Genomic DNA, 72,089 nt, shown 5'->3' with positions numbered 1-72,089 from the left:
CCTTGGGAAGCTGAGTAACACTACGTTACTCCATAGATTGCATCAAGAAGTCCTGTGTGTGTGTGGACTAGTATTAGTAATATTTTCACATATTGAATTCTATCAGGCCACTTTTCTCGCATATAGTAAGTACAAACTTTTGGGAACTGTACTTTAATGGTTCTTATACCCAATATGGATTAGGTGCAGGAATATTTATCATCACATCTCAAGGACACACAATTCCGAAATCATATAGACTATGATTTCCATGCACTAATAATACTACAGAGTATGAAGCATTAGCTATAGGGCTTAAAATGGCTATGAGTGGAACGTCAAAGAACTCCATGTCTATGGTGATTCACAACTTGTCATTAATCAAGTAAATGATGAATATCAAAAAAATGATGATAAGCTTATGCCATACAAATAGTTGGTGGAGGAATTTAAAGAACACTTTAAAGAAATTACATTCACCCAGATTCCCAGAAATGAGAATAAAGAAGCAGATGCAATGGCTACAATAGCATCTCTATTGCAAAATAAAGAGAATCAACAGTGTTACCAATTTATCATGGAACATATCTTAACCCCTACCATCCAATCCCAGCATACCTATCAAATTTTTCATATATCAAGAACCAGTCAATCCTTATATGGTCAAACCTACCAATATTTGAAAGATCATATCCTTCCTCTTGAATTATCTCGTAATCAATGAAGAAACTTTATCCGATAGCCCTCTTGCCATACTATTATTGCTAATATCCTATATAGGCATGGTCTAGATGGTACTTTGTTGAGATGTCTTGAAAAGGACGAATCTGAGAGAGTTCTTAATGAAATTCATGTGGGTATTTGTGGTACACACTCAAGTGGTTTAACATTGGCTAAGAAACTTATTCGTATGGGTTACTTTTGGCTTACTATGGAAAGAGATTCATTCACCTATGCTAAAAAATGTAAATAATGTCAGATCCATGGAAATCTCATTCATGTGCCAGCATAAGAGTTAAATCCTATGACAGGATCATGGCCATTTTCACAATGGGGCCTTGATTTGGTAGGAAAGATCAATCCTTCATCTTCTAATGGACATAAGTTCATTCTGATTGCTACTAAATATTTTACTAAGTGGATTGAAGTAGTGACAGGAAAACAAATATCATCATTCATTTTGAATTACATAATCTATCGTTGTGGAGTTCCTATGACCATTATCACTGATAATGGGAGACCATTCAAAAATCAAGATGTGAAAGAGCTATGTCAACAATTTCATATCCAACATAGGTTCTCTATTCCATATTATCCACAAGGTAATGGTCAAGCTAAAGCATCAAATAAAACTATCTTGATAATCTTGAAGAAAACAATCAATGAAGGTGGAAAAGACTGGCACATTCAGCTAAATCCTACTCTTTGGGCATACCAAACTAGTGTTTGCACTCCAACAAGGGCAACTCCATATTGTTTGGTCTATGGATTAGAAGCTATAATACCTATAGAAGTAGAGATACCATCTCTATGAGTATCCTTGCACAGTCTTATACCAGAAGAACAACAATGAGTCTCTCGACTCCAGGACCAGAACTGATTCAGGAATGTTGCCAAAATGCAATAGAACATTTGAAAGTATACCAACAAATATGGAAAGAAGCTATAACCATAGAGTCAAGCCACATATTTTCCAAATTGGAGATATAGTTCTAAGGGAGAATCCAAGAAATCAGCAAGATCGAGAAAAGAAGGGAAAATTTGAACCAAATTGGTTAGGACCTTTTGTCATAGTAGCAACATATGGATTAGGAGCATACAAGTTATTTACCCCTAAAGGTGATTGGTTTGATAAACCTATCAGTTCTATCCATCTCAAGAAATTTAATGCTTGAGATATACAGTCCTGAAAAAATCAATAAAAAGCATATACAATCCTGAAAAAATCAATAAAAAGCATATAAAATCCAAAAAAATGCAATAAATTTAGATGGTGAAAACCTGGTAAATAGGTGCTATCTAGGAAGTAGGTTCCTCCATCTATGAGATCACTTTGTGCACCTATCCACTCCATCCTATTGCAACTATCACTTCCATATATCTTAGCTTATCCATTCCATCTTTCGCATCCATTGCTCTGAACCATTAGCAAGAAATATGCAGCTTACCAACATTTATCAATCTTTGATATATTTGTCGTAGTCACTATCTTGGACCTTATCAGAATCAACCAATCTACATTTGTATTCCTGCATGGTTTGGATCTTGATCAATTCATACATCCATAATAAATTTTTGTTTCCGTTGGGGGCAGAATCCAAATTCCTTTTGCTAAGGTGATCTTTTGAACCTTTGAAAATCCAAAACATGCGAAAAACTTAAAAAACCAAAAACACCTAGGATTTTGAAATAGATAACGAGCAAACAAAGCAACAAAAATCAAGGCATTTCATCAACAACTGAATCATGCAAATCAAAAACTGAAGAATCAACTAACAAGTAACAAAGGATTATCAAAGATCATTCATCAAGATGATTATATCAGTTAATGACCATAAGAATATATGAATGACATACAAGATTTAGTGTTTATATCTTAATTTTATTGCTAACCATGTACTTTGTGGAAGTCAAGGATGTCCATGACTAGAGAAGATATGATGAGACATGATTATTTTATTTGATTGTTGTTTGTGGTTTATCTCTTACTATGGTATGAACTTGTTTCAGGATATGATCGGCAAAAGATCAAGGAGGATGTTCCAAGTCATGCATGAAAGGAGATACTCCTTGTCTATTATGCAAGAAATACCCAGGTCAACTTGATCCATTATATCAAGTTGCTTGTATTAACTTGCTATATCAAAATCCATGTAAGGAATACTCAGGTCATCTTGAATTATTATGTCAAGTTGCTTGTATTTTCTTACAACATTTAAAGCTCAATGATGAAATCAAGCACTATTACAAGATCACATATGAAGAATGGTAGTGCAATTTTTAGTTAGCTCATTATTCAGTTGCAAATGCATTCATTTGTCAGTTGCGTTATAAGCATATCATTTCATTAACAGATCAACGATCATAAATAAAGATTGAGTATACTTGGACAAACAAAAACAATTTGCATTTAATCATTATAGGTGCATTCATTTCTTAGAATCATTTTAATCATCATTCATTTCATTTTGTTGCATTTTATCATTGCATTAATTTGCATTCAATTAAGTGCATTTCATTCATCATGTAGTGTATCATCATTATTATTTGCATTATCATTCCATTAACGATCATTTAGTTGCATCTTTACACTTAGATTCATAAACATTACATATAAAATATAAAAACATTTCATTTAGAGCATTTTCATCATCATAAGCATTAAAGAAATCATTCATTTGCATTTCCATATAGATCATTACATTTCTCTCATTTACATATCATTTAAGTTAGTAATCATTTTCATTTTGCATCCAAGATCATCAAAATAAAAATCAAACAAAAGCATTTATCATGGCATCATCATATAAAGCATCATCATCAAATAAAGTAACATGCATAATGATCATCATCATCATATAATCATAATCATAATCATCATCAAATAGAGTAACATGCAAATAAATCATCATCATCATATAGAGTCCATGTCTACATATAGATCATCATAAAACAATAAAAGTCCAAGTATATAATGATATCAGATAAACCATACAAATGGCTCATCAAATACAAATCAAGTCACGATTGTCCTGTACCACTACCACCTGACTATGTCCATCTCTGTGGCCATGGGTGAGAAGATCCTCTAGATACCTATCTCCCATGCTCACCACTCCTCTGAGGAGGTCCCATGACCCCACCACTGCTATTATCCATCAACACGGTGGTATGATAACTACCTTCTCTCTGGCTCTCTGCAACTATCTCCTCATATCATTGTCACCAGGGGGAAGTCTCCTTCCCAAACCGAAATAATTCTCTAATAGTGTCAGTCGAGAGAGTACCTGATCCAACCTATTGAATATGATCAAGAAGGCCCTGAGTATCCTCCTGTCTCCCAACAGCTCTATCCCGCTCAGTCATAAGAGTCTACAACTATTCTCAAAGCTGGTCAATCTGTGCTCTTAGACTGTCTATGGTATCTTGCCCTGGCACATCATGCTCTAGTGCATCCTGCTCTGGCATATCATGTACTAGTGCATCCTGCTCTAGTAAATCTGGCTGAGGTGCATGAACCCCAATCCCCTCACCACCAACCTATCCAACTACTAGAATCTTGATCCGAGTAACTCTCCATACCCATCGTCTAATCAGGGGAATATGATCCTTAGGATCCTCATCATCTCCACCATGTGCTGCAATAACCCTAGGGTCTGGCTAAATCTATCCAAAATCAATGCCTCTCCTGCAACCCCCATCCAGTCCAGTCACCCTGCCTCCTGTCAATGGAAACCCTCTCAGTGATCTCATACCTACCCTACCATGCTCCCTCCCACCCATAGGACATGCTCTCTCAATCCTTCTAGCTGGTCCAAATGGTCCTCCATGGACTCAATCGACCTCCCCTCCATCCAGGTCTCCTCCCACCACCACCTCCATCCCCATCCTCATCTCCACCTCCCCCAACCTCATGAGCAGCTCTAAGCTCTCATCTCCATCTGCGTCTCCTAGAAACTGGATCATCTGAGTCATCATCATCATCTCCTGAGCTAGGAGGAGGATCTACTGGATTAGTAATATGAGGAAATGGATGAGCTAATATGTACTGAGCATAATCTACAGTAACCCTAGGAACAAGAATGTGTAATCTCATATCATAAGCCACTCTCAGAGTAGAAACAAGCTCTGCATGAGCAATCTCAAATGACAAAGAAGGTCCCCAAGCTCGCCTATCTCTATACCGCCGAGCAAATATTGTCACACCAGTAGGCATAGGCTAGATTATACCAAACTATCTCAAAATGTGACCAATCAACTATATCTCAATAATATAATGAGTCAGACCAGTGAGATATCTACTCTGCATAATAAATGGTAATGTATGTGCATCATCCATCCCTGGCTCACAATCAAGATATGGTCTCCAAGTAATGCTATCCAATGAATCAAGCACCCAATGCCAATACTCCATCTTACCCAACTTATTCTGAGTAAGGATACCTGCATAAAAATACACATATGGCTGCCTCTCTCCATGAACTTTATGATGGATAGGTCGTGTAATAGCAATGTGCTCCCAACACCAAATCTGCAATAAAGTGCATCTTGTAAACAAACTCTCACTCTCATCATACACTACCAGGTGAAGATCATGATATAAATGTGTCAGCATGCAAACACCCCAAGCATATCAAGTATGATGTTGCATCATACTCAGGAGAATCTCACCCCAACCAACTGAAAAACCTTGTGATCTCCTATCAAGACATATAAATCCTCCAATCAGACCAGCAATAATAATAGGAAGAGCCTCATAATATATCACCATATCTACACATCGGATCTCTCCTCTACCAATGCTATCATTAGCAAACACGACTCTGCAAGCCTCTGTCCCAACCCGATCCTGAAAATCATACTGCACTAGCTTGCCAGTCACTGGGATGTGCAGAATCCTATAGACATCCTCAAGAGTCACACTAATCTCACCCATAGGCAAGTGGAAAGTGTTATGCTCGCTGTGCCATCTCTCGGCTAATGTCGTCAACAATCCTCTATTATGCGTAATCTAAGGCATATACAAAAGATGGTGTAAACCACAGGCATCTATATGTCTAATCTCAGCCCATGTCAACTCTGGAACTAAATGGCGCACTACCGATAATTTCTCCCAACACTGGAGAACATCAAGTTTCTCCTATTTTTAAAGAGAAATCAAGCAATCATTATCTATCTATCTATCAAATCAAATAGAAGCAATCATCATCTATCTATCTATTAAATCAAACTAAAGCAATCATCATCTATCTATCTATCAAATCAAATGGAATCAAATCGCTGTCTATCTATCAAATCAAATTGAAGCAACTTATGCTATCAAATCATTTTAAAATCTAGCAATCATGGTTTTCTATCAATCACTTAGTTCACTCAAAACTCTGCTAAGCTCTTACATCAGAAACTAAATTGGTTTCTTAAAGCTACTCTATCAATCAAGCTAATCAAAGCAATTCTATCAATCAATCCAACAATCAAAACTATCAATCAATATATCAAGCACACATCTCTCAATCAAGTCACTATTTCATCATCAATGCGTATTAAACACATTAAATCTAATCATCAAAGTGATTTTTAAACTTTTGCACTTATCAAAAACATCAAATTTGAGCAAAAGCCATATCCTATTGAGCATTTGTGCTAAAGTACAACAAATGCACTAAATCTAAAAGAATTTGTGCTAAACTTGAGCATATGCACTATTCTTTTGAACAAATGCACTAAAACTAAAGACATACACGCTAATTCATGCAAAAGTGCTACCTTTTTTAGCAAAAGTACTAACAAATGATGCATTTGCCCTATCCTATGCATAAGCACTAACAAAACAGACATTTGCACTAAAACATGCATTTGTGCTAAACCTAATTGCATTTGTGCTAAAACAAATTGCAAAAGCGCTAACCTAACGTCGAAAAAATTCAAAAACGCGTGAAAACAAAAAAAATTTGCACAAAAAATTGAAAACAAAGCTTAGGATAAGATACCTACCGGATATCCATGCTCGACAGGTTGTTGATAACATCGAACATGCTCAAATTGATGATTCTCCACGAGAATCACCATTTCGCCACTTCAGCAAGAATATTTTCTCCACAAGCTGACAAGGATAACAATGAAAGTAAAATTAGCCTTGGTTAATTTTATATTTACTATTTGAAGAGTAATTAATGCTACTCAATGGGGCAATTTAATTTATTTTTTCCAAATGAATTTAATTGACTTAATTTTTATCAATTATCATGAGATCAATCGTTCAAACAAGAATTTTTGACAATTTCACGATCAATCTCCTAAGGGGGCACACAATCAGGATTTTTTTATCTTCGCTAGGCGCATTATCGAGACTTGATTTAATCTTTGAAACAATGTTGTCTTGATATTATTTCAAAGAGGGGCAAAATGTAGACACATAAAAATTGGCTATGAGCAATTAAATAAATATTTTATATTTATTTAATAATTATTCTTCTATTAAATAGTTAATTTGAAAAGATTAATTTATTTAATTCATTTTCATGTCTTTCTATTAATTAATATTTTATTAATTAATTCATTTATCATATTCTTCTAATTAATTAAATATCTAATATTTAGTTATTCTTTTAACCAAGTTAATTAAATATCTAATATTTAATTATCTCCTCCAAACAATTAAATAACTAATATTTAATGGTTATTCTCCTATCCTATAGTCTCAAATATTAAATAATTCTCAAAATTATTTAATCCCTTTTCCAACTCACCCTCCATCTCCACTTCATCTTCCCTTTTCCAACTCATCCAACATATGGCTAAGGAAATTAATATTTCTTAAATATTAATTTATCATTTATCTTCAACCACCAAATTTAATGAATATTGTGTACGTACACATATTTCATAACCATTTCCTATTTTCTCTCCAACACCCTCTACATCTTAGGAAGGACTTGAGTCCACTTGTCCTCTCATGCCTAAATCTTCTCCAACCATCCCTAGATTCCCTTAGTCAGCAACCTAGCCAAGGTGAGATGAGTGACACTTGTCTTCTCCTTCCCCCTTTCTCTCAACCTTCACCTTTTCTCATAGTGATCCAAATCTGTAGATCTAATCATGACCATTGGTCTAAGCCACATCATCACATACTCTAGAAGTATATAAAATCAAGAGCTTCATTTGAGAGAGAGTTAGACTTCAAGAGACTTCAAGTGCATTTTGCAAGCTAATCATATGCATCCATGAGTTTTAGTTTTGAAGCAAATAGCAAATAGCATAATCATTTTAGCATAATCATGTAGTATTGCATATCATAGTATCAGTTAACTACAAGTTATCAGTCCATTCTTCATATGCCATCTTGGAAGCCATCAGTGCATTGTCTAAGAGCACACCATTTTGCAACCAAGAACAGTGGAGTTAGGACACAATGAGACATAAGCCATGAAGGTAATATTAATATTTTATTTCATATGTATTTCATGCAGTTTCATTGGTTGAGTTTGGATTTCCTATATGCATTTCCATTTGTATTTTTGTGAAACTAACTTATTACAGGTAAGATTCTGAGGATGAAATTCAAGTCGACACACTTTCCATTCACTCTATCTCTTCTGATCTTAATCCTAAGAACATGTTTTACTACACCAAGATCTTTCATTTTAAATTTACCAGTGAGTTGATACTTTACTTCCTAAATAATGTATTTCCCTATACCAATGAATAACATATCATCAACATATAATGCAATGTGTAGGAAATGGTCACCATTAGATTTATAATATACATCGTGATCTAATTTAGAATGCTCAAATCCCAAAATCAACACATATGTATCAATTTTTTGGTATCACATCTTAGGACTTTGTTTGAGGCCATAAAAATATTTCTTCAATTTACAGACCAAATTAATTTTACCTTTTACAACATAGTGCTCTAGTTGTGTCATATAAATATCCTCATCCAAATCACCATGAAGGAAAATAATTTTCACAACCATTTGCTAAAATTATAAAACATAAGCAGCAACAATAGAAAGAAAAAATCTAATGGATGTCATTTTTGCAATAGGAGAAAATATTGTTAGGATTCCCAAAGATATTGAGAGAAGGGGGTGAATCAGTATCTTGCCGGTTAATGGATTTTCTTAATTTATTAAATGAAAAACATTCCAAAACTTTGTATCAGTAAACCAAAATTAATTTAGTAAATAAGAACAATAAGCACAACATGAAAAGCACACCATAACACAATATTTTTAACGAGGAAACCCGGTGTGGGAAAAACCTTGGTGGGATTTGTGACCCACAATATTTACTTACTGGCGAATAAGAGAATATTACTATTACAATAGGGGCCTACACATGCAAGAAGGCCATCTACCTAAAAATCACTACTTACATACAAAAAGGAGAAGTCTCACTGACTTACAAAAGTGGATTATGCAAATCCAATGTCATGTACTACTACAAAAGGGCATCTGCTATGCTAGATCCAGTACAAGTTTAAGCTCTGCAACTTCCAAAACCTTATACCAAACTCTACCTTAGTATTTGCACATAATATCCATCATATATCCTACATACAAATGTTCTCTAAGATCTCATACTTATATATGAGACTTATTACAATATGCCATGTTGACTTTTGAAAAGATATTACAATTAATTACATTTTTGCAATAGGAAAATCTTGTCGGCCAGGGTGCTGATAATCAATCTTTTTGGTGTCAGTGAACGTATGCCGGTGTAGAATCTGTCGATGTCGGTTCCTGTCAGTATCATATGATTGTAAGGTTTCCATCAATGACAATACCTTCAATCACCTACAATTTCTCATTGGAGTTTTCATTTGCCAATAATCTCCCCCTTTGGCATTGATGGCAACACTCATGAGAAAAATCCAAAAAGTATCAAAAAATGTTGTTCAAAAGAATTTGCCAAAACTATGTTACCAAAATGTGTGATCCCCGTGAGCTAATGATGTCTTTTGTTGATCATTTTTCTCATATCCACTACTCCCCCTTTGGCATCAATGACAAAGGTTGTCATTCAATGTCAATGGAGTGTGATTCCTACCTAGATCCTTGTAATCGGTGGGTTACAATCTGATAGATGTCTGCCAATGCAAAATTTTGATTGTCGTTGAACCTTTCGCTATGCTTTATTGTTTCTTCTTTTCTTTGAATTATACCGGTGAGTATGTGCATTTTCTCTTCTGGTGTCTTAAGTCCTAGAATGAGAGCCTCAAAAATCTCTTTTCTTAAAGAAATGAGGTTATCCAGTTTAGGGCCTAGTTTGCACTTTAAATCCTTTGCCTTAGATTTTATTCTTTCTTTATCTTTTTCTTATTTTTCAATTTTCTCCTCAAGAACTACAATTTCCTTTTCAACTACCAAAAATGAATCTGATGTTCCTATTAAGTTGTCAACAATATTGTTGATTTCTTTTTGTGCTTTGTTGATCCTTGAATCTATGTCCTCTGTCAAAATGTCAGTTTTGTAGGTATCTTTGTACAGTTTCTTGAAATCCAAAATTATCTCACCTAATGCCGGTAATATGGTTTCCATTTGTTCCTTATTCTTCTTAACTATTTCCTCAAAGAATTTTTTAGTTTCCTTATTCATTTTCACTTTGAAGGTGTCTTCATTTATTTGATCTAGTGTTATTAGGTTGCCGGTTATATACTTAGACAATGTGTCTAATTGGCTGAAGGAATCTTTATTTTCTATGTTACACTTTGGAGCTATCATCTTCAAAATTGGTAAAATATCATCTATAGCCTTATACGCCTGTACATTACACTCTGTTATTTTCTTTATTGAATCTAATAGTACCTCTATTACATTGGTTGGCTTGAATTCAGTAATAGATGTACTAGATGACTGTCCAACTGTTTTCACAATTTTTAAACCACCGATGGTTGTGATAGCTTTGCTTTCCTCTTTCTCTAGAGGATCAGTTTGATTTTCCATTTCTACTACCAGAGGTTTGGGCTTGTCAGATGTAGCCGGTGGTACCATTTAAGTATGTATCTGTGAATCCTATTGCTCTACCTATTTTTCAATGTTTTCCTTAGCAAGAGCTTGTTGCTCTGATGGTTTCTCTTTGTTCTCTCCTGATGGTGTCTCTGTTTGTGCTTCAGATGATTTCATTGTGTCATCCACTACCATTTTTGTGACTCTAGCTTTGATGTATCTATCAGTTTCTCTTGGTTACCTCTATACTATCTACTACCAGTGATTCAGTAGATACATTAATGTGTGTACCTGTGGTATCTGCCTTTCTTGTATCTAGGGGATCATTTGGTGCTTCAGTTTGTTGTTCTGCCCCAATTCCAATGTTTTCAACTGCAATAATTTTTGTCAGTGGCTCTATTGCCACATCCCTCTTGTCAGTTGTTTCTTTATCTACCACAATATTGAATTCCTATGTGTCAATGTTCATTGTGTACAACACCTCAGAGACAGGATTTGTATCCTCATGTGGTGTATCCATACTCTTTGTTGCCGGTTGTGTTTCAACAATTTGTACTAATGGAGTATCAAAGGTTGGTGGGGGTAAATTATCTATTATCTTTAGGCTTGGAGGTCCACCTACCTTACCTTTCCCCATATCCTTTTGGTAGATTTTGATAGTCTTTGGTCTCTTAAGTTATTCTTGTTTTTCCTTCTCAACAAAAAATATGTCTCACTTATCTGTAGTCTCTTCTGATATTTCATTTACTCTTCCTGCCATTGATGCTACATGCTGGTGTCTAGTTGAGAATACTGTCTGGTTAGCTTCACTGATCAGCTCATCAATCTCTTGAGTGGAGTTCATTGGGTGAATTGCAAGTAGTTTTTCTCTTTTGATTTTCTTATCTAATTCAACAATAGCTACCCTTCTAGCTTCTAATCTTCTATACAAGTCATTTGGTATGTCATCTACAATCTCCATTAAAAATTTCTTATAAATGTCTAAGTGTAAGATTACACTATTTTCTAGACTCTCTTTTCCATCATTGGATAGTGTATTATCCAATTTGTTGATATTTGTCAGTTTTCCATCTTCAGTGATCTCTTCCAAAAGTTTGTCAAAAGGAGGAATAACCTGTTTTTGATTCCTCTTCTTTGGTGTCAATTTCTTAGCCAAAGGCCTAGCTACCTATTGTTTTTATCTTGTCTTTCTGGGTGTGGGTGAGAGTGCCAGTGAGGGTTTTCTCTTTCTTTCTACCCTTTTGAATTCAGTCGGTATCTCATTGTCAAAAGAAGTTACAACCGGTGAAAGATGTGCTTCTGCTTGAATTCCTTCTAGCTCACTCTCCTTAATACTGGTTTTCTTTAATACATCTTCTTTTATTGCTTTAGCCTATCTTGTTCCCTTCCTCACTATCTGTTTAGTTTTCTTAATGCTTTTGTCAGATTGGATTTGGCTTTCTATGGTATTTGCATTGCCAAAAAATTTCTTAGTTGGCTCCTTAGGTGCTTCTAAGAGGGCTTTTTCATAGGTTTCAACTATGTTGTCATCTACCTCATATCCCATCTCTATAACCCAAACAGTCCTAGGGACAACTACCTCCATCAAAATTTCATCTTTCTTGATCACAAAGCATATCTCTTTTTGATACTTATCAACAATTACTTGAGATAGCCTTATTCTTGTCTTCATTCTTGCTTTCCAAGTTTGAATATATTCATTTATGTTTTTCTCCCTGTCATCTCCCATATTGTTCAGTATGTCTAACAGTTGTTTTCCTACCAATATATCAAAACCAAAGTTTATCCTACCAATACTGGGTACTTCCTTAGTAATGTACATCATTAAGCACACAAGTAGGTTGCCAAATCTAAAAGTTTCTTTCTTATCACCTTTTATTTTCTTCAAGTTGTCTATCAGTTCATCTTTAAGCCACTCACATACATCAATTCTTGCATTGTCATTCACCACATCATATGCACTTTTAATACATAAGCTGGAAACTAAGTTTAGTTTGTTTGCATGTGTAGCCTTATAACCAAAAATCATGTTAACAAATCTAACATTTATATCTTTCACATCGTTTACTCTTAGGCATCTTTTATCAAAAGTTGCACTAGTTAGGGTCATCACAGTGTCATTTGAAACCTTCTTAGTTCTGTCAGGCCTACTACCAGTGGAAGGTAAGCCTGTCATTGCCCTAACTACCTCTTCAGTAATCTTATGGATGGAATCCAACCAAAATAACTCGCCATTTACTCTACTCAAGACTATCCTTATCACATCCTTAGGAAAATCAAGGATACTAAGAATGTCCACAAAACCTAGGGTTTCCACAATCTTGTGTTCCGGTTTAACATTTCCATGTTCATCACAAATTACAGTCCTATACATGTTCATTATTTCTTTAGCTCCTAGTTCCTCAAAATGACAATGTATATACATTCTAGGATCCTTAGCATAAACTACTCCCTTAGGTATTTTCGAGAATGCTCCTAGGGTATCATCTTTCTTTGCAATTTTGGGAATAAGTTTGAACATGGGTATAGGGCACTTGATAACTTCAATCACAGTAGGGTTTGTAATAAATTCAAGTGCAAAGGAAGAATCCATTGTTATAAATACCTTAAATTGCCTTTAGGACAATTTTCTTCACTTTACGCTATGGACATCTTCGCTAATGATTTTCGCTCTCTCTAGAGATTTGAATGCTTGGTGAATGAAAAAAGAACCAAAACAATTGCTTTATAGTGTTATTGCCTTCAACTACCATATTTAATGCCTACCAGTTAAGTCAAAACTTAACTCATCTACTGGCAAAGAAGTAATCTAACTTCTCATCATCAATCAATGGTTAATTAGCATGTTTTCAATTAGTTGCCATACCCCCAAAGGATTTTCCTTTAGTTAGATGAAGAATCTCCTATCGGTGGAGTGATACTCTATTCTACCGGTGAAGGAGTAGCTTCACTAACATTCATGTTAGACTTTCTAATCCATTGTTTTGAAAATTATTGCTTTGCCTCTTCAACCTTTTGTTTACCTTTCAAGCTGGGTCCTTTGTTATTTGTCAGTGATGTCGTACTTCTACAAAATTTTGCAATATGTCCAACCTTGTTACAAGCATAATGAGTCACTTTTTTTTTCTGAATAGATTTTCCATATCCTATGCTGATATGTGTTCTTCATTGATTAGATAAGTGTCCAAATCTTCCACAAATATAACATCTTACATTCATTCTGCAAGTTTCTAAATTATGACCAACTTTGTTGCATTTTGAACATTGACTGTTGGGTGTATTAGTGTTATGATAATTTCTAGATCTACACTGATTTTCTCTATGGCCATACTTTTAATAGTTAAAGCATTTCCCATTAAATTTGTAAGCATTAGATTGTCTTACCAGTTTGTTGTGATCATGATTGTTTGCAGTACTGGAGCTTTCACCAACTTCAAAGCCAAGGCCATTTGTATCTCCATTAGGTTTATGATTCTTCAGCATGTAATCAAGTTCCTCTGAAATTGTCTTGAATTTCTCCTTGTGTTGATTTGCAGTAGCCAACTCATTTTCCAAGAAATCTTTCCGTCTCATGAGTTCAGTTTTATCATGTTCTAAGTAAATTAGATTTTTCTTTAGCATATCATTCTCATGACTAAGACTTATATTTTCATTTGCAACATCATTGATTCTTCTAGCCAAATCATCTTCATTCTTCTTTCTATCTTCAATGTCTTTACAAAATCTCATAGTCATATCTTGCATCTCATTCTTGATTGTACTATTTTCTTGTCTCAGTTTGTTCACCTGATCATTAAGATTTTCTTTCTCATCATCATCACTTTGCATCTTCTCAGAAAGTTCTCTTCTTTTATTCCTAGCAATAGTGAGATTTTTTTAAAGTCCTTGAATGATTTCATGTGCAGCCTTCAGATCATCTTCAAGTTTGATATTCTTCACTTTTTCTGCATCATAATCTGCATGAGATGTTTGTAGTTGCTTCCTCAAGTTTTCCATCTCTACCGGTGTTAGAATCTTTCTCAAGCTATTAAGCTTTTTAAAATAAAGGACCGGGCTTTGATACCAATTGTTAGGATTCCCAAAGATACTGAGAAGGGGAGGTGAATCAGTATCATGTCGGTTAATGGATTTTCTTAATTTATTAAATGAAAAGCATTCCAAAACTATGTACCGGTAAACCAAAATTAATTTAGTAAATAAGAACAATAAGACCAACATGAAAAGAACACCATAACACAATATTTTTAATGAGGAAACCCGATGCAGTAAAAACCTCGGTGGGATTTGTGACCCACAATATTCGCTTATTGGCCAATAAGAGAATATTACTGTTACAATAGGGGCCTGCACATGCAGGAAGGCCAATTTCCTAAAGCTCACTACTTACATACAAAAAGGAGAAGTCTCATTGACTTACAAAAGTGGATTATGAAAATCTAATGTCATGTACTGCTACAAAAGGGCATCTACTATGCAAGATCCAATACCAGTTTAAGCTCTGCAACTTCCAAAACCTTATACCAGACTCTGCCTTAGTATTGACACATAATATCCATCATATATCCTACATACAAATGTGCTCTAAGATCTCATACTTATATATGAGCCTTATTAAAATATTCCTTGTCGGCTTTCAAAAACATATTACAATTAATTACAATTTTGCAATAGTAAAATCCTATCGGCCAGGGTGCCGGTAATCAATCTTTTTGGTGTTGGTAAACATATGCCAGTGTAGAGTCTACTGGTGCCAGTGCCTGTCGGTATCATATGATTGTAAGGTTTCCATCAATGAAAATACCTTCAATCACTTATAATTTCTTATTGGAGTGTGCATTTCCCAATAAATATCTCACCATAATAAACACCCTCAACTTGAGAGTAGCCTTTTGTAGTTCTAGCCTTTCTTTATACTTCTTAATACCTCCATCTGAACTAATATTTTTCTTGAACACCCATTTACAACCAATAGGTTTTCATCCTTTGGGAAATGGTACAAGTGTTAGGTCCCAGAGACAACTGAGAGGAGGGGTGAATCAGTTGTCCAATAAATTCAACCAAAATTAGCTTAACCAAAACTTAATGCTTAATACCGGTAAACCAAACTTTATTGCCGATAGACAGTTATATCAGTTAATTGCAGTACCGGTAAAGATTAATGCATGAAATAGAAAGACAACAACATCCACAATTCATAACACAAATATTTGTATGTGGAAACCCTATAAGGGGGAAAACCACAGTGAGAAGCCTTGCCCACAATCAAATGATACTACTGCAGATAGTATGTGTGTACAATATGGATTCTGCACATGCAGAAAGGCCAACTACCTAGAGCTCACTGCTCAATCACAAAATGAGAGTCACGTTGACTACAATTGGATGGTTAAATCCAATGATAATGTACTGCATAAATTAGCATCTTCATATGTTGGATTCAGTACTGTTTTAGTTCTGATTGCCTTCACAAAAACCTTCCTTTAACCTTCAAATGATATCTGCGTGTATAGCTTTTCTTATTTTCACATATACCTTATTACAATTCCTTTTTCTAATCGCATATCAATCTCACAAATGAGATCTTACATTTATACGATAACCTAAGACCAATTGAATAAGTCGACTCACTAAAAGATATTAAAATAAAATCAATTACAAATAAATCAATATCCGATGCATGATGTTGGCTCAATGCATTTACAATAATAATAAATCATCTCCATAACATCTCATGCTGATCTAGAATAGATATGCCTTTCAGTGCTTATCCTAGACCTATTTGCCGGTAACAACAAATATGCAAACCCGAATAAACAAATAACCAAATTGCCAAAACCAAGTGATCAAATAATGTCTTTGACATAACCAAGTAGTATCCAATTAATTCCAAGTGTAGGTGAATAATATAATCTATCGGTGAAGCAAATATCAGTGACTGTGCATAAGTCTCTGACTTGCTGGTGAACATAACCAAAATCTCCAAGTGCTGATAAGTGTTGACAAGTGATGATAGGCAATGACAAAACCATATCAACATATCTAAAATACCAACAATCTCCCCCTTTGGCATTGATGGCAACACAAGATGGAAAAACCATAAAAGTGCCAAAACAGAAATGCCAAAAATCAAAAACCAAAAACCAATAATCTCCCAAAAAGATTATTAACCAAAAATGAAAATACAGATACAAAGAGTAATCAATCTCTCTAACAATCTCTCCCAAATTAACAATTTGTCCCCCAAGGGATAATGTGTTTTTCCATATCAATCTCTCCCCCTTTGACATCAAATGCCAAAGCATTACAAAAATCAGTTTCAAATACAAAATACCAACTACTCCCCCTGAGAAGTTGCTCTCCTCATCAAAGCCAAAAAAGATTTCTTTGTTAATTCTATCAGTTGATGACAAACATCAACTATCTAAGTCTCTACCGGTGGGGGTAGGACTCCAAGTTGTTCTCTAAGATATTCAAAAAGTTTCCTTAGGTAAAGGCTTTGTAAAAATATCTACAATCTACTCTTTAGTATTCACATAAACCAATTTCACTTCTTTTTCTTCAACATTCTCTTTTAGAAAATTGAATTTGATAGAAACATGTTTAGTCTTAGAGTGGAATACCAGGTTCTTTGATATATCAATTGTTGTCATATTATCACAGTAAATAGTTATAGGTTCCTTACATTTTACCTTTATGTCCTTCAACATTTGTTTGATCCATAATGCCTGTGTACATTTAGTTGCTATTGCAACATATTTTGATTATGCTGTTGATAGACTTGTACAACTTTGTTTCTTGCTCAACCATGAAATTAGTCTGCTACTAAGAAAAAATGCTCTGTTTGTGGTGCTTTTTCTATCATCCACATCTCCTACCCAATTAGCATATGTGTATGCATATAAGTCAAAATTTTCATTTTTAGGATACCATAAACCAAGATTTGTAGCGCTTTGTAGGTACCGAGAAATCCTTTTTACTGTTGATTAATGATTTTCTTTAGGATTACTCTGAAATCTTGAAACAATACATACTGCATTCATAATATCAGGTCTTATTTGTGTCAAATACAGTAAACTATTGGTATTTTGGTATGGTTTTGTCATTAATGTCAACACCTGCTAACACACCTACTTTGGAGATCCAACAACATTCACCGACAATCAGTAAATTGTTCAACAATCACTGATATATAGTTAACCAATAGGATATAATGTTCACCGGTACCTGCAATGACATGGAAGACACTTGGTAATGTCAAAGACATCATGTGGACACTTTTCCTTGAAGTAATATCATTGCTATATTCTTATTTGCATATTTGCTTTCACCGGCAAATAGGTCCAGGTTATCTAGGGTTACACCGGCAAGTTTATCTTTTCCAGATCAGCATGGCACGCTATGGAGATGATTTATTATTGTTGTAAATGCATTAAGCCAACATGTTCAATCAGTTATTGCATCGGTTATTGTATTATTTGTAAAATGTTTTATTGTAATATCTTGTAGAGCTGACCTACTAAAATTGGTCTTAGGGTATGGTATAAATGTAAGATCTTATTTGTAAGATCAAGTGTGGAATGCGAAAAAGAATTATAAGAAGGTATATGCAAGATTAAATAGAGGTATACATGAAGACATCATTTGAAGGTGAAGCTAGGTTTTTGTAAAAGCATATCAACATTACACTGGTACTGAATCCAGCATATGAGGATGCTATTTTGTGCAGTACATTCTCATTGGATTTAACCATCCATCTATAGTCAGTGTGACTCCCATTTGTGTTTGAGTAGTGAGCTCTAGGATGTTGGCCTTTCTACATGTGCAGACCCCTCTTGTACACTTACTATCTTAAGTAGTATCATCTAATTATGGGTAAGGTTTCCCACTGTGGTTTTTCCCCTTACAGGGTTTCCATGTACAAATATTTGTGTCATGTGTTGTGGTTAACTTTGTAAGTTGGTTAATAAGATTTTGGTTTTAATTTATTGGACAACTGATTCACCCCCCCCCCCTCTCAGTTGTCCCTAGGACCTACATAAACCTCTTATCATAGACTTGTATCTAGTCAGATTAACAGGTGTTGATTCATCCTTCAAAGATAATTTATCAATTGTACTCATAGGTGTGCTTACCAGTTTACAGTTTTCCATGCCAATTTTCTTTAGTAATTCCTTCAAGTACTTATATTGACATAGGAATATACCTTTATCAGTCTATGAAATATGCAGTTCTAAAAATAATTTTATCTCTCCAATCATAGACATTTCAAATTCTTGCTGCATTTTGTTAGAAAAGTCTTTACACAAACCATCTTCTCCTTCGAAGATTATATCATCAACAAAAACTTCAATAACCAAGATGTCATCATTAGTCACTTTGTAGTATAGATTGATGTTAGCATTACCTTTAGTGTAACCAAGCTTCAAAAGATATTTTTCCAATCTAGCATACCAAGCTCTAGGAGCTTGTTTCAATCCATATAAAGCTTTCCTTAACCTGCAAACCATGTCTTTGTTATCTATCAAAGAAAATCCATTAGGTTGTTCAATATAAACTTCTTCTTCAAGATATCCATTCAAAAATGCACATTTAACATCCATTTGATATACTTTATATTTTTTGCGTGCTGCAAAAGCCAATAAAAGTCTGACTGCCTCAATTCTAGCTACGGGTGCAAAGGTTTCATTGCAATCAATTCCTTCTTAATGTGAATATCCCTTAAACACTAATCTTGCTTTTTTCTAATTACCTTAGGTCATCTTGATTAAGTTTATTTTTGAAAACCCATTTAGTTCCAATTACCTTTTTGTCTTTAGGTCAGGGAACTAATGACCAAGTGCTATTCCTTTCAATTTGTTCCAATTCATCTTCCATAGCTTTAATCCAATATTTATCTTCACATGCCTCATTAATTGATGTAGGTTTAGTTTCAGAAATAACAAATACCTCTTCATTGCCAATCTTCCTATAGTCATAACTCCTTGAAATTTGTTTCCAATTATCTAATCTTCAGAATAATTCAATCTTACATACCAGGGTGTTTTTGCTTGTTGTTGTTCTTTAGTGACTGTTGAATCTCTAGATGATGGCGGTGTAACTAGATCACCATTCTATACTAGTGTATTCACAGTAGGTTCATTTGTGATTATCTCTATCACCGGTTCAGAGTCTGTGTACCTTGAATTTCCTCTAAATTGTTCATCAATCTTCACATTTGCACTCTTAACAATTTTCTGCAATCTCTTGTTGAAACATCTATATGCCTTGCTATTAGATGAATAACCAAGAAATATTCCTTCATCACTTCTAGGATCAAATTTGCCAATATAATCATCTCTTCTAATATAGCATTTACTTCCAAATATTCTGAAATATTTAAGAGTAGGAGTATTACCAAACCATAGTTCATGTGGGGTCTTACCGGTTTCACCTATAATGTGAACTCCATTGAATTTATAAAATGTTGTATTGACCGCTTCTCTCCAGTATATATGTGGAAGATTTGCTTTTGATATCATACTTCTAGCTGTATCCAAGATAGTTTTGTTTTTCCTTTCCACAACTCCATTCTATTGGGGTGTCCAGGGTGCTGATAACTATCTTCTGATCCCATTCACTTCACAGAATATATTAAATTTCTTAGATGTGAATTCTCCTCCTTGATCTGATCTCAAACATTTGATTTTCTTGCTGGTTTCATTTTCTACCATCACCTTGAATAGTTTGAATTTCCCAAATGCTTCAGATTTCTCCCTGAGAAAAGTAACCCAACACATTCTAGAATAGTCATCAATGATTAGCATAAAATACCTATCTCCTTGTATACTCTAGTTCTTGTTGGACCACATAAATCAGTATGAATTAAATCAAGAACATTGTTAGACTTTTTTGGAATAGTCTTGAAAGTTTCTCTAACTTGCTTTCCAAATTGACATTCCTTAAATACCGGATTTTGAGGTTTAACAATCTTAGGTAAATCTCTTACTGCCTTAGTAGTACTGATTTTCACAATGCAATCAAAATTTATATTACAAATTCTCTTATGCCATAACCAACTTTCATCAATATGTGCAATCAAACATTGTTTCTCATTGTTGTTCAAATTAAAGATATTACCTCTAGTCTAATTACCAGATGCAATTTCCAAACCAGTTCTGTTTAAGGTTTTGTATTTACCATTCTTGAATTGTAACTAAAATCCTTTCTCAACTAATTGACCAACACTCAAAATATTATGCTTCAAACCTCCAACATAGTAAACATTATCAGTATTGTTCTTACCATCAAAAGATATAGTGCCTTTTCCTTTGATCAAACAAGCTTTATCATCTCCAAATCTTATTAGACATCCATTGTATTCCTGAAAGGTTAATACTTTACTCTTATCACCAGTCATATGATGTGAACATTGTGAATCAATAATCCATTCATCCTTATCTTCAACTTTAGCTGTCAGGGCTTTCTCTACTAGTTGAACAGTAGGTGCCAGTTGATCTTCTGTTATAGAAACAAAAGCCCATCCATTGTTTACCGGATCCTCATCAGAATCATCAATAATTCTTTTATTATCATAATAACAAGATTTGTCTCTATTCTTCTTAAACTTGTATTTCTAATAGTCAGGGTTAGTCTTATATGTTCTTTTAGCTTCTTCTCTTAATCTTGCATGTCTATTAGAGCATCTAGAAGCCATATGACCAATCTTATTATAGTTAAAACATTTAAAGGGTGCTTTACCTTCATACTTCCAATTGGACCTTTAGGCATTTTCCTAGCAAATAGTGTGTAGCACTCCTCCTCAATCAGCCTCTTTTGTATATTTTGAGTTACTTCAGTGACTGTTCTGTGGAAAATTATTGTATTTTGATTTGGATATTATGCAATGTTATTTCATGCTTTATTTAGATTTATGGTGTATGATTTTATGCAGTATTTCAGTGCTTATGATTAATGTTATTTTATGGATCATTATCATGGACTGACACTTTTCCCTTCTATTGCAATGTGTTATTTATATGTTGCATGTTTGTAAGTGTATTGGGATGCGAGGGGATGATTTTCCTTCACTCACTCTGGTGAGGCAGGGAACGTCACAATTCTCCTTCATCAGTGTGTTTACTATGCATGTATATATATATGCATGTGTGGTTCTTTGGTGCAGGATATTGAAGGTACTAGTACCGAGAAGGTACGAGGTATTGACTCCACCTAGTTTTATAGGTCTGAGAATGCCTTATATATCCAATGGGAGTGGAGGAGATAGTTGTTGTACCCTAGCTTGACTACAGTTACACTTGTGTGAGTGTTGTCAGTCGGCTATGTTTCCCCATCTGGCTGTTATGCATGTCATAGTGCCTTGGTTTGGTCATTTGAGAGTCATCATTTGATCTGTCTTGGTTTTGCGTGTTTCCATTATTTAAATGGTTATTTAATTTAAATGGATGATGCTATCTTATGTTGGTGTAATCATTTAATTAATATGCTTTATGATTATTGTTTATTTAAATTAATAATTGCTAGATTAAATGGTTAAAATGGCTTAATTTATTTTGTAAAGTTGCATTGATATTTTTGTGAAATAAATAAATTGCCTAGCCATTTAAAAAGGTAAAATGCTTATGTTGGAAGAAAGTAATTTAGAAAAAGAAATTAATAAAAGTTTTCCTTTTTACCTTTCCTTTTGACTTTTGCTTTTCATTTTAATTGTTGGAAAGAATTATTATTTTATTTTGGAAAAGAAATAAATCTGATTGCCTTTTAGTTTTAAAATATTTAAATTTGATTGGATGAAAAACTTTAACCTAGAAGCTTGGGTTAAAGGATATTTTGGGGGGTATCCATTCAGGAATTCACAGTAGGAGAAGAAGAGAATTTTGGAGAGAAAAAGTTCTGGAAAAACTTCCTGGAAGATCTGGAAATTTGTTCTGGTTGCAAGACTAGATTTGCTTCATTCCTTTTTTCTTGCTAATTGCTTCAAGGTTGGAGGTTTCCTTCTTGTTTTGAATTTGTTTTGTAATTTTCAGTTTGCTTCTTGTGCATGGAAATTTATACAATCTTCCTGTAGATGTTTGTGGAATGATTGGAATCGAAGAATTAGTGTTTATTATTGCTTTTTTGTGAAATCTATATCATATGGTTGCATTCAGGAAAGAAATGGTTCATTTCTCTATCTGATGTGTGTTTTTTTCTTGGAGATCAATTTCTTGCTCTACCTCTTCTTTTGAAAGAAAGAATTTTAGATTGGGCTTGTTGGGTGCATCCTTGTTTCTATTATGTCTTTATTTGTCTATCTATTCTTTTTAGTATGTTTATTTCACCATTTTACTTGCTGGTAAACTCTCCCTTGAAGTTTTGGAAATTGGCACTGTATGTGTGTGCCAATGAAATAATTCTAGAAGTGGAATGTTTGAAGTGGTAAGCTTTACCAGTATGCAGTGGTAAGCTTTACCGGTTTGAAGTGGAAATCTTTACCAGTTTGCAGTGGTAAGCTTTACCGTTTTGTAGTGGTAAGCTTTACTGGTTTGCAGTGGTAAGCTTTATCGGTTTGAAGTGGTAAGCTTTCCTGGTTTGAAGTGGTAAGCCTTACCGGTTTGCAGTGGTAAGCTTTATTGGTTTGAAGCAGTGAGAATTACCGGTTTGAAGTGGTAAGCATTACCGGTTTGAAGTGGTAAGTGTCACTGGTTTGAAGTGGTAAGTGTTACCGGTTCAAATAGGTAAGTGTTACTAGTTAGAAGTGGTAGTGTTACCGGTTGGTAGTGGCAGTGTTACCAATGGTAGCAGCACTACCGGTAAGTGGTGTCTGATGTCCAGGCAGTAGCACAACGACGGGTTGGTTTGACCCCCGCTTGGTTTTGAGGTTTCACCAGCCTCCAAACCGGTTTGTGTTAAGAACTTAAATTTTATTAATGGAATGTTTAAAGTGGTTTTGTGTGATGTAATGTGATTTTCATGTGATTTTTATTATGTGGTTAATAATTTTACCAATGGAAATCAAGGCATGAATTAGAGATTCAAATTGGTAGATTTGGATATATTCTGAAAATGATTTAAATGCCTGTTTGGAATTCATGTTATAACTAATCGAATGTTTAAATGTGGATTTCATTCCTGATGGAATATTGATTTGAGAATTGAATAATGTGACTATTGCAAGAGTGCTATATTTAATTTCAATCAATGATGTTGCAAGTGCTTATGATGCTGATATTCTCAAAGATTGTCTGAGTGCAGATTTGATGTATTTTGTTGTCCTTGCAAGTGTGTATTGTGATATTTTGGTCTGTGGTTCAGTCATCTTGTGGTGGTGTAATTGGTTCCTTTAACCAACTGATATATGTAGGCTCCATGGTCTTAACCATGTAGTGTCTTTGCCTTATGGTTAGCCAAGAGTCAGTATGTCCTTGTTTGACCACTTGTTTTTGATAGTGGTGTTATGGCTGTCTGCTTCGCCATAGAGTCCTCAGGGAGTGACCATGCTTGTGTAGTGTCCTTTGAGAGAGTGGCTTTTGCTTGGGGGTTTCACCCAAAGTGGTAGGCATTGCAACCCAACAAAAGTCAGATAATAATTGGTAATCTAATGAAATGATTAGGTGGGTAGTATAATAACATTAATAAAGATAATTGTACCTCGTGCATATGTGAGTGCTAGTACAGGGCTCATAATGTTTCGAGAAGGCCTGGAATGGCAAACCAACCACGTTGTCTTCATGAAAGACTGGTAGGGTCCGCATGAGACTTAGTTGGAGCTAGAGGTTCGGGAGAGGTTACCAGGATAGAGAGCCAGGACCTATGAGGGCCTGGTAACCATCTTAAGCTATGCGATGACACTCTCTCATTTGGTTCACTTGTGTTTTGTGATGTCAGTTCACTTGTGTTTGTGAAGTTGAGTCACCTGGATTCTTGTGGAGTCTTATTGTGCTATCACGGAGTCGTATTGTGTTGTCGACCATGTCATGTTTATGCTTGTTTGAGGGTCCTTAGCTATCTCCTAGCACGGTGGGGTGATTCCATTTGGGAATTACATGGTTGGGTGGTAGTTCCACTTCCCATCAGATGTTCAAATTTGTGCCTTCATGCGAGGACTAGCTTCATGGGTGTTCCTGTAGTTTGTGACTCATGCTTCATCTCATGTTTTGGAGGTTATTGGTATTGGTAGACCTATGTGGTCATTGTATCATTGTAATATTGAACTTATGTAACCTTGTAACTGGATGAGATCTATCCTTATATGTTTATTGGGAAGCTATGTATTGAAAGAGCAATGCAATCCTATGTTTGGATGTTTTTATCAAGTTTCCTTGATGAGGTTAGTAAATGCTTATTGAAGTGGAAATTATGTTGTATCCTTTCCATCTTTCTTTGATGAATCTTTATTGCCTATGGCTTCTTGTGATCATTGAGTTAATGATGCATATGTGGATTTATGATGTTGTGAAATTTATTCTTGAAGTTAATTCTTTTTTGGTAACCATTAAGGAATTCTGGTCTAAGTCTTTTGCTTGTGTTATCATGCATATTGTGTAAATGCACTTATGATGTTTATACTTTAAAAAAAAAACTTGGTTCACCCTTGTTGTGGGTTTTTCCTTCGGGGTTCCTAGCGGGGTATTACATAGTGCTTCAAGTTCTCTTGCATAGAAGGCTTTCCAATCAAATTTATCAGATGATGATGATGATTCTACAGTTGATGATGATGCCTTGAAACCTAGATTTGTCTTGATAGTAGTAACAAGACCAAATTCCTCAAGTTCAAAAGCTGAAAGTTTTCCAACCAAAGTGTCTCTAGATACTGATGCATTAGGCATTGTTCTCAATTCATTTATAGTAGTAACTTTCATTTTATATGTTGGTGGCAAAGCTCTTAAAACTTTAGAAACAAACTCATCTTCACTTAAGGTTCCTCCACAATATTGTATACCCAAAACAAATTCATTTACTCTTTCCATAAAAGCAGAAATTCTTTCTTCTTCTTCCATTTTTAGACTTTCATACCTGACCTGGAAGCATTCAAGTTTTGCAATTTTGACTATGAAATCTCCTTCATTCAATGTTTCCATTTTGTCCCAAATAGCTTTAGCAGTAGATCTATCTAACAATCCCATGACTTGCTGATCTGATAATGTGCTCAAAAGTGCTTCTCTTGCTTTGCAATCATTTTCCTCATCTTTAGCCAAGTTAGGTGGAATAGGTTGACCTTGAGTAGGAGCATTATAGCCATTCTTTGTAACATCCCATATGTCCTTTCCAATGCAATTCAAATGTGTCTCCATCCTGATCTTCCATATGCCATAGTTAGTTCCATCAAGTTTTAGACTGTCCTTCCTAAAATAGTTAGAAGACATTGGATCTCCTCAAGCTGTTAAACTTCTACAAAAAGATAACTATGCTTTGATACCAATTTTTAGGTCCTAGAGACAACTAGGAGGGGGCGGGGTGAATCAGTTGTCCAATAAATTCAACCAAAATTAACTTAACCAAAACTTAATGCTTAATACTAGTAAACCAAACTTTATTGTCGATAGATAGTTATATCAGTTAATTGTAGTACCGGTAAAGATTTATGCATGAAACAGATAGATAACAACATCCACAACACATAACACGAATATTTGTATGTGGAAACCCTGGAAGGGGAAAAACCACGCTGGGAAGCCTTACCCACAATAAAATGATACTACTGCAAATAGTATGTGTGTAGAATATGGATTTTGCACATGCAGAAAGGCCAGCTACCTAGAGCTCACTACTCAATCACAAAATGACAGTCACACTGACTACAATTGGATGGTTAAATCCAATGATAATGTACTGCATAAAATAGCATCTTCATATGCTGGATTTAGTACTAGTTTAGTTCTGATTGCCTTCACAAAAACCTTCCTTCAACCTTCAAATGATGTTTGTGTGTATACCTCTGCTTATTTTCGCATATACCTTATTACAATTCCTTTTTCTAATCGCATATCAATCTTACAAATGAGATCTTACATTTATACCATAACCTAAGACCAATTGAATAGGTCGGCTCACTAAAAGATATTACAATAAAATCAATTACAGATAAATCAATATTCAATGCATGATGTCGGCTCAATGCATTTACAATAATAATAAATCATCTCCATAATGTGTCATGTTGATCTGGAATAGATATGCATGTCGATGCTTATCCTAGACCTATTTTTTGGTAACAACAAATATGCAAACCTGAATAAACAAATAACCAAATTGCCTAAACCAAGTGATTGAATAATTTCTTCGACATAACCAAGTTGTCTCCAAGTCATTCCAAGTGTCGGTGAACAATATAATCTGTCGGTGAACCAAATACCAGTGACTGTGCATAAGTCTCTGACTTGTCAGTGAACATAACCAAAATCTCCAAGTGCAGATAAGTGTTGACAAGTGATGACAGGTGTTGACATCAATGACAAAATCAACATTTCCAAAATACCAACAACAAGATCCCACATATCATTTTTTTTCAAGGTTGTCATTTGTTCTCCCATAGAAATCTTTTAGGATTATGCATCATTCATACCTAATGCTTCTTCTATAGATCTAGGTTCATCCATATTAGTATTCAAAGCAAAAATGCCTATTTAATCATCAAGTGAATACCTTTCAAGTGGTTTTCTATGTTTTGTAGACCTTCAAACAAGCTAAGTTGGAGGTTCTTCCTCCTCTTCTGAAGATTCAAAGCTAGATGAACTCTTTCTTTCTATAGATTCTATATTAGATTGTATGAATATTTAGAGCTAGATGAGCTCTTTGTTGACTTTGTGGTTAGCACCTCGTTCAGGGTTCACGACATGACTTAACCACCTCCCATAGATCTACGTAAGCCTAGCATTTGTAGCAGGTGTTAATAGCTCAAAATTTTGGCAAAATGACAACCGCACTTGTAACAATTGGTATTGGTCTTGGATCATGGGTTCAAATCCTAGGAGGTCTCCTTCATTCCTTTGGTGTGGAACCCTCAGTTGATGCTAAGGAGGATATTGTTGACTTGGTGGTCAGCACCTCCTTTGGGGTTCGCAACATGGCTTAACCACCTCCCATGGATGTGGGTAAGACTGATGTTTGCAGTGGGTGTTGATAGCTCGAGCTTTTGGTGTAATGGAAAACATACCTATACTCTCCTCAACTTCTTTCCTATCAAGTGGTCTCAATTCAAATCTTTTAGATGTAGAAGGGAATTGAATCACACCTTCCTATTTAGTCTATTCTAGTTGCAATGTAATAGAAGGAGACTTAATTTCTCTAAAAATGAAACTTCTACTATGTATTACCTTTTGTGCATTAGGGTCCCAAATCTTGTATCCTTTCACACCATAAATGTATCTAATGAAGATGCATTTCATGTTCTCCAACTTTGTTTGCTTCTTCTTTAGCACATGTGCATATACATCACAACCAAAAACTCTAAGATGTCTCAATGAAGGCTTGTGACCTGACCATGCTTCCATAGGTGTTTTATGAACAAGAGTTGATGTAGGAGACCTATTGACCAGGTAGCAAGAAGTGGCAACAACTTCAGCCCAAATTGTTTTTTCTAGGCCAACACCATTCAACATACTCCTAGCCTTTTACATAAGTGTCATATTCATTCTCACTACAATTTCATTCTATTGTTGAGAATACCAAGTTGTCTTTTGTCTATTAATGCGACAATATTTATAAAATTTACAAAATTATTAGAGCAAAATTCACTACCATTATCAGTCCTCAAACATTTTATTTTCTTTCTAGTCTACAACTCAACCATTGCTTTAAATTTTTTTAAATAACTAAAAAATTCATATTTATTCCTTAAAAAGTATATCCATGTCCTTCTACTAATATAAATGAAACATAATATGTGGATTTTCTAATGAAAGGAACATATATAGAACCAAAAACATCAAAATGAATAAGATCTAAAACACCACAAGATTTATGAGAACTCGAGTAAAACTGAATGGAGCTTTGTTTTCCATAAATGAAATGCTCACAAAAATCAAAGTCAATATTACAATCATTCAAACCTTCAACAAGGTGTTTATTTTTCAAGGTCCTTAGACCCTTTTCTCCAATCTGGCCAAGCCTCTGGTGTCATAACGTAGTATTCTCTATAGGTAGTTTTTCTTCAAAAGAAAGAGCACCTTTAGGTACCCAAAATCCATGTCCATCCGCTCAAGGTGAAACCCTCAAATCTTCTAATGAACTATCCATGGATTTACTTTTTGTTGGCATTTGGCATTATAATAGACAAGGAGAGATTGTTGGCATTTCAATAAGGATATTTAGAAGGTTGTTGATGATTATGGATATAACTGATTAAGGATGTTTACTGTCTTAATATTATTATTTTGTCGTTGATGTCAAGAAATTGATTTTGTAATTCAGTATGATGTTGCCATATCTTGAGAAGTATGATTTGATGAGTATAAAGATGTTGGTAAAAGATATAGAAAGAATATAATGAATAAGGGGAGGAATAAGTTATTCAATGGGCAACTATTACTGAGTTAGACAATGATGAGATCATGATGATTAGATTGTTTTGATATCCTACATATGTTATTGATTGTAAGGTTAATACTATACTATGTTACTGAGCAAAAAACCTAGTCGGTAAACCCTAAGGTTATCACTATCGGTTAATGAAGGCAAAATGTCTATTGAGTGAAGTTTAGTATTTACCGAGTTGCAACTGAGTAATAATAGAATACATTGAATGAATAAAAGCATTATTTAATTAAGGAAGCAGATGAGTTGGCTATGATTAAATGATTGGTATGATGTGAATGAAGTTTGCTAAATAATCTATGGCAAAGGAAAATCAGCAGGAAGATCTATAGCTTAGATTGAACTGCAATACCCTAGCACAAGTTCCAAGAAATGTATGCAAGTTCCAAGGTAGGGTAACATTTTCAGATCAAAGGATACATTGAACCTGGTCAAAGTTTGAAGATCTGATGGCTATGATTGATCATGGGAAATGTGATCAAGGAGATTAAGTGGATAGCTATTGTTTATAAATAAGGAACTATTGATAAACAATGTATGTGGGCAAGTGTATGCACAGGGATGCTACATAGTCATTACCGAGCATAGAAGCTTGAAGATCTATTTTGAATAACAGAGTATAGAGCCCAGCAGATGGAAAGGATTAGTTCTATGTCTATATTGTATTGAGCAAATAAGAATCTGCTTTAGCATTTTAGATGTGAAGTTGCAGATAGATTTTTATTACTGTTATTTTGTTAAGTGGTAGAAAATCTCTTAACCGAGTGGACTTAATAGTCTTATTTGTAATACCCTCTAGCAAGGTGACATTCTGATTGAGTGTTTGAAATCCTTTAACAAGGTCACTTCTAACAAGGTGAAGATCCTAACAGATCTGAGGGAAATCCCTTAATCAGGTCACATCTAGCAATGTGTTTGTAATATTTAACAGGATTTTCTTTTAATCGAGCATACTCTAGAAGGGTATATTTCTTAGCGGGTCTAAAATCCCACAGTGTTTTTTCCCAATTTGGGTTTCCACATTAAATCTGGTGTTATGAGTGTTATGATGTTTATATGCTTTTGAGTTTGCATGATTAGTAGTTTTGGTTATATTACTGAAGTATATGTTACTGAGGTTGAATCTATTGTTTTTATGGAAGATTAAGTTTATATGATTCACCCCCCCTCTCATCTTATTATCTTGGTATTTGTACTTATATTTAAGTATCAAAACTATCAATTGGTATTAGAGCTTTGGACTCCAGAAGAGAAAGTTTAAAGGTACTTGAGGAAAAGATCCAAAGATGTTTAAGAGGGATGCACCGAAGCTGAACAAGTCAAGTTTCTCTACATGGTAGAAAAGGATGAAGCTACACCTATCAGGAGTTGGAGAATATGTTATATATTATCTGGAGAATGATTTCATCACATCGAGCACCTATCCATTGACAATGGAAGAGATAAAGGCAAAGCAAGAACATATCCAAGCAATGATTGAAATAACATCTGGATTGACCGATTCAGAGTTTAATGATCTAGAAGGTTGCAATGATGCAAAGGCAATGTGGGACAAGCTCATATCTGTGTATGGTGGAGATGAACATTTTCAAAGAGAAAAAGTGGATAGTCTAAGAGGACAACTTGAATCTATGAGGATGAATGAAGGTGAGAACATAACCCAGTATAGTACAAGACTAAAGGAGATTGTCAATCAAATCAAAGGAGCAGGTGGAACTATTGAAGAAAAGGATATAACAAGTAAGTTGTTAAGAACCCTTCTACTAGCTTATGCAATCTGAGTCTCTACAATCAATGAATTAAGGTTTGTACCCAATATGCCAGTTTCTTTAGATGCTACTATTGGTAAGCTACATGCATTTGAGTTAGGTAACTTTGATAACAGTGGGTCATCGGTAAATAAAGTTGAATCTGCATTTAGTTCTTTTCATATTGGTGAATCTGATGATTACAATGATAGAATGAGTAAGTACACTAAAGGGGATCATAGTGGAGCAAGTGAAAGATTTCGCAAGAATATGGAGGAAGTACACAAACTATATGAGGAAATCAGAAAGCAAGAAGAGTTTGAAGCACTATTAGCCAGAAGGTTACTGAGAGGCAAAGGTAAGTATAAAGGAAAACTACCTTTGAAATGTTTCAATTGTGATAAGATAAGACATATGGCTTCTAACAGTCCTGACAAAGATTCTACTAAAAAGAGAGATTATTGAGATGACAGACAGAAAGATAATCATTACAGAGGACACCGAGACTTCAGAAGAAGAGATAGAAAGTCATGCTTAATAGTCGACGAGGAATCCAATGATGATAAATCAGATGAAACTAATATAGAGGAAGTAGTTTATGTGGCTATCAAAGATGGATTAGATGAAGAAAGGTATGAAGAAAAAGACCTAATATCTCACATAAATACTAATGATTCTTGGATCATAGATAGTGGATGCTCACATCACATGATAGGTGGTAAACACAAGTTTGTTATGTTAAAAGACTATGATGGAGGCTATGTAAGATTTGGTAATGATGCACCATGTCCAGTAAAAGGTAAAGGATCCATAACACATCTTGACAATGAAAGATGCAATGATGTTTATTAGGTTGAAGGTTTGAAATAAAATTTGTTGAGTGTAGCACAGCTAAACAATACAAGATACCGAATAAAATTTCAAAAAGGAAATGTCAAAGTTCATGACAAGCATGAGAGGTTACCTACTACCAGGACACAAACAAAAGGTAACACATTTCACCTTGACTCAACTCAGAATAAATGTCTGTATGCAAAGATAGATGATACCTAGTTATGGCATAACAGGTTTTGTCATGTAAATTTTGATAATCTAATCAAAATAAGAAAGAAGCACCAAGTAAGAGGTCTACTGAGTCTTGAAAAACCTGAGAATGCTATGTGCCAAGGATGCCAGATGGGTAAAATGACAAGATCAAGCTTTACAAGTAAGTCCTACACCTGTAAGGGAATTTTAGATCTTGTGCACACTGATCTTTGTGGTCCTATGAAAGTTCAAAGTTATTATGGTGATAAATATTTCATATTATTTGTTGATGATTATTCAAGGATGATGTCAGTAATGTTTTTAAAAGAAAAATCAGAAGCTTTTCAAATGTTTAAATGGTACAAGGCAAAATTTGAAAATGAAATAGGAAGACAACTGAAATGTCTTAGATCAAATAAAGGAGGAGAGTTCACATCTGATGAGTTCAACTTATTCTACAATGATCATGGTATAAAAAGATAAGTCTCTGCACCAAGAACTCCACAACAAAATGGAATTGCTGAGAGAAGAAACAAATCTATTGTGGATTGTGCTAGAACCCTGATGATTGAAAAGAAAGTGCCACAAACATTTTGGAGAGAAGCAATAAGCATAGCAGTTTACACCTCGAACCGAGTACAACTAAAGAAAGGAACTTCGAAGACACCATATGAAATCTGGTATGACAAGAAACCTAATATGAGTTATTTTAAAATCTTTGGAAGTAGATTCTATGTACACAAGGATGATAGAAATGGCAAGTTTGATCAGAAAAATGAAGGAACATTTCTTGGTTATTCTTCTAGAAGTAAAGCATTTAAATGTCTGATCAAATCATCTAACAAAATAGTAGAAAGTGCAAATGTGAAAATTGATGAATTTGCATAAAGAAATGATGAAGGAAATTCCAAGGAACTAGAAGATTATGATGAATTTGTCTATGTTCAAGTGACAAGTCCTACCGAGAAAACTGCAGAAGGAAATGAAGAAAATATCTAGTTACCAAGTGATGAAGAAGATCATACAAAGCCTACCGATCCTATATTAGCCAAATATGTTAGAAGATGTCATGCACCAAGTCAGATTATAGGAGATAAGGATGATCCAGTGATGACAAGGAAGAAACTGAGACAGAACACATGTCTGATATCTGAATTTGAACCGAGGATAGTGAAAGAGGCATTTAATAGTGAAGATTGGATAAATGCTATGATAGAAGAGATTGATCAAATCAAGAAGAATGACACATGGACACTAGTCCCAAGACTGAAGGACAAAAATGGAATTAGTACAAAGTGGATTTTCAGAAACAAGCTGAATGAAAAAGGTGAGGTCATTCGAAATAAAGCAAGATTAGTTTGCAAAGGTTATGCGCAAGAAGAAGGAATTGATTATGGTGAGACTTTTGCACCTTTGGCAAGACTTGAAGGAGTAAGAACATTGTTGGCATATGCTGCTTACAAGAATTTCAAGGTATATCAAATGGATGTCAAATCTGCATTTCTGAATGGTATATTAGAAGAAGAAGTTTCTATTGAACAACCTGAAGGATTTGTTGAAGACAAGAATAAAGATCAGGTATGTAAATTGAACAAAGCTTTATATGGTCTAAATAAAGCACCTAGAGCATGGTATGAAAGACTGCAGTCTTATTTAATCAAGATTGGTTTTATAAGAACAAGTGAAAACAACAATATTTACATGAAGAATGATGAAAATGGAATACTGATCTCAACCATATTTGTTGATGATATTATATTTTGTGGGAATGACTCTCTATGTAAGAACTTTGGAAATGAAATGAGCAAAGAATTTGAGATGTCATTAATCGGTGAGATAAAGTATTTTATAGGTTTACAGATACTGCAAATGAAAGATGAGATTTTCATTACTCAATCCAAGTACATAAAGGAAATCTTGAAAAAATTTGGAATGGAGGATTCAAAACCAGTAAGTACTCCTATGACTACCAACTATAAACTATCAAATAATGATGAATCTGCATCTATTAATGAGACACTTTACCGATCCATGATTGATATGTTGTTCACAGTAGGCCAGACATAGCACATGCAGTAGGTATAGTTGCAAGATTCTCTGCAGATCCTAAGGAAACACACATGATAGCAATCAAGAGAATTTTTAGATACTTGAAAGGCACTGAGGATTATGGCTTAGTATATCAGAAAAGAAATGATTTTGATTTAAAAGTTTATACTGATGCTGATTGGGTAGGCAACATTGATGACAGGAAAAGCACAAGTGGAGGAGCTTTCTTTTTAGGAGAAAGACTTGTGAGTTGGCTTAGCAAGAAACAAGGATGTGTTTCACAGTCAACAATAGAAGCTAAATACATTACTACAACATTGAATTGTGCCAACATAGCATGGATCAAACAACTATTGGAAGGTATAAATGAGAAAGTTACTGAGCCAGTAACTATATTCTATGACAATACTAGTGCCATTAACATTTCAAAGAATCCTATTATGCACTCTAAGACAAAGCACATCTCTATCAAATATCATTATCTTAGAGAAGAAGCTCAAGAAAAGAAAGTGGTGTTGGAGTATGTTAGCACAAAGGAACAAATAGCAGATATCTTCACCAAGCCACTGCCAAGGGACACTTTTGAGTATCTCAAAAGTAAGTTAGGGGTCCTACCCCTATCTTCTACTCACTGATCAAGTTGGGTGAAAGAATCAATTCAATGACTCTACAGAATATCTTTTAGGAGTTGATGTTGATTTACACACTTTAGGATGTTTTCTAAATGTGTGTAGGAAACAATATAGGAAACAATACAGGGAACAGGAATTGAAGGCATCAATACTTTGACCGAGACTAAGTTGACACATAACAGTAGGAAATCACTTCATATAGGAAGAAATTATGTTTTAGTTCTTTACTTTTTGGCATTGTTGTCAAAGGGGGAGAAGATTAAAGAAAAGAGGAGAAGACTAATGTATGGGGGAGAACTCTGATGATAGGGGGAGAGCATTTCAGCATTTCAGAATCTCACAGCAATCTGAATCAATTAGGTCAAATCAATTGGTTTTGCCATCAATGCTAAAGGGGGAGATTGTTGGCATTTGGCATTATAACAAACAAGGAGAGATTGTTGGTGTAGACACCTAAAATTGTCATGTCTAACTAAATAAATATTTTATTTATTTAATTACTTTAGCCTAATTCTTCTATTAATTAAATAAATATTTATTTATTTAAATAATTCATTTATCCTCTTCTAGCCTTATTTCTCATTTAAATAAATACATTTATTTATTTAAATTATCCTTTTCTCCTAAATTAAATAAATATCTTATTTATTTAATTGATCCCACTTCCTCTATTAATTAAATAAATCTTTATTTATTTAATTAATTCATTAGCCTTTTCTACCCATGACACATGTCATTCATCTCTTAATTCATACACTACCTACCCTTTCATTATTTTATTATTTTCTCTACATACCCTCTAATCATAGCTGACCTCCTTTTACACCTCTCAATCTTATCCCTCCATTTCATATAGTGTCTTCTATATAAGAGGATACTTCCTTCATTATCAAAACCCTCACTATGCATTCAACCCCTCTCAACTACTTGATCAATTGACTACACTATGCTTTTGAACTTGCATATGCAATCAATCCTACTTGCAACCACATTCTATTCTTTGTTGAGCTCTTGTGCACATAAAATCTGAGAGCAAATATACCAAGTAAGATCAATGGAGATAGGAAGAATGGAGATTCAAACCCTATTGGACATGTGATGGTATAATCTTTGTGATTTCATTTGATTTGCATTGTCTTAGGTAATCTTCATATGTTATGGTGGATCTTTGTTGTTGTTACGCTAGGGTTTTATGGTTAAATTCATTTAGTCTTTCATCATTGTTGTATCCATTTTCACCGTATACAGTTGGTATTTTAATAAGGATATTGAGAAGGTTGTTGATGATTATGGATATAAATGATTAAGGATGTTTACTGTCTTAATATTATTATTTTGTCATTGATGTCAAGAAATTGATTTTGTAATTCAGTATGATGTTACCATATCTTGAGAAGAATGATTTGATGAGTATAAAGATGTTAATAAAAGACACAGAAAGAATATGATGAATAAGGGGAGGAATAAGTTATTCAATGGGAAACTATTACCAAGTTGGACAATGATGAGATCATGATGATTAGATTGTTTTGACATCCTACATATGTTATTGATTGTAAGGTTAATACTATAGTCTGTTACTGAGCAAATAACCTAGTCAGTAAACCCTAAGGAACCTAGTCGGTAAACCCTAAGGTTATTGCTATCGGTTAATGAAGGCAGAATATCTACTGAGTGAAGTTTAGTATTTATCGAGTTGCAACCAAATAATAATAGAATGCATTGAATGAATAAAAGCATTATTTAATGAAGGAAGCTGATGAGCTGGCTATGATTAAATGATTGATATGACGTGAATGAAGTTTGTTAAAAAATCTATGGCAAAGGAAAATCGGTAGGAAGATCTACAGCTTAGATTGAACTGTAATACCCTAGCACAAGTTCCAAGAAATGTATGCAATTTCCAAGGCAGGGAAAAATGTTTTCAGATCGAAGGATACATTGAACCTAGTCAAAGTTTGAAGATCTGATGGCTATGATTGATCATTGGAAATGTGATCAAGGAGATTAAGCTATTAGCTATTGTTTATAAATAAGGACTATTGATAAACAATGTATGTGAGCAAGTGTATGCATAGGGATGCTACATAGTGATTACCAAGCACAGAAGCTTGAAGATCTATTTTGAATAACAGAGTATAGAGCCCAGCAGATGGACAAGATTAGTTCTATGTCTATATTGTATTGAGCAAATAAGAATCTGCTTTAGAATTTTAGATGTGAAGTTGCAGATAGATTTTTATTACTGTTATTTTGTGAAGTGGCAGAAAATCTCTTAACTGAGTGGACTTAACAATCTTATTTGTAAAACCCTCTAGCAAGGTGACATTCTGATTGAGTGTTTGAAATCCTTTAACAAGGTCACTTCTAACAAGGTGAAGATCCTAACAGATCTGAGGGAAATCCCTTAACCGGGTCACATCTAGCAATGTGTTTGTAATCTTTAACAGGATTTGCTTTTAACCGAGCATACTCTACAAGAGTATATTTTTTAGTGGGTCTGAAATCCCATAGTGGTTTTTCCCTATTTGGGTTTCCACGTTAAATCTAGTGTTATGAGTGTTATGATGTTTATATGCTTTTGAGTTTACATGATTAGCAGTTTTGGTTTGTAAAGCGGAAAAATCGCGGTCGAACCCTAGTTGCTCTCCCCTCTTCCAACTCCGAGGAGAGAGAAGGGAGGTTCGCTAGGATTCGATGGTTTTTCACTTAGGGGAGAGACTTTACATTCAAAAGAGGGGTTGAAACTCATAAGATCCAATCCCACACAATGTAAGATTGGATGCTAAATGAATTTCAAGGGTTAGGAAAGCAAGGCTACCCTCTTTCGTAAAGAATGTTGTTAAGGAAATTAAGCTAAGCATAAATAGAAAGTGATAAAGATTCGCTTATAAACTGAGATAGGAATACAGTATGAAGCTGCGGACCTGGAATTAGCAGTAAAATGTCGATACGGCGCTGTCCTGCAAATTTGAGCAAAATTTGTTGGGACGATGGCGCCCGGCGCCACGGTCCTCCGAAAAATCCGCGAAACGAAGGGGGATCTGTTCATCTCTGCACAAGGATTCTAGATCTTCAATTTCAGCCGCGTACCTACAACCTACACACAGAAAAGTGAAGACGATTGGGGGGTTAGGGATTAGGGGTTTGCCTTTAGGTCAAACCCCGGTTTTGGAATTAAAAAAGAAATGAGCAAGAGCTGTAAATGTAAATGACTGTAAAACAAGTACTAATACCTTGTTCTAAGGATGTTTGTATCCTTATGTGTGAAGGTTTAGATGTTGTATGTTGTATGTTGTATGTTGTAACATGTAGTATGTGATCTCCTCTTCAATGGTTGAATCCTTGTCTTGAATGCAACACTTAGCCTTGAATGGAGACTTGAAATGATCAATTGCTTGAAGGAATGCTTGAATGCTTGAATGCTTGAGTATAATTTCCATGCTTTGTACACATATCCTCCTCATGCCAAATGAGAGAGAAAAATGTAGTTTATATACTTGTCATTTAGGGCTGATAGACTGATTTTCCTGACCTTAGGCCAACCAAGAAAGTTAATTTCCAATTTGCAAACAAAAAGACCTGAGACCCCTCAGGAGACCGGGCCCAAAATAGGACCCAGGGACCAGGGCGCTGGGCGCCCTGGTCCTGAGGGACCAGGGCGCTAGGTGCTCTGGTCCCACCTCCCGGGACATCAGGGTGCAAGGAGGTTCAGGCCAGGGTACTTGAAAAATGCAGTTTTCAGTGTCGTGAGCAAGTTTCAGGGTCTCCATTCAGGTTGCATGTTGCGTCGCCATCGTGAAGACCGAAATGCAGTTGAAATTGCAAGTGTCACAATTTTAGGATGCTACATTTCGCCCCCACTTTAGCGGGAGTATGTATGCTCATACTTCTGGTAAAGTACAAGGAAACAACATTGAAAGACTTTCACCACGTCAAGGAGGCAAGATACACCAAGCCCCCAGTGGACTAAGGAACTTACGACTTCGATTGACAAAGTAAAAGGGAAGATCGCGAGGAAGAACCATGACTGTCAGTAGTAAGGCTCCCTCACTATGAGTCATGCAAAAAAGATATCAAAAATTTTCAAGGCAAGGCTAAATTTGCCAAGTAATTTTCAAGTATCTTGAAAAGATATGAATGGGATGTATGCCCCCCTACGTTAAAGCGATCGCACACGCCTCACCGGGGGTGATTGCTTTAAGGTAGTGATACATATAAGAATGAGAAAGGAAAGGAGCACATTATCACAAGGATTTAGCCCCCAAGTGTGAGATAAACCCAAGGATAATAGACACAAAACATAAAGCACAAGGTGACTTCGCTTTCCTCGGGGTCAGTATGCTGTATGATAATTCATTTATATCTATCATATGTATGTATGCATAATTGTTCTTCATTCCCCAATCAAGGAAGGTCACCTAGAAGAAGGGAACACATGTGTCTTTTGAGTCAACATGAGAGAGATCGAGAGATCTCAATGCTTTGCATCGTCCTCAAGTAGACAACACCAAGGACAACAAATAGAAGAATGAAAATAACATATAGAAGAAGTAACAAAAGAGAGGAGGAGAGAATCTGCTATGCTAATGTAACTAGTCTAGCATGTCATCTACCCCCCGATCTTGCTGATCAATGTTTCGGGAAGGCAGGGAACACGCTAGAGGAGGAACATCCAACACAACAGATGGAGCTATCACAAGATCCAAACAAGGGCTATGTTCATGTTCCGAGCCACGTTGTTCTTGTCTAGGAGCTAGGATAAGTGCTTTAGAAAATTCATTAGATAAATGGTTATCAACATCAACAAGTTCATATTCACTATCAGAAGCAAGAGGAGTAACATTTTCATCATGAATAACATTTTCATCCATATCATCATCAAGATTTATAAAAATAGGATCTTTAACTCGCACCAAATCAAGACCATCATGCATCTTATGTTTAGGAGATTTAGGCTCAATGTCCGGCTGAGGAGAAAATGGAATAATGCTTGTTGAAGGTGTTTTTGGAGATTGTAAAGTTTGAGAAGCAGCTGTTTGAGCTCTAAGACGACGCTTTCATCAGCATTCATGTGCAGAACGATTTCGTCTAGTCTTAGTAGGAAGTGGAGAAGACTGAGGAGGAGGAATGTTCTCATCCTTAGCACTTGGGTGTTTAGGTTGTGGTCTCTTAGGCTGAATAATAGGAGAAGAAGAAGGTCTCTTCTCTCTATAAAAAGAAGGAGGAGGAACTGCTCCATACAAAGGAGGAATTTTTGGTTTAGGGAGAAGACCAAGTCCATCATGACGAGGAGGTATAGGTCTACTCTTAGGAAGTTTATTAGGTATAGACATAGTCACATCCATAGGGATGGGTTGAGAATCTTCTTGAGGAAAGACATTAGTTTTATCTTTCAAAGGAAGAACTTCCTTCTCAAGAATGATAGGAATATCAAGTTTAGGTGCTCTAGGTTCACTTAGAGATAGGATCATATCTGTTTTCCACTTTTGATAAGATTTGAAAAGATGATCACTTCACAGAGGAAGAGATTGGAATTGTTTAGGCCAAAAGTAATCAATAGGAACACTAGAGGTTCTTTCAGCTGGTTTAAAGAGACTATGATTGACAGTAACAACTTCACCATTATGGGGAAATTTCAAAAACTTATGAATAGGAGAAGCAATAGCTTTCATGGAAGATAGCCAAGGATAGCCAAGCTTCACACGAAATTGTTCGGAAGATGGAATAATAGCAAAGTTCACATCAAGAGATTTGTTATGGACCTCAATAGGCAATGTAATAGAACCAATTGCAGGAGAAGAAAATGCATCAAATAATTTCACAATCACATCTGTTTTGTCATATATCACTTGATTCAATTGCAAAGTAAAAAGAAATTCTTCAGTAATAACATTAACCATGCACGAAGGATCAATAAGCACTCCACGGCAAGGTGTATTCTTAACTTTTGCAACTATGTATAAAGGACCATCAGGTGCCCTAATGGTTTCACTGGAATCAAATGTGATGGAAGGTTCTTTAGGGATTTCTTGCTGCTCTACAAAGTTAATCACATTCGGAGTCATAGACACAAGACCATCAGATGAGAGAGAGGAATCATTAGCCTCAATTGCATTAGAGGTATGAGAAGGCAATGGATCAGTGAAAATCTAAAGATTTTGGTTAGGAGGAGCTACAGAGGTGTTGCCTTTATCATTCACTCCAGAAACAGAGATAGTATTGTTATCAATCAAATCTTGAATTTTACCCTTTGAAAAACATTTTTCAGTATCATGCCCAGGCTGACGATGAAATTGACAAAAAGCTTTGTTATCAAAATAAGGTGAAGTAATCTTTGCAGGATCAATTTGTCTTATAGGAGGAAGAGTAAGCACATTTTGTTCCAATAACTTATTCATAATACTATGCAATGATTCATTCAAAGGAGTATACTTTCTTTCTTTCTTGAAAAATTTAGAAATAGGAGGCACACCTGATGCTGCATTCACATTGTTGTTGATGATGTTTTCATTGAATTTGATGGAATCTCTGTTCGGTTTAAAATTTCCAAATGGTTGTTGACTGCTATCACCCTTATCACTCGGAGCCATAGGATGTGATTGTTCCATTTGACTCACAGTCAGTTGATAATTGTGAAGAGTGGCGCACAACTGTTGGAAAGAAGTAAACTCATAAAACAGAAGTTTGTCTCGAATATCTTTTTGTAAATTAGAAATAAAGATTCTTTGAATATCATTGTCAGGCACTGGAAAAGAAATTTGAGCATACAAATGCTTATATCTACCAATGAAATCAGTCACTTTTTCTTTAACACCTTGTTTACAATGCATTAAATCAATCAAAGTAACTTTAGGACTTATATTGTTTTGAAATTGTTGAATGAAAGCATTTGCAAGTTGTTCAAAAGAAGTAATAGAATAAGAAGGCAACGAGCAATACCATTGTAGGGCTTTGTCTCTTAATGTTCTAGTGAATAGTTTTGCAAGCAACCTTTGGTCATAAGCAAAATCAGTACAAATTGTTTGAAAAGTCTTAACATGTGTTAGAGGATCTCCTTTACCATTATAAAGTTCCAAATGCGGGATTTCAACATGTTTAGGAGGGATAGCTCAAACAATGTCAAGAGAAAGTGGGCTCGCAACATCAAATGTGGGCACACTAAACTTAGATTGATTCATAGAGGCAATTTGTTGCTGTAAAGAAGAGACAGTTTGTGCAAGATTGTTAATGGTCGCTTCAGTCGAAGAGTTCATATTGGATGTGTTAGATTGAGATGGAGGTGTTATGTTATTGAAAGAAGGTAGAGAGTAAGGTGGTGGGACTCTATGATAATTAGTCATAGGAGATGATTGGATAGGAGGAATACTACAAGGAGGAATGGAATGGTTAAATGAATTGCCCCCTTGCATCATGTTCATTTGTGGATATGTAATAGGGACACTCATTGAAGGAATGAATGAAGAAGTCGGATTGAATGAAGGAAGAGGGTTAATTGAAGAAGAAGGGTTGCCCCCATGACTGGTGATCATAGGAGGAATGTCTTGTATATAAGTAGCCATGATGTTTGATGTAAAGGTAGGTATACTAGCAATAGGAGTTGTCAAAGGAATAGAATGATTGACTTGTGTAGGAGGTTGTGTATAACCCAAAGTTTCAGCACAACTCTTCATAGGCATCACATTCGAATCCACAATGTGTGAAATACCACGCAAAATATCAATTCCATTCTTATCACTTTGAAGCATATGTTTTAGACCCTCAATTAAAGGAAGAGCTTGACTATCAGGGTATTCTTGAGACATCCATTGTCGAAAATCGTCAAATTGGTTATCCAATTTCGAAAGTTGTTCTTCAGAAACCTCATGGAGAGCTTCTTCATCATTAGGAGGATTAGAGGAATTACCCATGTCCTCGTTAAAAAGGCTATTCAAATTAGGTTCCATCTCCTCAGTAGTTAAACCTCGGAAATACTTAATTCTACGGCTTCGTCTAACGGGAATAGTGTAAGTAGGGCTTATTGTTGTAAAACTCATGCACTAGAGAAGGAGAGAAAATTTTGAATTTAGAGGTAGCAATTTTTAGTAAAATCAGCCAATCTTCTGGATTTAAGCTGTTAAATGCAATCACAACAGTCTCCCGAAATTTCGGAAAAAATGCCCGGGACCGTGGCTCCCGGAGTGCAACACGGTCCTTACAACTTTTTTCGAAATTTGCAGGGATGAAAGGTATGATGATTTTAAAGCCAATCTGAAAAAATTGAGTGATTTTACGATCTGTAGATAGGCCAAATTAAAGTTGTAATCTCAAAATTGAACCCTACCAAGATTGTCGAAAAATGCAAAATTTGAATTTTGAAAAAGAGAGGGAAACTGAAATTTTGAATTTTATGATTTTAGAGGGAATGTCAAGAGCAATGCAAATTTTGAAATTCAAAAATTGACTCAATTTCATGCAAAATTCAATTTTGAAAGCGAAAATTAAAGTTGTTGTAATTAAGCACTTAATTTCAAAAGTCACAAAATGCAAGAATTTGAATAAAGCACTGAAATTTTTAATGAATGATAACACACTTTTCAGATTTAGGACAGTAAGAACACAATTTTGACACAAAATTTCAATTTCAATGATTTTTAAATGTTTAGAAGCCTTAATCCAAGCAATCACAAGACCAACTTTGACTGTTATTTTGAAGGTGTTAAAATTGATAAAATTAGCCAAAATTCTAGATTTTAGCAGGAAAATACAGTAAGATCTCGCTCCCGAAATTTCGGAAAAAATGTCGGGGATGATGGCGCTCAGTGCCACGGTCCTCGCAACTTTTTTCCAAATTTTCAGGGATGAAAGATATTGCGATTTTATTGCGGAATCCAAAGTTACAACTGATTTGGAGATGTTTTGATCAGTGAAATTGTCGGACAAAGGTTGAATCAAGAGGGTTTCAAAAATTAGGGTTTTGACACTTAACCACTTAATTTTCAGAATTAAAGCACAAATATGAATTGAAAATTTGTAATAGAAGGGCAGATTTGAAACAGGCATTAACATTTAGACATTTCGCAGGTTCAATTACTAAAAAGAAAATTTAGGGTTTTTATGCAATCACCTCTAAAATTTTGCAAAAGATCAAACATGGAAATGTAATCAATTTTTTCAGATCTAAGCATGAAAAATCAGAAAGGATGTTCACGTTGGGTTCACCAAAATGTAAAGCGGAAAAATCATGATTGAACCCTAGTTGCTCTCCCCTCTTCCAACTCCGAGGAGAGAGAAGGGAGGTTCGCTAGGATTCGATGGTTTTTCACTTAGGGGAGAGACTTTACATTCAAAAGAGGGGTTGAAACTCATAAGATCCAATCCCACACAATGTAAGATTGGATGTTAAATGAATTTCAAGGGTTAGGAAAGCAAGGCTACCCTCTTTCGTAAAGAATGTTGTTAAGGAAATTAAGCTAAGCATGCATAGAAAGTGATAAAGATTCGCTTATAAAATGAGATAGGAATACAGTATGAAGCTGCGGACCTGGAATTAGCAGTAAAATGTCAATACGACGCTGTCCTACAAATTTGAGCAAAAGTTGTCAGGACGATGGCGCCCGGCGCCACGGTCCTCTGAAAAATCCGTGAAACGAAGGGGGATCTGTTCGTCTCTGCACAAGGATTCCAGATCTTCAATTTCAGCCGCGTACCTGCAACCTACACATAGAAAAGCGAAGACGATTGGGGGGTTAGGGATTAGGGGTTTGCCTTTAGGTCAAAGCCCGGTTTTGGAATTAACCAAGAAATGAGCAAGAGCTATAAATGTAAATGACTGTAAAAAAGTACTAATACCTTGTTCTAAGGATGTTTGTATCCTTATGTGCGAAGGTTTAGATGTTGTATGTTGTATGCTGTATGTTGTAACATGTAGTATGTGATCTCCTCTTCAATGGTTGAATCCTTGTCTTGAATGCAACACTTAGCCTTGAATGGAGACTTGAAATGATCAATTGCTTGAAGGAATGCTTGAATGCTTGAATGCTTGAGTATAATTTCCATGCTTTGTACACATATCCTCCTCATGCCAAATGAGAGAGAAAAATGTAGTTTATATACTTGTCATTTAGGGCTGATAGACTAATTTTCCCGACCTTAGGCCGACCAGGAAAGTTAATTTCCAATTTGCAAACAAAAAGACCCGAGACCCCTCAGGAGACCGGGCCCAAAATAGGACCCAGGGACCAGGGCGCTGGGCGCCATGGTCCTGGGGACCAGGGCACTGGGCGCCCTGCTCCTGAGGGACCAGGGCGCTGGGTGCTCTGGTCCCACCTCTCGGGACATCAGGGTGCAAGGAGGTTCAGGCCAGGGTACTTGAAAAATGTAGTTTTTAGTGTCGTGAGCAAGTTTCAGGGTCTCCATTCAGGTTGCATGTTGCGTCGCCATCGTGAAGACCGAAATGCAGTCGAAATTGCAAGTGTCACAATTTTAGGACGCTACATGGTTATATTACTGAAGTATATGTTACCGAGGTTGAATCTGTTGTTTTTATGGAAGATTAAGTTCATATGATTCACCCCCCCTTCTCATCTTATTAGCTTGGTATCTATACTTATCTTTAAGTATCAGAACTATCACCATTTACATAAGTGCTATTACACTCAACAGTGTATGTCTCTAACTTATACAAAGTACCAAATTTGATACCTCTAGCAATCACCATAGTACCTTAACCATTTTTACATCCTACATCAAAAAATACTACCTACACACCCACATCCATTAGTTTTATCATAGAATATAAATTTCATTTTAATCCAGGGATATGCAACACATCGCTAATCCTTTTTATTCTACCATTAGAAAACCTAATTCTAACTTTACCATGACCAACAATATCTAAATGTGAATCATCACCCAAGTACACCTTACCTCGATTAAATTCTTCATATTCAGAAAACCAATCTCTATTGGAAGTCATATGAAAAGATGCACTTGAGTCAATTAACCATGCCTCATTACTTGCATGAGTAGCCAAAGATGCAATGAATGCATCACCATCTTCCTTCTTGGACTCAGAATTAAAATCAAACTTCTTATTTTCCTTCTTCTTTTATTATTTGCAGTCCTTACAGACGTGTCTTAGTTTACCACATTTCCAATAAATGACTTTAGACTTTCCAGGAGATTTGAATCTCCCTCTGGACTTGGATATATTATGCTTCTCATTATTCTTGCTTTTTTCCTTAGATCTTCCATAAGGAATTTAGGCTTCCTTTGAACTGACAGATACCTTCCTTCACATCTCTTCTCGAGGCAGGACAGCCATCACATCTTTAGACTTCAAAACAACAAAAGTACTATCAATAGTCATAACAAGAGGATCCCGCGAATCAAGCAAAGAACAAAGAAAGATCTAACATTTATCCTCCTCATCCTTCTTCACACCAACAAATACCAATTGTGTCACCAACAAATTAAATTATTCCAAGTGGTCTATTATCCATCTACCCTCATCCATTATTAAGGAATACAATTTCTTCCTTAAGATAATTTGATTTAATAAAGATTTGGCTTGATACATTTCACCAAGTTTGATCCATAACTTCTTTATAGAGGTCTCTTTGTGGACATTAATTAGAATAGAGTCAATAAAGAATAATCTAATTAGACCCTTGACTTTACAGTCCATAACATCATATTGAGCAGTCATAGTAGTATTTGAAGGTCTTGAAACATCTGCATCAACAACATCCTACAAATCTGGATCTATTAGTAGATCCTCCTTCTTTAGCTTCCACATCTCAAATTTATTTCCAAAAAAATTACCACCTATATTCTCCCTGATGAACTTGCCATCTCAAAATTCTCATAACAAGATCAAATAGTAGCTTCTACACAATCTCCCACTCAAATCTAAATTAGTTCAAAAAACCCAACAACTCACAACTAAAATCAAAGGTGATCGGGCTTTGATACCACTTGTAAGGAAGTTAAAATTAGTGGAACAACTTCCTACACTAACCTTGAGAGGAGGGTAATGATATTTTTTTTACATATTATTACAATAGTTATAGAAGCTTAATAGAAATAAACATAAATAACATGCATACCAAAACATAGTGATTTATGTGGGGAAAACCCTTTCAAAAGAAGAACCACACACTCTAAAATCTGCCCAATGTATTGTTGGCAATTTACACTCATCTGGTTATTTCCGATGCTTGATTTATGGATTATGGTTGTCATTGATGGAAACTCCTCTTGGATATATGATTCGGTGGTCATAATTCTTTTTATCTGGAAGCAAGTGTTAACTGATAGCCAGTTAACCGGTAAATCAGGATTATTCTAGTGCAGTTTTGGTCAAGAAAGATTTTCAGTGATTGCGGTGATTTTGGTGATTAAGTTTGAGGTGATAATGATGAGACCGACATTGGTGAAGCATTTTGGAATTTTTTTTTGGTCTGGTGATATGATTTGCTAGAGATTGAAGTCGACTTGAAGCTACACGTTACATTTTTTATAGCCAACTTGAAGGAGATTATTTTTTATATGATCAGATATATAAGATTAAGTTGGTGATTGGTTTTTGGAGTATTATTGTTGTGGTGATCCATTTTGGTGTGATTGAGCATAGTTTCACATGCACATTTGATTCCTAGGTGATATGGTAGCCGACTGAGACAGAAACAGAGCATATTGTAGAGTGAGTAAAATCAGAGATCTTGTGCTTAACCGAAACTTATTCTTGCATTGTTAGATGCTATTTCATAGTTATTTAATTGTATTTCCTCATTGTAATTAAATTTTAAGTCAGTGAGACTTCCCTGAAGGTTTTATCTTTTTGGGTCATTGTAATTGAGTAGTGAGCCTGAATGCAAGTGCATTCCCCATCTATGTAATATTTATGTACTCTTGGCCATATTATATGAATATTGGGTTCCAACCCCACCATGGTTTTTCCCTTTCAGGGTTTCCACATAAAAATTTTAGTGTTGTGGATCTGTGGTTTATTTATTGCTTGCTTATGTTTTGTACTATTATACATTGCTAAATGGTGGATAAAGAATAAGTTTTTAAGTTTGATCTTTGGTAGAACACTGATTCACCCCCCCCTTTTAATTTTCCTTGATTCTAACAATTGGTATCAGAGTCTAGTTTCTCTAAGGAAGCTTAACCGTTTGAGGAAGATCCAGGAGATTGATTCAATGGATTTTGATTTTCATAGACAACTCAATGTGGCACTTGAGGATCTTGATGTAGATAGAAATGAGATTTGTACCTTAAAGAAAAACCTGAATGTTGTTGATGATTTTATTAATGACTTGAAGGATCAAATGAACACTTTTAGAGATAAGAAGAAAGAACTGATGGACAAGCTGAAGGAGAAAGAAGATTAGATAATGGAATACTAGGATAAAGTTGATAAAGTTAACAAGCTTGAAAGAGAGAATGCTACTTTCAAGAATGAGATGCAATCCATTGTGATGAGGATGACTAAGGAGATTGAGGACTGAAAGAAAAATGAAGAAAATCTGGCATAATCATTGAAGGAAAGAGATGATGAATACTTTCGGCTTACCTATGATAATGATCAGTTGAAGCTTGAGTTGACATAGTCAAGGAATAACCATCAAGAACTTGAAAGAAATATTTCTACTTTAAGGGATGAACTTGATACTACCAATGAATACAAAGACAAACTCAAAGAAATCTTAGCAAGGCTTGATGAGATGCTGGAAAGTCAAAGAAATGAAAAGGACATGCAAGGACTTGGATTTGAGAAAGATGAATCCTTCGAATCTGGACAAGGCAATGCAAAACTTGATAAGAAGAAGAACAAGAATCCTTTGGTAAGATAGCCTAATGCTCACAAATTCAGTTCTAGATTATTTACTTGCAATAAGTTTGGTCATATGGCGAATCAATGCAAAAGTAGGATGAATAATGGAATGAACAACATGAATAATGCTCCTACCTTTCCAATTAGTTTTTTATATGCAATAACTTTGGACACAAGTTGTAATGCCCTGCTAGGAACCCTAAAGGAAAACAACACAACTAGGCAACTAAAGGGTGAAATAATTTTTTTTTTTAAAAGACTAAGTGCATTAGCTACAACCATTGCACGTTTAATAACACAACGGAAGTCTAACATATGATTTTCTAAGGGTTACCAACGAAGATTAATTCATAGATTACATTAACACCACAGTTAATCCAATTGTCCATTTAATTAGATAAATTAAATGCTTAAGTTTAAAACTACACATACATCTAAATTCCATAATGAAGACATGAAAGGACTCCAATGTATCCAACTTTCCATAAAACAATTTAACATAAGATCAAAGCAATTGAAATAACATACATTCCACTAACATACTATTACAATATCCATAAATAAAGGACTTCCAATAATGCCACATATTACAAAGTTACAATATCAAGGTTACATAAAAGTTTGATACAATGACCACAAGGTCTCAACTGAACAATGATCTCGAACAAGAGCTGGTACATGAACCACAAATCAAGAAACACCAGCGAAGCTTTTCCTCACCTAAAGATACAATCTAGAATATCCGATGGGAAGTGGGACTACCATCCGACCATGTGATCCCGAAATGGAACCACCCCACCATGCTAGGAGATAGTAGAAAACACTCAAGCAAGCAAAGTAAGACAAGTATGAAAGGACTACAAGACTTTGCAACATCCATGTGACTCAACTCACAAAACACAAGTGACTCTAAGGAGAGAGTGTCATCGCATGTCTTACAGTGGATACCATGGTACAACTTCCATAGGTCCCGGCCCCATCCTGGGTTTCTCCTGGTAACCTCTCCTGAACCTCCGGTTCCAACTAAGTCTCATGCGGACCATACCAATCCTTTCATGAAGACAAGGTCGTAAGTTCTCCATTCCGGGCCTTCTCGTAGCATTATGAGCCCTGTACTAGCACTACACCTATGCACGAGGTACATTATCTTAATTAATATTTATCTCACTCCCCCCAATATATTATTAGGTTATCACTTTTTAATTGACTTTCAATGGGTTATCCTGTCATCCACTTCGGGCATGGCCCTCGCTTGAAAGCCACTCTCTCTCATAGGACACTAATAGGAAATGTCTGTCTATGAGAACTCTGTGGCGAAATAGACAACCATAACCAATCCTAACAAAGCACAGGTGAAGGATAAACAATCACTAACCCAAGATTGACCATTTGGACAAAACACACAATGGCTCACATCAATAAGGTTATACAACAACACCTAACCAAGGAGAAATAATAACATAGGACACAATGACAACTCAACCAGAATTGCAACGAAATTAAGTTTGACTACAAACACCATTTACACAAGATCCTATTACATGCAATCTTTTCTTAAAACAGCCAAAAGCACAAATAACTTGCAATTAAAGATTTTCCAGACAATAAGAAAATACAACTATATTAATACAAAGAAATCAATTTTGTCATTTGTCCAATAAGGTTAAATCAATCACATAAAAATTAACCCCCTAATTATATGTTCATGATTAATTTACAAATAGACACGATTAGACTATATCAATAATCTAAATCAAATTCCCAATGAAAAATTATATATAGTAATATAATATAATTACATAAATATATATATTCTACGAATACAATATTATATAATTTTATCACATTAAAATATATAATAAAAAGAAGATTTAATTTTGAAACATCTTTCATTTCCAAAATAACATAATTAAAACCACAAAAAATACTATATATACATACAAATATATATATATATATATATATATATATATATATATATATATATATATATATATATAATTTTTATTTTTTTTTAATTAATTTTTTTTTTTAAATGTTTTTTTTATAATTAAAGTTTTTTTTTCATTAATTTTTTTATTTTTATTTTTTTTATATACAATAATCTTAAAACAAGTAAATTCTATTTTCACCCAAAGTTTATTTCCAATCAAATTTATTTACAGGGAAATTAATTAATACATAATATCTCCAAAATAATATAATAAAATAATAAAATAATTTCCCTTAACTTTTAATAATACAATAAATTTTATTAATAATTAAATTTATTTCTATAATAACTAATAATATCACAGAGATACACAAATATTAAAAAAGACTACCATAGCCAAATATTGAAACAAAAATCAAACAAGAGGGAATGATTTCTCTAGTAAATCTCATTCCTTCCAAATCTTGCAATTTCCATGCACAAAAAAATTTTTGGCGAAATTTGCCATAATAACTTTTTTCGATTTTCTTAAAATTTTAATCTAAAAACACCCAGAAAATAACTTCTTTCCATAAACCAAAAATTAACTTCAGGAATGGACTTTAGCCAAGAACAAGAAATAATCAGACATGATTTTAGATTTGACAAACATCTTAATACACACATCATTCAGAAAGAAGAAACAAATAAAATATTTTCTTTAAAACAAACAATCAAAAGAAGCCACCCAACCTAGTATAGCTTTCCTGAAAGAAATTTGTAGAAGAGAACCAATCCTTCAACAAGGTTCCAAATAAATTTCTCTTCACCTAAAATCCCTGACCTGTTTCCTGTGTAACTAAAATAAAGACCTATTCCCCTATTTAAACTAAAATTCCAGGTTCAATAGCTTTTTCTCAAAAAACCTAAATTTAGAATAAAAGTAATTTTATTTTATTTTCTAATTTTATAACAAAGCATAAGCTAACATGCAATTATTAAAAATCATTATTCTTTCTTTTCTTTTCTGATGCAAATTAATTAATTTTCTAAATAAAGAATTAAAACAATACTTTAATTCTAATTAATTCTTTTATTCATTTATTTATTTATTAATTAATTTATTTATTTATCCTTTTATTTATTTATTTATTTAAAATTCTAGGAAACAATAAATATAATTAATCTAATTTATTTTTCCACTAAAATCTCAATAAAATATATTTCTAATATCATGCAACTTGCAACTTAATTTAATTATTTCTTTTAATTAACTAAATTTATAATCTCAATCCATAAACAATTCAACTATGAGACAATTCCATAAACTTAATTAATTAATTAATTCAAATCCACAAAAACACACAACTGAGCAAATCAAAGCAAAGACTCATAAGAAGATCAAACGATAAAATACAAAGGCCGAACTAACTAATAGAACGACCAACTGACGACACTCACATGAGTGTAAATGAGTAAAATAGGGTCAACTACTATCTTCTCCACTTCTATTGAAAAATATAAGGCACGCTCAAACCTGTGGAGCTAGGTGAAGACGATACCCCGTACCTACTCGGTACTTGTACCTGCAATATCCTACATCACCGAACCACACATGCATTTATACTATATAGAAGACACAACATACACACCAATGAAGGAGAATCACGACGTTCCCTGTCTCACTAAAATGAGTGAAAGAAAATCATCCCCTTGCATCCAATACACTCACAGACACACAACATATAATTCCTCATTGCATAAATAAAGTAAAGTATCAGTACATAGCAATAATCCATAAAAATGCCATACATTACAAGTACAGAAATATTGCAAATAAGTTATGCATCTCATATCCAGATAAAGCATGAAATAATGTCACAAAAATATGAATAACACATCATGGTAATGTATCCACTGAAAACAAACAATAATAAAATATGAGTCTAATAAGTTCAAACGAGGAAGGGTACTACACAAGTTAAATATGTGTAGAGCAGTTATGAATAATTTCCAAAACAAAAGATGCTATGTGTCGCATGTATAAATTCATCTAATGTAAAGCAAACTAGGAGTGAAAGGGAAAATCACGAATCCCTATCTTAATTAGAATTAAAATAAACATACAATGAAATAACACAATCAATCAAAATAGGAATGTAAAATAATCAATAAAAACTCCCTATTCCATGATCGCATATAGCTTCCATTTCTCTTCTCTTCTTTGTGGTATGATGGCTCTCAGATATTGCGCTGGCAACCTGCAAATGACACAAAGATTCAAAGTTTGTGATTGTTGAAAATGGAGATTGAATGCTCAATTTATAGATTATTGGATGAGATTGATTGAGAGGTGGAACAGATTGATCAAGAGGTGGAACTCAGGTGAGCTCACATGTTGATTGATAGTTGAACTGTTGATTTGCAGGTGGAACTGAATAGATTAAATGAGTTAACCGATTGATAAAAAAATTGATTGAAAGATGAAAAAGGATGATTGGAGGAAATAAAGATGATGACAAAGAAAGCTTTATTTAGAAAAAGCTAACTAGAAGATAGAAATAGAGATTGAAGACATAATTGAATTAATTAATTTAGATGGAATAGTTAAGTGATTGAAAACTTTTTGGAAAAAAGAAAAGTGGAAATAGAAATAGAGATTGAAAAGATAATGATTTAATTAATTAATTAATTTAGCATGTGATTGCACTTTGACTGAGATTTTCAATTGAATATTTGTATGAGATTTAATTCAAATATTAAATTTATTTTAACTCAATTTGTTATTTGAATATATTTAGAACTTGACTTTGATTTTCAATTTGATTTTTGAAATCATGCACATGTATTTGAAATTAGAAGAAAATAGAAGAAATATAAAATTAAATGAAATTAGAAGAATTAATTAGTTAATTGAATAATTTAAAGAAACTATTTAATAATTTAGAAATTGAATTTAATTAAATAATAAAGATTATTAAATTAAAAGATTAAAATCATAATTAATTAAATAATAAATATTTAGAAGAGGGTTATTGATTAATTGAATAGATAGATAGCAATTGAAAATGAATTTATTTAAATAATAAAGTATTTAAATTAGGGAATTATTAGAATTAATTAAATAATAAATATTTAATTAATATTAGAAAATGGTTATTAAATGATGATATAATTAAAATGGAATAATTAATAAGATGATGAGGAAATATGAAATAGAAGAATAAGATTAATTAACTTAATTAAGTATTTATAGAATTATTTAATCAATTAGAAGAATAATCAGTACATGATAAATGAGACATTTTTAGTTGTCTACATTTGCCCCTCTTTTAGACAAAGTCGACAGACATTTCAAAGAAAACAAAAAAATTATGCCCCGGTGATGCTTACGGTTTAATTCCCCCTCGAGAGAGCATTTGTGCATTAAAGGTAGGAATGATCTCTTGAAAGAAGAATAATGTTAGATAGAAGAATAGTTAGTTGATTAAAGATAGAGATAGGTGATCTAAAGATGATATTGAGATAGAATATGAGAAAATGAACCTTAGAATGAAATAGAATAATGTTAGATGATAGAAAATGATTTAGAAAGAGATGATGAGAAAAGAATCAACAAACTAGTAATAAGCACATGAGATGAAATGAGCATGATTGAATCACGAACCTGTGTCATTATTTATTGCGCAATATATATTCATCACTGAGCCTTATTATTGAACAATGGAGATTAGCACATTAGGGTATAAGGAGCCAAGATGTAAAGATATCTCATTGAAGAAACAAACACGTATTAGATAAGAAGTGAACCCCTCCATTCTGGGAAATACGATAGGGGTCGAGGTATGTGTGGCATTCACTAGCTAAATGCTCTTATCATAGACACCCACAAGAGAAATTTCCCTAGAACTTCTTCGGTTCACACCACAAATAACAAACAAAGAAAAAGATAATGCCCATAATGGCTCCTCTAGTCACTTGTGGACATCCTTGAGTAGCATAGGAACATGATCTGTCACCAAATGATAAAAGATAAAGACCGACCTAGACAAAATTCAACAGCTATACTAACCTTGTACCTTCATTCTTAGTTACTTGATGTGATAGTTGATAATGTCTGATCTCATAAAGTTGTGGACCCTGTTTAAGACTGACCTGTCTGATTTCGAGTGTATCCTCTTTTGTTTAAGACAAGATAATGATCACTTGATATGGATATGATATGATTGATAAGATAGTTTGATCAGTTGATTACAGATGTTTGACTTGATAGTCGTATCCTTTGTTAACTTTGTGCGAAGCGTTTGCTGGATATCTGCTAGGGTATTTGATTCTTGCAAGACATTTGATTGCAAGTTTTTTGATTGATTGATTTTTTATTTTTAGTTCTTTTCCAAGAGGTTTTTTGATTTTTTTGGATTATGTGGATCAATATTTGAATTTTTTTGGTTGATTTTGTTGATTGAAATTTTTCGGACGTTTTTGATTGATTTTATCAAGACATTATTTGAATGTTTTTTAATTTTTGAAGGATTTTCCAATGTTTTTAGATTTTATGTTTTCCCATATTTGAATGATTTTTTGTTTTTCACTGTTTTTGGATTTTTTCAGAATCGTATATGCTTTTTAGGATTTCTTTCAGGACTTTATATGATTTTTAGGATTTTTTCAGTTATGCCCCCAGTGTGTAGACCTATATGACATGATGATCTACAAAATGCATGCAAAGACAATGAATTTTTGATATGACCTATGTTAATACAATATACATGATGAAAATATATTTCCTATTCAAACAAGGATGACTGTGTTTGTTTAGCATTTTCTAATACACCAATTGAATTGGAGGTACAAAATATTTCATAGATATGCAGTCAATTGATCCTTAAGGTCCTTTGGAACATCCAAATTAACATACTTAGTGACTAGGATTAACAAATGGAGACGCGATAAACTTCCCCATTGGTTCTTGAAAATTTGATCTTCTTTTGCCCATGTGTGTGCAAATGAGTTAATTCCTTCTCTTGTGTTCACTAAAGATCCTTAGCATCCTATATGACTAGCTACATGGATTATTCTAACTTCAAAAGCATCTCGAATAGAGCCTTGCTGCCAACAAGCTTTTAGAGCTCTGATGAGGTTATAGACTGTAATTTCTCAAATATTGCTCCATTGCTAGCAGGCGTTCATAACCTTGATGGAGTTACTTACATGTTCCCATTGTCAAGCTTTTTGTCGCACTTTGTATGCATGATATTTCAGTAATATTTGAGACTATGTCAAGCTTTTTGTCACGCTTTTCCTTGAGATGAATATTTGGCATAGCACTTTTTTCTTTTTTATATTTTCATGCCTTGACTTGTAAGTAATGAAACCTACTTGGGTGTGAAAATTACAACGGCGCTGAAGTAGAATTTTATATTTTTCGCTAGTCATATGATAAACTAGGTGTCTCGAATGAATTAGAGATTTTGTTAATGTGTTTGAGATATTGCAATTGATAGGTTTTTGGTTAACGTCTCAAACAGTGAAATCACTACCCAACCATAAGTAAAGCATCATCACAGGGTAATGTTGAAAATGAATGACCTTAGGACCTCAAAGACTTCATGTTCAAATATCTAAGAAAGGAGATGGCCCTTGTTTCTCGTGAATGCAAATGGATGATAAATTTGGACAGTTGCCTTGTGTTATTGATGCTACTATGTGATAATGCATAAATTTTATGAATGCAATGCATTTGAAAAAGGAAACTATATGCGATGCAATTTTTTGAATAAAATGATATGCAATGCGGAAAGTAAAACCTAAACTAACCCAACCCTTAGATATAATATCGTTTAACATGCATGTTGTTTATAGGGTCAGAGAGTGGATCTCCCTCCATGGTATCTGAATTGTATGCTCCATTGCCTATAACCCTTGTTATGATAAAAGGACCTAGCGAGTTAGGTTCAAACCTCCTTTTCTTTTCTGATTTCACTAGGTTCCTTTGGTTCTCCTCGAGAACTAGATCTCCCACTTCAAAATTCCTTGGGCATACTCATTTATTATAACTCCTTCTCAATCTATTCTATTAACCTTGAAAATGATTTAAAGCAGTTTGTCTCTTTTCATTGAGCATTTCCAACTCTTGTAATCTTGTGACACGATAGTCTTCCTCTGATATGATGTTTTTTAAGGAGACTCTTACGGATGGTAGTTCTATTTCAATAGGTAGTATTTCTTATGTACCATAGACCAAGGAATATGGTGTTGCTCCTGTAGGGGTGCATACTCCTATTTTGTAAGCCCAAAGAGAAGGATTTAACTGGAGATGCTAGTCCCATCCTACATCAGTGACAACTTTCTTAAGGATCTTCAATATTGTCTTGTTTGTTTCCTCTACTTGTCTATTACTTTGCGGATAATATGGTCTTGTAAATCTCTTTTGTATTTGAAATTTGTCACACAATTCTCTCATTTCTTGATTTTTGAATGGATGTCCATTATCTGTTACTATGCACATGGGAATCTTGTATCAACAGATAATGTAATTAAGCATGAATTTCTCTATTTACTTTCTAGTGGTGTATGTAAGGGGAATTGCCTTGACCCATTTAGTAAAATACTCAGTAGCTATTAAGATGAATTTGTGCCCGTTGGAAGAAGTAGGATTGACTTTACCAACTAGATCCAACCCCCATTGTGAAAATGGCCATGGTGATGTAATAGGTTGAAGATCCTATGTTGGTGCATGAATGAGGTCTCCATGCATTTGACATTGTTTACATTTTTGTACATATTTATTGGCATCCTTTTCCATAGTTGGCCAATAATATCCAGTTCTTAACAATTTCTTTGACAATGGCGGGCCACTTTGATGCACCCCACAAATTCCATCATGCACTTCATTTAGAGCAAGTTGTGCTTCATTTTCATCAAAATATTGGAGAAGGGTTCCATCAAAGCCCTTTCTATACAATGTGTCAGCAATAATAGTGTGTCAGGATGCCTGACGACTAAGAGTTTTCTTTTAATTTCTAGACAAATCAGGAGACATATACTGAGTATGTAAGTATGTGTATATCTCATTATACCATGGGGATTCTGGACCCACAATTGCACATACATATTTTGATGAGGGAATCTCATATGCTGATATCATCAATTGTTCTACAATAAACTCAAACTAAGTTTCATTATTAGGCATATTTAGTAGAGACCCTACTGTAGCCATGGCATTGGTTGCCTTGTTCTGCATCCTTAGAATTTGTTCAAAAGTGATGTTTCTAAAATTTTCTTTGTAATCTTCTACCATTTGTTTATAAGGTAGCAGTTTATGATCTTTTGTGTTATAGTCATCATTGACTTGATTTACAATCACTTGTGAGTCACCGTAGACCTGTAATTCTTTTATCCTCCACTGGACAATAGTACGAAGTCCTATGATGAGAGCTTCATATTCAACTATATTGTTCGTATAGGGAAAACTTATTCTAAATGACTTAGGGATAGAATCACCTTGATGGGTGATGAAAAGAATCCCAACTCTAGCTCCATGATTTGTAATTGACCCATCAAAGTATATTTTCCACATGGTAGATGTTGTCAATGTAAATATTGATTCATTAGGAAAGTCTATTAGTAGTGGGTGACTATCTTGTAAAGGAGCCTCTACTAACCGATATACTATAATCTTCCCTTTGATTGCCTTTTTGTCCACATATTCTATATCAAACTCACTTAAAATCATGACCCACTTAGCCAATCTTCCAGTCAATGTTTCTCTGCTAAACAAATATTTGAGTGGATCAAAGTGTGCTATGAGTTGTTCTTTGTGTCTCAGCATATAATATCTAAGTTTCTGAGATGAGAAAATCACTGCTAGACATACTCGTTCTATAAGAGTGTAATTAAGCTCATATCCAATTAAGGTTATACTTATATAGTATATTGATCTTTCATTTCCTTGATCATCATGTTGTGCCAACAAGGCTCCTAAAGATGAGTTTTTTGTTGATATATATAGTAATAGGGATTTTCCTGGAGTAGGTGGAACTAACACTGGAGTATTCAGAAGATAATCTTTTAAAGCTTGGAAAGATTCTTGGCATTGTTTTGGCCATTTGAAGTTAACTCCTTTTCTAAGTAAATACTGGAATGGATGACATTTTTCTGCTAGTTATGCTATAAATATCCTTATGGATTTCATTCTTCCTTGTAACCCTCTTAACTTATTTAGTGTTGATGGAGGTTGCATATCCATGGTTGCTTTGATCTTTGCAGGGTATACTTCAATTCCTCTATTAGACATAATAAACCCTAACAGTTTGCCCGTTGTTACACCAAACACACACTTTATTGGGTTTTACCTAACATTGTACTATTGTAATCGATCAAATGTCTTTGCAAGGACTTCAAGATGACCTTCTCTTATCTGTGATTTAGCTAGTAGATTGTCCACATAATCTTCCATGATGTTTTAGATCATGTCATGAAATAGCATTGTCATAGCCCTTTGATATGTTTCTCCAGCATTCTTAAGACCAAACACCATGACATTCCAGTAGTAGGTCCCCCATGGACAGGTAAATGTCATATTGTGTTGATCTTTCGGTGTAATCCTGATCTGGTTGTATCCTGAGAAACCATCCATTAATGAAACATTTCATTCCTAGTAGTTAAGTCAACTATCATATATTTGTTGGGCAATGGGAAATCATCCTTAGGACATGCTTTGTTTAGATCTCTAAAGTCGGTACATATTCTTATGCCCCTAGTGGGCTTAGTTATAGGTAGCATATTGGATATCCAATATACATAGTCACTAGGTCGAATGAAGCCCACATCCAGTAACTTTTGAAGTTCTACTTTGACCAGTAATGCAATCTGTTGATGCATCTTTCTTAGCTTTTGTTTATATGGTTTAATTCATAGTAGCAATGGTAAATGATGTAACACCAATTCTGGATCCAAGCATGGCATATACGTATAGGACCAAGCAAAATTGATAGGACGTTGTTTGAAAAACTGCATGAATTTGTCTTTTTCTTCTTGGTTTAAGGATCTTGATAAGTGGATATTATGTACAACTTCTCCTTCTACTATATTTACTTCTTCATTTTCTTCCATGAGTAATGTTGAATTCTCTCTTTCAATAGGGAGATGGTCTAACTCACTCTTTCCATTGTTATTACTTTGATCCATATCTTATTTTACAAAGGCACTTACCTCTCCAAAGTATGATGTTCTATCTAGGTCTACAACATATCCTGCCTTGTGATCACCTTGTGGAAATCCTTCTCTGACACCAAGGAATTTTGAAATAGCTTCATTGTTTTTAGACCAATCTAGAGTTGGTTTTCCTTGTCATCCCCAATCAATTAGATGTGAGTGTACAAGGGGTAACTCATTACTCCCTTCTATCGTAATAGATTTTGATAACATACATACCTGGTTATTTGAGGGACTTGATATATTTTCATCATCTATAGGCGATTTGTGATACTTTTTCATGTCAATTGTTTATGGGTTGGAATCATGATCAGATAAGAATTCATATTCATGAGAGTCTGTCTCACTTTCTATGCATGTGTCATCTTCTGAGGTTATATCACTTATATCCTCTTGTTCTTGTATCCTATTTTGTTGTATATTCGTAGGTCTCCTTTGTATGGGGTTTACCCTTCTTAAACCTGGTATAAGTCATTGTAGTCTTTCTTCATCTGATTCATTGGGTAGAGCTTGAGTTGTCTCCCTTGGAAAAAGTATTGACAATAACCAAGGATTAGGCTCATTTACTGGTTCTAAGCCTGTGTCTGTTACCACATTTGCTTGTGCAGATGTGTCAAATACTATATTGTTGGGTGGTTCTATGCTAGGTTCTTGTATAAGTTATCTCATATCTTCACCATCTGATTCCATACTAGGCAATGTTGGTACTTTCTTGCTTGTTTGAGATGAAGAGGGAAACACTCATGTTGACAATTGACTTTGAGATATGTATTATGATGGTAGCCTTGGTCTGTTCAATATATTCAATGTACGTTATCTTGATTCCGTTATATTTGGTACATGTTTATACCCTAACCCTTGATTCTTTGGATTATCATTTGGTACAATGGGTTCTAATCTTCCTTGCTTTTGTAATCCCAAGCTTATGGTACCATCATACCCATGTTTTTGTAGCATCTTGAATCCATTGCCTTACTGATCTAAAGGTAACATGGGTATTGTCATGTCATCTTCTTCTCTATATATCCAGTGATTGATATCTTCATTCAGAGATTCTTCTTGTAAATCACCCCACCTAATGAAAGAGCATGAATCTGAGTATCTGACTATGTCTTTTCCTTTATCTTGTTTCATTACTGCATTTTGGGGTTTCCCAAAAGACCTAGGAGACAAAGATAATTGTTTTCCATTTGAAGTACTCGAAATAGAGTATTTTCCACAACCAATATCTTTTATCTGCAAAGAAGATGTTGTAGGTACAATCTTTTGTGTTTATGTGATTGTTAATGACTCCATTTGTGTAGTGAGTAGTGTTTCTTGATTAATTGGTACTTGGTTATCCACACTTTCCTTTAATTGATTGTAGTATTGGAATGGATTTGGATCACCCTTTGTGGTGATTTCAATGGCATTGTATAAGAATTTGACACATTAATGAAATATTGATGGTACAACTTGCATGGTATGAATCCATGGGCGACCCAATAACATGTTGTACCCTAGTTCTCTATTGTTATAGGTCCTATTTGCACTGGTAGCATAAATATACCTTTTGAGGGATGCTCTTCATCATCATATGCTTTGATGTTTATTCTCTTTGAAGAATCAATATGAAGGTTAGAATATCCCAATTCCTTAACAAGATTTAATGTACAAATGTTGAGACTGGCTCCTCCATCTTTAAGTACTCTTTTGATTCTTCTCTTATGTATGTAAGCTTCTAGATGTAGCAGGTCATTATGGAGAAGTTTATCACTAGGAATATCATGTTCTATGAATACAATGTGAGTACCCTGTGTCAAAATCCCTACCATGGATTGGAAGGCATTTTCATCTATATTTTTGTCCACTACTGAATCTTGAAGTGTTTTGTCTAGTATAGCTTTATGAGTTGGTGATATACGTAATAGTTCAAATAGTGATATATGTGCGGGGATTTTCTTTAGTTGATAAAAAAAAATATAAGTCCCTACTATTTGTAGTGGGTTTGATAGTACTCCTTGTAAAGTTACTTTAGATCTACAAGTAACTACTGCATAGTCTTAGTCTCTGGGAGTTATCGTGATTGTAGCCACTATATCATCTCTTTGTGATGGAACTGTCTGTAACATATGTTATGTTATCAAGGTTTATATCATATCCCTCACTGTAGTCATTATGTGCTACTTTGACATCCATTATATGTGCTATAACTTCATCTTGAAACCATCCCAGATGGAATGGTTCTTCACGCCCCCAATCGATAAGATAGAGATTCTTGTCTTCATCATATTTTGGTGCTTCTGACAACATGCAAATTTGGTTATCATTGTCATGAGTCTCTTGATATTGCTCATTATTATCAAGTGCTTCTTATGAATCATCTTTTACTACATCTCCTAAGCTAATGGCATAAATAGTGTAGTTGTATGAGACTTTTGTGTAGTTAGTTGTATTATCTTGTGTTCTTGATGTAGATGCCTTCCCTTTGTCATTTTTGACAAATGGATCCTTAAAGATGGTATGATTCATGTTTGTTGATGTTTTATTGGTGTCAATTGTAATGTCACCTTGATCGATCAAGTCTTGGACTAAGTTTTTCAATTTATAGCAACTTGTAGCTTTGTGACCTTTAGTACAATGATAGTCACATAAATAACTATCATTCCACCATGTAGGTTTGAAAGGCCCTGGTTCATATACTCTTATTTTTGGCAAAGTGATAATGTTTGTCTGTATCAAATTTTTTAACGCTGATTCAATAGGTTCCCCTAGAGGTGTGTAATTCCTTCTTGGAGCATTTACCCTTGGAAATTTTGTGTTCATAGTTTGCACAGCATTTACATTTGTTGAGATAGTGTTATTCTCTGTGTGCGGACTAAATGATTGACTTGGTTCTTGTAAAGACAAAATCAGTTGAGTTTTATTCACTCTACAGGTGTCTAAAACACCATCGTTGGTCACATTTTTGTTTTTCGACCAAAATTTGGTTTTATCATTGTTGTTGTTATTGTCATATTTTATGAGACCTTGTTCTACTAGTCCTTTCTCACACTTAAGAGATTTTTCAGTAATTTGTTTAAATGTGGTCAAACATTGCATTTGTATCGGGTACTTGATCTTAGGGATTAAGTTTTATGTGAACATGTCAACTTGCTCTATTTCTAGAATAATAGTCTTGCATCTCCTATAGAGAGGTCTCCATCGTTGTATGAAGGATGCGAATGTTTAATTCTCATATTGTTCTATAGCACATAAGTCCATCAAAGTGACTAGGGTTTTAATGTTATGTGAAAAGTTAGCAATGAAGTGTTCAGCTAATTCACCCCATGATGTGATAGTTGGTGGTAAATGTGAAAACCACTCCAAGGTTGAGCCTCCTATACTTTTAGGAAACAATCTCATTAGGTAAGTGTCTTCACTTGTAGCCTCTATACAAGTCGTAAAAAACTCTCTGGTGTGGTCTCTAGGATCACCTTTCCCTCGATATCTGTCAAATTTTAGTGTTTCAAAATGTGGTGGGAAAGGCAACATGTATAATGTGTGATCAAAAGGATAAGGATGCAAGTCTTGCATTGTGTAGCTCTTTTTATCCTTACCGGTTTGCATAGTTATCATCTGTTGTTTCAGATTCTATACTTGTTGTGACATAATATATATTTGAGTCAGAGGTATACTTTGTGCATGTATATTTTGCACAAAAGGATTCATGGTAGTATAACTAAGAGGTTGTTAACAGGTACCATGTGTTGGCATTTGCATGAATATTGCATTAATGATATGTTATGTTATCATTGATGTCAATTAACCGGTAATGATATTGTTGATATTATTGTAATATTGTTACTATAACTGGTAGGAATAATTTGTGCAGTGAACCAATAACTGATGAATACTAAGAGGGGGGGGTGAATTAGTATGCCAAAAATTACTGTAAGCAAACTCTTAAACAATTTAGCAGATAATCGGTGAATCAAATTCACTAATAAACTGGTTAAGATAAATGCAAACCAAATAGAAAAGAAAGCATTCACCCACAAAAGCACAATCACCATAACATAAGATATTTGACGTGGAAACCCAAATGGGAAAAAACACGGCGAGGAGAAACTCACAAGTAACTATTTGCAGAATAGTAACCAGATCAGTTAATGTCATACAATGTTCTTCACCAGAACAAATTCTATTAGGAATCTAGATCTCTGTTAAGAGATAAGTCCTATTAAAGACTACCCGTTAGAGGATTTTAAGATCCACAGTTGTGAACCACCTTGTTAGAGGATCTACAAAGGATTTTCTCAGCCTACCTAGTTAAGGGCTTCAGACTTGTCGAAGTTGTGAGTAATCAACAAGTGAATGATCTAGATAATAGCACAGTATGCTTAATTAGATCCTTGACAGCTCCTTGTTAATGCATTTCAACATTACTTCAGTCTTCTATATCTCCACACTCTATCTCTTCACATAGACCTAACCTTCTCTTCAATAATTGCATAAAATAACCATTTCTTCTCTATATCATATACAAAACCTAGACATGATGTCCTTATAAAGGAATCAAATTTCATGTCGGTCCAATAAGATTAGACTACAAGTTCCTAGGTACAGTGCATCTAGACACATTTGGTAACATGACACAAAAACACCACCAAAGTGTTGATGGATGATAACTCATCACACATCACAATGATACTGGTTGGTAACTCATCATAGATATATATTTGTTAATACAACATATCGATTACCATTTGTCAAAAATGAAGATTGGAATATCATAGTGTTCTGATAAAAAATTGACTATAGCTCAGGTCCTTCATTCCGCTTGAGATCCTCATACCACTTAGGGTTTACATACCACTTGGGGTCTTCAGTCAATCTGTGACTGGTAAACCATCTTCTGCAAAATACTGATAGCCTAAAGACTACACATTCAATGACATACAATACCAGTTGGAACAACTACTAGTTGAGCATAACCCATACATAAAGTAAGTGTGTGTCCATCAATGACAATCAAAACATCAACAAAATACCAACAATCTCCCCCTTTGGCATTGATGGCAACACTTAGGAAAATTTTGACATCTAAGTGTTTTATAAAAAAAATGATGCCAAAATAAAAATTACTCACCCTAATCATATATACTCCTTCCTTTGCAAAAATTACAAGTAATTGCATCAAATGGTAACATTCACCAAAATTTTAATGTACACTACTCCCCCTTTGCCAACAATGAAAAAGTTATGCAGAGTATCCCTTTTATAAAATAAAATAGAGTTCATGACAATAAGGAATGATATTTCTCAAAAACAGATTTAAAGGTCTGCACAAAAGTCTTCATGTCCGATGCCCATGACTCAAGTAGCGAGGTAGAAATCTCACTTTTAGTCTACATCTGAAATGCCAGTTCTTCCATTGCATTGATGGTACTCATCTCTTGAGTTACCATGATATCTTCCAAGTTGAGAAAGCATCTCTGAAGAACCTGTAGTGTTGGTAATAAGAGCAGTTGAAGCTCCTGTAGATCTTGAGTCTGGTTGCTAATTTCTAAGTCCATCTTGGCAGTCTAATGCTGAAAATAATGAAGAGTTTGTCCATAGACAATGAATAAATCATAGGGCATCTTGAAGTTCCAGATGTATTCCTATAACTCTGATTAGAGTTGAGCTTTCTGTTTGAGCACGTCTTCACAAAATAGATGGGGTTGGCAGATTTTACTCAAAAGTAATTTACCCTCACCCATAGAAACACTGATATCATCCTTCTACTTCAGTAGTCATGTCCTGAGTTCATTCATTTGCTTGACTAAGGCAATATTGAGTGCCTTTTCATGGTTCTCTCTTGCAATTGCTTGAGCAACATCCTCCAAGCATTGTACCTGGTCCTCCACTATGGTACAAAGAATTTTGAGCTTGGATAGAGAGGAGTCGGTACTGTGGAGATTAGTATCGGGAATTAGACTAGTAAGGGTGTCAACAAAAATTTGTATGACATCTTGCTCTTTCTTCTTCCGCAATTCTTTGAGTCTCTCCTGTGCAAGTTTAATGCTTCGGAGTAGCTCAGACTTATCTACTGATCAATAGGATTGGTGGAATCAACCTACTTGGTTTGATCACTGGTTGCCTTAGGAGTCTACCCTCCTTGTTTGACCTTGATCTCTACTTGTTTTCTGTTCTCTTCTTCCACTCTTTTCTTTTCTTCTTATTTTTTCTTCTCTGACTCTTTCTTTTTCTCCTCGTCTTGTTTCTTCTCCACTTCTTTCTTCTTCTTATCTTCTTCCTACTTTTTCTTCTCTTCCTCCTTTTTCCTTTCTTCTTCCTTTCTCTTTTCTTCTTCTTTTCTCTTGTCTTCTTCTTTCCTTGCTTTTTCTTCTTGTTCTTTCTCCACTTTCTCTTTTTCCTGTTTCTCTTTCTCATCTTTTTCTTTGTCTGGAGTGACATCCTCATTATCTAATGCATCAATATCAATAGGGTCATTTTTTTCTATCATTCTTTCACCTTGACTATCAAATACCTCATCCAGTTTGACTGAGGATGGGTCAGGTTCTTGATCAACCTGCCTAGTGGCTTTAGATACTTGGTGCATTTCAACAACAACTTTAACCTATATATGTGTATCTTTTTCTACTTCAAAGGTTTTACCTTCTAGTAACCCAAGTCACCTTCTTCTCATAAAGAAAATGCCTTTGTACTTATCAAAAATTTCAAATAACTCAGAATTTGAAGCATCAGGAAAGTATTGTGCAAAAATTTTCTCCCTAATCTCTTGTTCTCTTTCAATGGCAATGTGCCATTTGTTATCCAAAGAATCATACAAAGAATTTGGAGTAACAATTTTAATCTTAGAAGGTGACCGATCATTAATACATAAATATTTAATGACCCCCTATTCTACATCCTCTTTCTCACTATCATTAAAGTCATCAAAATATTCCTTTAAGTCATCAAGCACTTTCCTCCTAATATTATTTATTGTCCACTGACAATATGTCATTGGTTTATAAGAAGTAATATCTATATTTATTAGTTAAGAAGTTGTTGGTACATTACTGGTAGACTTTGGCTTTTTGCTTGATTGCCTTGTCTTCTTTATTTCAATCTCTGGTTCAGTGTCTTCTGACTCTGGTGAGCGAGTCTTGGATTTCCGCTTCCTCTCGAATACTTTTGTTAGAATAATCTCAGGTTTCTTTTTGGTTGGTGACCGCTTGGTCACTCTTAGATGGGCATATGTAACTGGTGTTGATACTGATGGCATTGATTTGCTCTTTTTTTGCTTTGGTTCCTCAATCGGTGTGACCCTCTCCAAGTAGGTACCGGTTCTTTTCTTCTTTGCATCCAGTGGTGAGGCAAGTACGGTAGAGGCATACCCAATCAATATGTCATTCACCACTTCATACCCCATAGGGTCAACTACTTCCTTTCTAGGTTCCACTGCTTCCATTATGCAGTGATCTATCCTTATTGTGAAGCAGATGTCATCTTCATACTTCTTCACTAAATCACTAGATATCCTTATTCTCTATTTCATCTTTAGTCTGAATTCATTAAAATACTTATTTAGAACATCAGGATATGCAGTTTCCACTGCTTGTAGACTCTCCTTAATCTGTCTGGAAGCCGGTAGGTCAGTAGACCATTGAGCATCACCTACTCCAGGGAAATAACCTTGAAAATAGAAGAATAGACAGACTAGAAGTTGCCCAAACTTGAACCTCAGTGATTTGTCCTATTTGATGGATTTCATATTCTCCAACAATTTCTTCCATAAATAGGTACATAGGTCATATTCAGTATCTTGCTTCATCATCTTGTAAGCAGCATTTACTGCAACAGTAGGGATAGAGTTCATTCTGCTAGCATAAAATATCCTGTAACCAATCACCATGCAAGCATATTTTACCAGATCATCTTTAATGGTGTTGACGGTCATTGCCCGTTGGTCACTCACAGAACCGGTGAGCTCTGTCATTTTAGTTTTGGTGATCTTCCATAGAACTGGTACTTCTCCAAAATTGCAGAATCTAGTGATGGCATGAATCACTTCTGGTGTGATTTCATGGTTCCACTTGAGGTAGATCTTGTCACCATGCACTCTGCTTAGGATAATGCAGATATGTTCTTCTGAGAATTCTTCCAGAAAGTATAGCACATTGTGTAGTTTCATCTTCTCAAGAATGCTATACTCTTGTTTAATCTTCTTGTCATCTCCACATAACAAACTTAGCTAGGAGTGAATTACTAGGGATCCTAGGTCTTCCAACTTACAATCTATATACCCCAAAATATCTTCCTCGACAATAACTCCAACAGGAATTTGAGATAGGGCACTGTATCTCATTTTCTTCTAAAGAAACTCAGGTGTATCTATGAGTGTACTAGAACTAGAGTGTGATGCAGAAGCCATAACCAAATGATAATAATGAAATTAAAAAAATACCTTCACAATCTGAAATTTCGGTTTTGCCAATATCACGCACAGTACACCACTTCGGTCACTAGATCACCACTTAGTGTTCTGCACTGATTGCTTGAAAATGATTGCAAGATTTCTCACAAGATTTCTTCAAATTATAAACAAATCACTCTGGTTGCTATGCTCTTGAAAATTCTTCTTCTGAAAATAGATAAGTGAAAATGATGATGAAAATCCCTTTTAAACAAACTCTCACCTACCATAATAAATGTATCACCGCTAGGGTACAAACCCTAATTTTGCCTTTTACTGCTTCAAATCTTCTGTTTATTGACAGGTAACATGTACTGATAAAGGTCTTAACCAATATAAACTAGGGTTTCAAAATCTTTCACCGATATGTTCCCCCTGAGCTTTTCTAAAGCTCAGTTTGCTAGTTCAGAGACTTCCACACTAGGTGCAGAAAGAGGTTCATCCTGTGACTCTTCTTCTAATTTCTTTTTCCAAGTTTTATTCATTTCTATTTGAATAGTTTCAACATCAATCTCCCCTTCTGTAGTGATCGGTATATCACCCGATAGGTTATTTCTCAGTCTGCAAGTTCTAGTAGCGTATCCCAGTTTGTTGCAATGATAGCATACCATTCCAGGTGTTCTCCATGGTCCATTATTCATACTTCCATTCTTCCTTCTGCATGTTGTAGCAGTGTGACCATTACCATGACAGATCAAACAAGTTGCTCTCTAACTAGTAGTTGTTTGATAACCAACTGACCGATGGTCATACGTATTGTATCGGTTGGGATTTCGGTTCATAGAAAGTTCTAGGATAACTCCTTAAGCCCTTGGAGGATTTCTCCCAGTGTTGTGCAAAACTGACCTGCACTCAAATGCTCTATGCCCAAACTTGTTGCATGCATAACAGTTTCAATTGAATCTATTGGATCTAGGCACATTGTTTTAAAAATAAGAAAAATTGTTGTAGGCTTTGCTTCTACACACATTGGCAGTATGTCCCTCTTTGAGACAATTAAAGCAAACAAGTTTAAATTTTTTCTTACCTTTTCCTTTGGATGTCAGTTGCTTCTTTGATGCTTTAGCTTTTGTTCCAGAGGTCTCACCTTCCTCATACCTAGAGAAACCAAGTCTAGAGGTATCCTTTTCTGGCTTTGTCAATTCTAGCTTTTCCTCTAGCTTAGCAATACTCACAAACTCACAAGTAACTATCTACAAAATACTAACCAGATGGTTAAGGTTAGACCAGTTAAGGTCATACAATATTCTTCACCAGAACAAATCCTGTTAGGAATCTAGATCTCTGTTAGGAGATAAGTCCTGTTAAAGACTACCCATTAGAGGATTTTAAGATCCACAGTTGTGAACCACCTTGTTAGAGGATTTACAAAGGCTTTGCTAAGCCTACCCGGTTAAGGGCTTCAGACTTGTCAAAGTTGTGAGTAATCAACAATTGAATGATCTAGATAATAGCACAATATGCTTTATTAGATCCTTGACAACTCCTTGTTAATGCATTTCAGCATTACTTTAGTCTTCTATATCTGCACACTCTATCTCTTCACATAGACCTAACCTTCTCTTCAATGATCGCACATAATAGCCTTTTCTTCTCTATATCATATACAAAACCTAGACATGATGTCCTTATAAAGGAATTTGATTTCATGTCGGTCTAATAAGATTAGACTACAAGTTCCTAGGTACAATGCATCTAGACACATTTGGTAACACGACACAAAAACACCACTAAAGTGTCAAGGGATGATAACTCATCACACATTACAATAATACCGGTTCGTAACTTATCATAGATATATATCAATTAATACAATATACTGATTACCGGTTGTCAAAAATAAAGACTCGAATATCATAGTGTTCTGATAAAAAATTGACTACCGCTCGGGTCCTTTGTTTCACTTGAGATCCTTGTACCGCTTGGGGTCTTCAGTCAATCTGTGACCGATAAATCATCTTCTGCAAAATACCAATAGCCTAAAGACTACACATTCAATGACATACAATACTGGTTGGAACAACTACCAGTTGAGCATGACTCATACATCAAGTAAGTGTGTTTCCATCAATGACAATCAAAACATCATCAAAATACCAACAATAACCCGTAAATTTTACTTGTTGTTTTTGATAAACCCTAACTGATTAATTTTTTTGAATTGGTTATATTGGTTTATGATCTAATGATGAGTGGCAATGATTATGACACAAATGATTATTGTATGAAGACAATTCCAAGAGATTTTGGCAAGTTGTTGTAACAGTTTTTGTCTAGGGAATGAACAAATGTATTGCATCTAATGCAAAGCACCTGATGAGTTACTAAATTTGATGAAGCAGTGATCAAGGAGCAATCAAGGTTTTCTTGATTGATGTGGAAAGATTTCTATGTAATCCAATGGTCATACTTGAACCGATTTGTTTGTAATCTCTATGAGAATTAGGTTTTTGTTGTTTTACCGACCTGATTAATTTGATTATAAGGTCGATGAAGTTGTTTAGTTTAATGAGTTGGCAAAGAGTGAGCACAAATTAGTTGAGTGTGTGGTTTCCAAATTAGATGATGTATCTATAGTTTGAGTAAAGGCAAATAGGATCATGAAATGGATATGATCAAGCAAGTGTAGTGCTATTCAGATAGAATAGCAAACTCTTGTTGTTTTCTAACAATTATAGCAAAATTGAAATCCCCTAACAGGGTAAGCTCTAACAAGTTTTGTATTATTCAAATCCTCTAACAAGGTGATCTATTAGATTGGATTTTCAAATCCTCTACTGAGGTTACTCCTTACAGGGTATTGCTTCTAACAAATCATTTGTAGTCAATCACTTAACCGAGTGATTCCTAATAGGATAAGCTCTTAATAGGACTTAGGCTAGGCTCCAAACAGGGCAAACTTCAGAAGAGTTCAGATAGTTATCTTGTGAGTCTCATCTCACCATGGTGTTTACCTATTTTGGTTTCCACGTCAAAAATATTTGTGTCAAGTGGTGAATTTTTTTTGGTTATGTTTTTCATGGTTGATTTACTTAACTACTTAACTATTTTGATAAGTCATGATAACTGGAAGAATTGAGAAATGAAGAAGTTGTTTACTGTTAATCTATTATGATAGTCAACTGGTTTATCCTATGAGTTTTTATTTTGACAATGGTATTACATTATTATTCTAAGTTTACTTTAAGACAATGATTTTTTAGATTGGTGAAGTTTCTATCAATTTTTCTATCTACTGATTCACCCCCCTCTCAGTAGTTGACCAGATACTTATTCTTTCATCATACCATCAATTGGTATCAGAGCATTTCACGTCCTCTCATGTCTAATCCTAATAGCTTGAGGTAATGATCTTGTAGATCATGATGAAGAAGGAATGTCTAAAGTTTAATAAAGTGAACTATAGGATATGGAGTGACAGAATGAAAATTTATATCAAGAGTCTCGGAAGTCAGTATTGGGAACGTGTCGATACTAAGTATCTTGCACCTATTCGGATATTGACTGATGATCAAAAGAAAGAGAAACAAGAAAATAATCAAGAATTGCATGCTCAATGTTGCCCCATGCACCAAGGTACCCAATTTGCCCCAGGTGTGCACCTCATGCATGCCTTGGCCAAGGTGGGCACCAAAATAGGACGCGAGCACCCAAAAAAAGTTTTGGGATGTAAAATGGGACCTAAGGACCACAAATGTGTTCCAAGACCTATGATGGGTCCACGAGAATGAAAATGTGTTTCGAGATGCAATAAACATATATTGGTTTTTAGGAGAAGAAACATGCTTTGATGCCCAAAATGAGAATCGACCCCGCAATCATGCTTTTGGGACCTAGAAAGGGCCACAGGCCAAAAGTGGGATGCGAGAAGAAAAAATGGGACCCGAGGACCAAAATTGGGTTCGAAGGTCAAAGATAGGGAAACCAGACAAGAAACAGGCTCTAAGGCTCGAAATGAGTCCCGATGACTAAAACTAGACAATAAGCACCCACCAGGCACCCAATTCGACACCCGTGGGATGCCGACCCACCTGAGCTTCCACCCTAGCACACCTTGGCACCCACCCACTAAAAAAAATATTGAGAACATGT

Source organism: Cryptomeria japonica, chromosome 7 (assembly GCF_030272615.1).
Source record: "Cryptomeria japonica chromosome 7, Sugi_1.0, whole genome shotgun sequence".
Classification (NCBI taxonomy): Eukaryota; Viridiplantae; Streptophyta; class Pinopsida; order Cupressales; family Cupressaceae; genus Cryptomeria; species Cryptomeria japonica.
Note: the sequence above shows the minus strand (reverse complement) of the source record.